At 49.2% G+C, this 71,126-nt stretch overlaps 1 protein-coding gene and 1 long non-coding RNA gene across 2 annotated transcripts in view; one reads left to right on the top strand and one right to left on the bottom strand.

Annotated features, from left to right (window-relative positions):
• The window catches only part of LOC133054983 (uncharacterized), a 9,569-nt gene extending 9,191 nt beyond the window's left edge, over positions 1 to 378 (top strand). Inside the window, exon 3 of the long non-coding RNA XR_009692553.1 lies at positions 231 to 378. This is a non-coding gene — a long non-coding RNA (uncharacterized LOC133054983). The remainder of the gene's footprint in view (positions 1 to 230) is intronic.
• A 21,885-nt stretch (positions 379 to 22,263) lies between these two features.
• LOC133061890 (uncharacterized) lies at positions 22,264 to 45,896 on the bottom strand (the record flags this gene model as incomplete). Its single annotated transcript, XM_061150228.1, has 8 exons — positions 45,809 to 45,896; positions 45,491 to 45,571; positions 45,330 to 45,377; positions 44,498 to 44,633; positions 36,178 to 36,341; positions 28,759 to 29,060; positions 22,419 to 23,548; positions 22,264 to 22,354 (listed from the first exon to the last, which is right to left on the bottom strand). Coding segments are annotated over exons 1-8 (2,040 nt in total), but the record flags the coding sequence as incomplete, so codon positions are not given.
• Positions 45,897 to 71,126: the final 25,230 nt, after the last annotated feature.

Genomic DNA, 71,126 nt, shown 5'->3' with positions numbered 1-71,126 from the left:
GAGGATCATGGAACAAAATGGAAATAGAAATAGAAAGGAAATGACTGTAGCTTCTTAAACCATCATTCTACTTTTTAGAAACATATCTTTCCAATCTACAAAGTTCTAGGGGAGTAGTTGAATGATTCTCAAGGTCATTTTCATTTTTAAAGTATTATTTTTAAAAAAATTGGAATTTTCTTTGAGTAATGAGAGCTCATTCTCCTGTCCCTCTCCCATGATTGGTTTAGGCATGGACAGTTTGGCCAGAGAGATACAGCAGAGACGACTTTGAGGAGATGTTTCTCCTGTTCTAAGAGATCCACGGGAGGTGATGGTCCTCTTTCCACCTAGACTTGGCTCTGTGAGGGGGAAATTCTGGAAGCCACCGCAACCATTTACCAAGCAAGAAGGGACTAGACTGAGAATAAAAATCAACACCCAGGAAGAAACTCAGGTCCTGGAAACATTATTGAACAACTTAATTAGCCAACCCTTATTTTGGAACTCCTGTAACGTGAGGTAATAAATTGCCCTTAATGTTGGAACAAGTTTTAGGTGAGTGTTTTTTATTTGCAGCTGAAAGCGTTCTAACTGTTGTAAATAGCATCATGTTGCATGTATTATTTTGAGCATGCTCTTCTCATTGAGCAATATGCCATGAACACTTTCACAAGTCAGTAATTTTTTGCCCCAATAGGACTTTTAATAGCTGCATTGTATTCAATATATTGCGAGAAATTTAGGTGTTAATAATTCTTTTTTTTACCATGGTAAATAATGGTGCAATGATTTTGATGACACCTTTTGATGACATCTTTGTGTATTTATCTGGTTTAGGGATAATTTAGAGAAGAATTCATGAGCAAATATTAATAGCATATGTACTATTAAGATTTTTCCTTAAATTTCCCTCCAAAACTTTGCATTGATTTTTAATTATACCAACAAAGAATGAGTATGCTCATTTCCCCCCTCCCATTATAATTAACTTTCCTTAGTAGCATTCTATCTTTTAATTTTTCACTGATGTATAACATACACATAGAAAATTGCACAAATCCTATTTTTGCTCCTAAATTGTACCCTCTATATAACCAACATCCAAGCCAAGAAACAGGACAATTCCAGCCCCAAAGGCCCCTTGGTGCATTCACTGCCCCAGAGACAACCACTACTCAGCTTCTATCACAAGTGAGTTTTGCCAGTTTGAACTGCATGCAAACAGAACTTTATAGTATGTGGATTCTGACGTCTACTCCTTGGGATTATCATTACATCGGAGATTCACCCATATTGTTGAAAACACAGAAGTTTGCCCCTTGCATTGGTGTGCAATGTTCACATGTATGAATATACCAGTGATCCATTTCACTGTTGATGGACATTTAACTTTTGTCCAATTCTTGGCTATTTTGAACAAAGCTGCTATAAACGTTTTTGTGCCTTTTTTGATGGACATGAACTAATATCTCTTGGATAGTTACCTAGGATTCAGATTGCTGGATGATAGGGTAAGTATATGTTTAACTTGATGCAAAATTTTCAGAGTTCTCTAAATTAATCATATCAATTTACTTTCCCCAAACCAATATATGAGAGAGTCCCAAATGTTCCACATAACTGGCAACATTTAGTATTATCAAGCTTTATTTTTCCTCATTTTAGATATGTAGTCATGTCTCCTTGTGGCTTTATATTGTTTTTTTTCCTGATGTATAATAATGAGGTTGAGCACCTTCTCATGTGTTTACTGGCCATTTGGAGAGCCTGTCTTATAAAGTGCTTAAGCTTTGTGCCCAGTGTTTAGCTGGTTTTGGGGGGTTTTGTTTTATTTACTTTTCAGATAAATTTCTGTTGTGAATAACTTCTTTCAATATGTGGCGACTTGCTTTTTCACTCTCCTGGTGTCTTTTAATGAACAGAGTTCTCAATTTCAATGAAGTCTATTTTATGGTTCACGTGTTACATTCTCGTTAAGAATTTGCCCATCCCAAGGTCATAAAGATATTCTTTCATGTTTTCATCTAAAAGCCTTGTTGTTTTGTCTTTCGCACTTAGATCCGTGATCCATTTCAAATTAATTTTGTGCAATATGAGGTAAGTATCAAGGCTCACTTTTACCCATATGGATAGCCAAATGATTTAGGAACATTAGAACACTTATTCTAAAGGCAGCCTTTATCCCCTGAAATGCAGTGGCCCATTGTCAAAAATCAATTGACCATATAAATGTGGGTCTGTTGCTGACTCTATCCTACTTCATTCTTCTATTTGTTTATCCTTGTGCCAAGTCATACAGGCTTCTTAATCACTGTAGCTTTGTATTTAAGTTGTAATACCTAGTTGTATGAATCCCCCAGTTTTGTTCTTCTTCAAGACCATGTTGGCTATTCTGGTTTCTCTGCATTCCTCTGTGTATTTTAGAATCAGATTTTCAACATCCTTCTAGGCTTTTGATTGAAATGGCCCTGAATGTGTCAGTTAGGAGAGATACTGGTATTAAGAAAGAAATGGTATTGAGTCTTCCAATCAATAAATGTGGAGTGTCTATCCATTTTTATGTCTTATTTAATTTCTCTCAACAATGATTTATAGTTTTCAGTGTATATATCTTGCAATTTTTCATTGTTCTTATTTTTAAAGTATTTGATTTTTAAAATACACTTGTTATTGGTGGTTTTATGCCTTTTAAATAAATTAAGAGAATAAAATATGTTTTTTCTTCAATTTACCATTTTGGGAGCCCATTCCTTCCTGTAAACATATTTCCTTTAAGTATAATTTCCCTTTAGCCTGAAGAGCTTCTTTTGGTATTTCTAGTAGAGCAAGCAGCTCTGCTGGCCACGAGTTCTCCCAGTTTTTATTTATTTGAACTATCTATTTCCCTTGCTTAAAGGATATATTTTTTCCTGGATTTACAATTCTGGATTTGTTATTTTTCACTCTTTAATGAAATAATTTTTAAAATATTTTGTTCAGAGTATTTATTACCTGAAGGAATGTTTAAGTCAATGAAAGCCATTTCACCATTACTGGATATAGAACCAAGCCACACTATTTTATTGGCTGAGTTTTTGTAAAACATTTTAATAACTGGCAGGCAGGCTTCCCCTCTTCAGAATATTTTATTGAGCACTGATGATTTATTCTTCCAGGTAAACTTTAGACTTACTTTGTTGTGCTTCAAAAAAAAAAAAAAGGCCCAATAGGATATTGACTGGAATTTCATTACATTTGTAGATTTATATGGGGCTCAGTTGGTAAAGAATCTGCCTGCAGTGCAGGAGACCGAGGTTTGATCTCTGGGTTGGGAAGATCCCCTGGAGAAGGAAATGGCCACCCACTCCAGTGTCCTCGCCTGGAAAATCCCATGGACAGAGGAGCCTGGTGGGCTGCAGCCCATGGGGTCACAAAGAGTCGGACACGACTGGGCGACTAACACTTACTTACTATGGGTTATTATTGATATCTCAATAATATTGACACTTTCTTCCTATAATAATATGTTTTTTCATTGGTTCAGGTTATATTTTCTGTTGCTTACTACAAAACTACATTTTGTAATTTTCTTCATCTAGATTCTACTCACATTTTGTAAAGTTCATGGCAAAGTATATAAGTATTTGGCAAAGAAAAGAAACATTTTTATAAGAATTGGAGCATAACTTGTCTCCTTTTTAACCCCCAAGCATTAAAAGTTGTATTTACCATATTGACTTACTCATGGCTGTATCAGTTGGGATCCAGCCATGAAAACAGAAACTACACTCGTTTATGACAGAACAAGGAATACAGAGAGAATTGGTTAAACAGGTCCTGGAGGACGTAGCAGAAACTCTGAGGAATCACAGAGATGGTACCTTGGGGAAACAGCTACCCGCCTCGGGGTAGAGGAGGAGGGGAAGGGATCTTCTTGGAGGAGGTGAGCCCAGGGCTGGGACTCAAATCTCTTTGGAGGGTTGCTGCAAGGCCAGGGCTGGCATCTCTGGGGAGGGCTCTGCATGGCTGTCCCTGAGACTTCTGGGCCGAGGGTGCTGCCTGGCTGCTGACAGCATCTTACATGGCTGGGTCTCTGATCCCTAAGGAAGTGGGCTTCTTCCTCCTTAGTTTCTCCCTTAGGAACAAAGATTTCCAAATCATCAGAGTTCAAAGTCATGGGGACAAGAAGCAGAAATTCTGGCAGCGGTTATTAGGTACCATGGTGGGAAAAGCCGCATCCCCTCAGTGTTTCCTGGCCCACCTACTGTGGACAGGGGTGGGGAAACACCTTATATTGATTGCTGAGTGAAAGCACATTCTGCCTCCTGTTAAGGCAGAACCTCAACCTTTCAGGACGTTCTCTCTCGAGTAGCATTACCCAAGTCTTCTGAAGGTCCTTCCACTTACCAGTTAGGCTCCCAGTTTCTGGATGATGGAGTACCCGGTGAGGGGCCCAAGCCCACTGTCACTCTTTTGCTATGAAATGAGTATCTTGGTCAGAAGAAACATAGGGTGGAAAATCATAATGGTAAACAAGGCATTCCATCTGTGCAGAGATGGCAGAAATATTATAGGCAAAGAAGGCATGTGAATATCCAGAATATTGATTTAACAAAATATGGAGAGACAAATCATCCATTGGATCATAGGAAAGAGCAAGAGGATTCCAGAAAAACATCTGCTTCATTGACTATGCTAAAGTCTTGGACTGTGTGGATCATGACAAACTGTGGAAAATTCTTAAAGAGATGGAAATACCAGACCACCTTACCTGCCTCCTGAGAAACCTGTATGCAGGTCAGGAAACAATAGACAGAATCAGACATGGAACAATGGACTGGTTCAAAATTGGGAAAGGAGTAGACAAGACTGTATGTTGTCACCCTGCTTATTTAACTGATATGCAGAGGACATCATGAGAAACGCTGGGCTGGAGGAAGCACAAGCCTGAATCAAGATTGCTGGGGGAAATATCAATAACCTCAGATATGCAGATGACACCACCCTTATGGCAGAAAGTGAAGAGGAACTAAAGAGCTTCTTGAGGGTGAAAGAAGAAAATGAAAAAGTTGGCTTAAAACTCACCATTCAAAAAACTAAGATCATGGCATCCAGTCCTATCACTTCATGGCAAATCGATGAGGAAAAAGTGGAAACAGTAGCAGATTTTATTTTCTAGGGCTCCAAAATCACTGTGGATGGTGAGTGCATCCATGAAATTAAGACGCTTGCTCCTTAGAAGGAAAGCTATGACAAACCTAGACAGTGCATTAAAAAGCAGAGACATTACTTTACTGACAAAGGTCAGTATAGTCAAAGCTATGTTTTTTCTATAATCATGTATGGATGTGAGAGTTGGACCATAAAGAAGGCTGAGCGCCAAAGAATTGATGCTTTCAAACTGCGTTGCTGGAGAAGACTCTTGACAGTCCCGTGGACAGTAAGGAGATCAAACCTGTCAATCCTAAAGGAAATTAACCTTGAATATTCAATGGAAGGACTGATGCTGAAGCTGAGACTCCAATACTTTGGACACCTGATGCGAAGAGCGAACTCACTGGAAAAGATCCTGGTGTTGGGAAAGATTGAGGGCAGGAGAAGGGGACAACAGAAGATGAGATGGCTGGATGGCATCACCAACTCAATGGACATGAGCTTAAGCAAACTCCAGGAGACAGTGGAGGACAGGGAGGTCTGGCGTGCTGCAGTCCGTGGTGTGGCAAAGAGTTGGACACGACCTACTGACTGAATAACAACAGAGAGACAAACATGCTGGGAAAGAGGAGAATGTGTGTGTGCGTATGTTTGAGAGAGGGGAGAACTTGGGGGTAGATTAAGAAAGATAAACCTCATCTTCCATCATTGTAGTCGAAGATGACGTGTAAAACTAGGAAATCCAGATCCGGTTCTTTAGAAATCTGGAGATTAACAGAAGAAATGCCGAGAGCATTTGAAGTGGTTGAAGGTGGGGTGTGGATGAGAACAGGAGGCTGCTGGCTTTTGTTGAGTCTTAGAGACCCTTTTCACATTTTTAAAAAGTGAAGTATTGCTTTGATTAAAATTAGAGTTCTGTAAACAGAGAAAGGAATCTGACTCTCAGGTTTGGGTCTGGAGGGTTGTCATTCCAAGATTCCTGCTGCCTAAGGAGCATAATCGTTTCCGTGCTCTTTGGAAAAGGGAGCCTCTTCCTTGGAGCACAGTACTGCCCTCTGCTGGAGAACCGAAGTAATACCTCTGCAAGCCGGCCGGTGACTCGGCCTGAAGGAGCCCGGGGGTTCATGCGGTGCGCTGGGCTAGGATGCTGCAGCCGGTGCATTGCAGATCTGGGACACTTTACCGGGCCTCTGTCTACCAGCCGGTGAGGTCTTTGTGTCCGGGCGGCCAGAGCAGCGTGGCCTGTGCTATGCCTGGGTGCTTCCACCCACAGTTCAGGGAAGAGCCCCTTGGCAGCACCAGCCCATCAGATGCTTGGGGTCAGGGGGCGCCTAGCGCTCAGCGACTTTTTCCAAACTGCCCTCGTCTGTCTGCAGTGTGTAGTGGAGAAGCGCATGGCAACCCACTCCAGTTTTCTTGCCTGGAGAATCCCATGGACAGAGGAGCCTGGCAGGCCACAGTCCATGGGGTCGCAAAGAATCGGACATGACTGAGCGACTAAGCACAGCATGGCGTGTAGAAACTCCTCAAAATGCAGAGTGTGAACCTCTTTTCCTTTCTAACCCTCCTGCGGCCCTCACCCCCCTTCCCCTGCCCCACCCCTCCGCCCTCCCCCTCCCATCCCCCCCACCTCCGCCCCGCACAATGTACCTTTTTTGGTGATTCCAGTCAGAGTTGGCAGGAGAGGAGGGGATGTCAGTACCTCCGTCTCACTCAGGCCTGTACTTTTCTAGGTCCAACACTGGGCTCCACTTCATGGCTCTGGTCTCCTCTCCGAAGTGCTCATCTTTTCTGGGGAAGAAGCTGCCCCTAGAATAAGGGCCAGGAAATTCTTCAGGCTAACCTCAGCCTCGCCAAGATCATCTGCCCTGCCCCTCGGGGATGTTTGCAGGCAGAGGGCATGAACCACCGCAGTGATGGAGAGATTCAGACAGGCGCCACTTTGGGTCATTGAGTTTTCCTGTTCTAGAAGCCTGACCTGTGGACAGCCAGTTACCACACCTGGGCTGAGAACAGGCTCACAGGCCCCGAGCACCCACCTGTCCACCCCCCGCCCCATGCTTCCAGCTGAGAGGTGACTTTGAGCATGCCTGGTCGCTGCAGCAGGGAGGTGACATCCTTGGACAGGGCTTAGAGAGTAGCATAGAATCAGCGACTCAGAAAAGGAAGCAACTTCATAGGCTAGTAGTCCAACCGTCCCCATCTCAGGCCTGGATTGCTCCACCCTTCCCTACCAGGGGGTCTTCAGCTCACTCTCTGTTGAAGCAGGTCCTGCTGTCTCCGGAAGGATCTGACTCAGAAAGCACTTCCTTCTTCCATCCTTCATCTGTCTCATTCCATCTCCCGTGTCTTGATCCTGGTTCTGGCCCACGTTCCCTCCTCCCCATGAAGGCCTCCAAGTGTTTGAGGAAAGGGAAAAAGGCCCCCCTGAGTGGTCTCCTCTCTAGGGAAGGTTGACTGACAGGACTCTGCAAGTGATTAAGCTTAGCTCATACTAGCTTAGGTAAAACAAGAAGAACTTATGGGCACCACCCTGGGATGGCCAGGGCAATGCGGGATGCCTGGGTTCCATCCCTGGGTTCAGTCCTTGAGTTGGGAAGGTCCCCTGGAGAAGGGCATGGCAACCCACTCCAGTATTCTTGCCTGGAGAATCCCCATGGACAGAGGAGCCAGGCAGGCTACAGTCCATGGGGTTGCAAAGAGTCAAACACGACTGAAGTGACTAAGCAGAGCACCCTGGGATGGCCAAGGAGCTGTTGGATCCAGGAGGGTAAATGCTTTGTCTCTGGGCTTCCCCCTCCCTGGCTGTACTGCTCTCACCCCCAAGCAGGGTGGGCACCAGTGGGTGGCACTGGGTGGCACTGCCCAGCCTCTATCTATCGGAAGCAGAAAAGGACAGTCTCTCCTAATGGCCATAGGGTACTGGTCAGGGTTAACCACAGTTTCAGAAAGGCCGAAATGGGAAGTGGCTCAGAAAGGGTGTCTGTGTACTCCTTTTTACAGAGGTGAAAAGTCAGAGATTTAGTCTACCTGAGGCATGCGGGGTTGGGGGCGGGGGGGGGCGACCTTTTCAAATTTCCAGCCTTGAGCGCCCAGAGGCCCATGGCAGTGAACTGGGTGCCTACAGAGTCACAGGATGAGCCTGTCATCTTCCTGGAGAGTCAGTTTTGTTCGGTGGAAGCTCTATTTTTAGATTTACACAAAAATGGAAGCATCGTGGAGCAGAATGCAGAATCTGTAATTTTGAAAGAAGACCCGAGTCTTCGAAGAAATTTCGCACTTGTGTCAGCTGCTTTGGGCTGGCTGCCTGGGCTGCTGGGCAAACTTGTTCATTCTTGCATGAGCAGACGTTCTGGGAGACAAGGCCCGGGGACCCACAGTCTGAGGCGCGCTGGGCCTGGGTCTCCACACAGCTGCAGGGCGGGCCCGAGAGGATCTGGGCTCTAGGTCTTCAAAGACAGCTGAGCTGGTGGGCCCTGGCTCAGCTCCAGCTTAGCTCCTGCTCGGCTCCTTGGATGTGAACCCTACCCGAGGGCAGGAGCCAGAGCCCAGGCGGAGAGAGGGATCCTCAGGGCCTCTATAGGACAGGCCAGCTGCGAGGTGCAGCAAACACTACTGACTCCTCCTGAGAGCTTTTCACGGGGCTGTGGGAACGTGGACAGGGTGACCCCTGGAACATTTAACCCTAGAAGCTCATGGGGCCAACCAACAGAACAGACTCCAGCCTCATACCTGGACCAGGGTCACTCCTCAAGGTGCTGGATCGGGTGGGGATTTGGGAATCCCAGGTTAGAGAGACCAGGTCAACTGGGGCAGTGGGGAGCACTCGGCGGGGGTTGTGGGGTGGGGGGCTGGGACAGCAGCTGCTCCCCAGCTGGTAGGGACATGTTTTGATGTTCTAACAACTTGGACAGCTGTCCTGGCTGCAGACAAGCCTCGTATATGGATCTGATGCAGCAAGATCAAGACTCAAATCCAGCCCACGTTTATTGAGTACTTACTATGTACCAAGAGCAGTGCTGCGAGCGTTCATGTGTATTCCCTAGCTTTGTGTCCACAAGAGCACACAGGTCCACTGACGCATATTCAGGTTACTGAGGATTAATATGAAAACAGAAGTGGGTCAGCGAGCCTGACAGGTAGCATTCTGCCCCCGCCCAGCCAGGTCCGCCGCTCAGCTCCCAGTTAGGGGCTCGACGTTTTCTTAAAGGCAGATGGTGTGACAGCTGGGCCATCTGTTCCCAGCTTCCCCTTTGCCCTCCCTGTTCCAGCTCATCAGTTCTTCAGACTTAGTTTTCTTTAGAGTCCCTCCACACGGTTGTAGATGCAAAGCCATGCAAATTCTTTACCAGCTGAGCTACTGGGGAAGCCCTGGATACATGTTGGTGGGGTGGGGTGGGGAAGAAACTAAGAGGTTTTCAAGGATGGTTTTGCCTGTACTTGCTTTTTTGCCTTACTGATTTAGAACTTGCCCTAAAATAGCCCATGGCTCTGTGACTTAGAATTGTCCCCATGTAGCAGATGAGAAAGTGGGGTTTGGAGATGTCATTCATCCAAGGTCACACAGATGGTGGAGACCAGCGTCAACCCATGACCTTGTGCCTAGCCATCTCAGCAGTGCGGGCCTCTGAGTTCCATCATTTGCTGAGACGTCCAGATAAACGTGGTGGCCCCATTGCAGGCCTGATGGAGCACCGCACTTCTAATCTGGAGTGTATGTGTATGTGTTACTGCTTAGCTGAGGTTCCCATGCCTTTCCCAGGTGGATGCCCATGGCTGACTACCTTCTGCCAGCTGTGCCCACCTAAACGACAAGCCCAGGTGTGGCCCACCCACCAACCTGTCACACTTAGCAACTCTGATTTCCTCCCTGAGACAGAAAGAGTTCTGGCTTCTGACTTCTACTGACCATCTCCATTTCTCCTCTCTAGGACCTCATTCCCAGAGCCTGCAGTCTGCTCTGGACAGGCTCCCCTGCTTGCAGTCATCCACTCGGAACTCTATCCCATGTTCCCCTCTGTGGGAGCAGCAGGTAGCCCAGCGCTGAGCTGCCTTGCTTCTGGCAGTTTAGTGTTGCATATAATCAAAGCTATGGTTTTTCCAATAGTCCTGTCTGGATATGAGAGTTGGACCATAAAGATGGCTGAGTGCCAAAGAATTGATGCTTTTGAACTGTGGTGCTGGAGAAGATTCTTGAGAGTCCCTTGGACAGGAAGGAGATCAAACCAGTCCATCCTAAAGGAAAATCAACCTTGAATATTCATTGGAAGGACTGATGCTGAAGCTGAAACTCCAATACTTTGGCCACCTGATGCAAAGAGCTGATTCATCGGAAAAGACCCTGATGCTGGGAAAGATTGAAGGCAGGAGGAGAAGGGAGTGACAGAGGATGAGATGGTTGGATGGCATCACTGACTCAATAGACACGAGTTTGAGCAAACTCTGGGAGACAGTGAAGGACAGGGAGGCCTGGCGTGCTGCAGGCCATGCAGTTGCAAAGAGTTGAACATGACCTAGCAACTGAACAGCAGTGGAAAACACAGACCAGTGGTTTTTCTCTAAAAGTGTCAGCTCTGGGTGAGGTGACGTGGCAGATGGACTTTCTAAAGACAGTCACATCAGAATCTCCCATCCACACGATCTTCTTACCGGGTGACCCCGACACCACTTCAGTCAAGGGGTGGGGCCTGTGACCTGGGCAGACTTTGCAACTGCCTCCACCAGTAGAGTAAGAAAAAGGATGGCCATGTAGCTTCCAAGGTTAGATCTGAATAATGCCGTGTATGTCTGCCTTGGTCCCTTGGGATGCTCACTCTTGGAATCCAGCCACCACATTATGGGAAAGCCCAAACTAACACATGCAGAGAGGCCTCATAGAGAGGACACCCTAGAGTTCCAGCCGACAGCCAGTGCTGGCCACTAGATTGGTGGATGAAGACATCTCTGCTGATTCCCGCGTCTGCCATCAAGTCATTCCCAGCCTTCAAGTCTTCCAGCGGAAACCCCAGGTGTCGTGAAGCAGATGCAACTGCCTCTACCAAATCCTTGGTCATAATTAGATGGCTGTCTGATGACTCAGTTTGGGGCTGGTTTGTAATGCAGCAATACTGAGTCAGGTGTATAGTGACAGGAGCTAAAAGCGAAGAGTTAAGTTGCCCCTGGCCTGCTAATGGGCAGAGGAGGCAGGACAAGAGAGGAGCTGGAAGGGTGCCCTGTACCCCGAAGTACCCCCAAGAGATGCCAGGGTCTCCCAGGGGAATGACTTCACCCAGAGGAGGTGGACCCCAAGCTGGGGCTGCCAACCTGGGCAGACACTCCTGAACCCAGGTAGTCACAGGAATGCAGGGCTCCCTGCCTTCATGGACCAGGCGCACTGGAACCTGTAATAACCCCCAGAGACCCTGTCCCCATCTCTGGGGCTACAGAAACCTCTGTTCTGTGTGATCCTAGGTGGGAATATTCAACCATAGGTAAGACTTCCCTGGTGGCTTGGTCAGTAAAGAATCTGCCTGCATTGCATGCAGGAGACCCGGGTTCAGTCCCTGAGTTGGGAAGATCCCCTGGAGAAAGAAATGGCAAACCACTCCAGCATTCTTGCCTGGAAAACCCCATGGACAGAGGAGCCTGGGAGACCACAGTCCATAACGTCGCAGAGTCAGACACGACTGAGAGGCTAAACCACCACCAAGCCCAGGAGGAGGAGAAACTCACATGGAACTTTGGAATAAAACGTGAAATGGGTGGTTTCCTGACACCCGAGTTAGTGGACCAGGAGCCTGTGAGTGCTGTGGGCTCTGCATTGACCAAAGGAAATTGTGATAGAATGTTCTACCCAGAGCCAACCTGACCTGGTGGTCTGAGATGCCTGATACTGACCCGAGAAGAGACCTCTGCCCTGTTTACTCTGCAACCTGGGGGCGCAGTGACAGGCACTCAGAGATGCTGCCCACCAGAGCGGAGGGCTTCTGGGGAGAGTCAGAGCTCCGTCCTCCCTGCAAGCAGAGGCTGGCACAGCCCTGAGGGAGAGGGAGGCAAGACCAGACTGAAGCCTCGTCCCAGCAATTCTTCCTGTGGCCACCAGATGGCAGGCCAGGGACACCCGGGACTGAGGGGACAGGCCGTTCGGGGACCAGGAAGCCCAGTTTTCTCCAAGGGCTCTGGTGTCACCACCGCTAGGAGAAGGGGCAGCAGGGTCAACTGCAGCTGCGGAGGCCAAGGCTGTTGCCCTATCTGAATTAATCAAAGGGCCATTACGTGTTCCTGGGCGCCCCGCCCACCCATCCTTTTGGCCGTAAAGCGTCCCATTTAATCGGCAGCACTGAGGTTTCGGGACTGGCCGTAGGACCCCACAGTCCCAGGACTTCGCTCCACTTTTCTGGGCTGTGTTTACGCCATGGATTACCTTGGGGCTGAGGTCTAAGCTGGGAGCTGGGTAGGGTCTGTAGCATCTAAGCCTCAGTTTCTTCGTCTGCAAAATGGGAAGATTCTTGCCCTGCCTGCAAGATCAGTGGGAGGACCAACGTGTCTTTGCCCCACCGTGTCACTTTGCTCTCACAATAATCCAAGCACCAGGAAGGGCCTATATTCTTATGCCCTTTTTACAGAGGAGGAAACTGATCCCCCTGGATGAGAAGCGACTCATCTCCCATCACTCAGCAGAGCCTGGATTTAGACCCAGATCTGCCCTGGTTCTCTCCCCTCCCCCATACTCCCACTCCTCCCCTGTTCCTTCCTTCCTCCCCTGTTCCTCCAGTGGACTGCTTGGCCCTTTCTCATCCACTCTGTTGAGAGGGGCCCCTCTGGTGCCTTGAGACCCAGAAGATCCAGGTCTTCTGGGAACCTGCAGTCAGTACCTTAACCTGATGCATTGCTGGGCATAATGGCCCTCGGATCTGCTCAGATAACTATGATGACCCAGGCCCTGTGAGGCCCAAGCTGGCTTGAGAGCAACGACCAGGAGAAAGAAATCTAGGAAATGGAATTAGACAATCTGGAGCACTTTTTCACCAAGCCTCAATCCCCCAGCTATAACATGTAAGTCAACTTATAGGACCGCGATAAAACTGGAACATAGCTATGCTTGAAAGTCTTTGGTGACAATAGCGCTAACCTTCATTGCCTCCCTACTGCGTGCCAGATTCCAGACTTAGTCCCTTTCCTACGTGATCTCACTTAGTCCTCACCAAAATCCTGTAAGATTGATGTTGTTGTTGTTTATATTGTATCTTTATTGAAATACAACTTATCTAAAGTGAACCTGCCTTAAATGTACAGCTCTATGAGAAAGAGAAGGGGATGACAGAGGACGAGATAGTTAGATGGCATTGCTGACTCAAAGGACATAAGTTTGAGCAAGCTCTGGGAGGTGGTGAAGGATAGGGAAGCCTGGCGTGCTGCAGTCCATGGGGTTGCAAAGAGTTGGATACCACTGAACAACTGAACAACAACAAATGACTTTTCAAAACTGCATAACAACCACCATTATAGAGATCATTTCCAGCCCCCTGGCCCCTGCAAGCTCCTCAGTCAAAGCATCACCAAAGGTGACACTGTAAGGGTGGGGTTATTTACACCCATTTTACAGATTAGTAAACTGAGGCCCGGGGAGGGTCTGTGCATAGCTGCTATAGGTTGGGACCAAGATTAATCTGCCTCTTACCAAAGTGGTGGTGATCCATACAGGCTATAAAACAGTTACTTCTTCCTGTTATCACCCCTCCTTTCCTTTTCCTCCTCTTCCTCTGCCTCAAATGTTTCCTCTTCTGCCTGACAACAGGTGGCCCTTAAGAAAAGACTGCCCCCTCCACCCCAACAGCCTCTTAAGGGCCACCTGTTCTCATTTCACAGATTTACCACCAGATGGAGGCAAAAGACCAGAATCAGCTGGCCTCTAAGGGGCTGGCGGCCTTGGGCCCCACGAGTCAGGGTTTCTGAGCTTTGGGAGTTGGGAGTCGGGAGCAGAGAAGTCGCAGGTGGTGATCTTGGGCCCTGCCCAGCAGACACGGCAGAGGTGACTCTAACCCAGCCCCAGTCCATTGGCACCAAAACCAACAGGAGGGTAGAAATGCCAGCTAGGGCCCCAGAGCCCTGGGCTGGAGCAAAGCAGCCTAGGCTGTGCTGGTGGTGGTGGTTTAGTCACTAAGTCGTGTCCGACTCTTGCGACCCCGTGGACTGTGTCACACCAGGCTTCTCTGACCATGAAGTGGTCATGAACTGGAGCGGGTTGCCATTTCCTTCTGCAGGGGATCTTACCGACTCAGGAATCGAACCTGGGTCTCCTGCATCGCAGACAGATTCTTTACCAACTGAGCTACAAGGGGTAACCCTGTCAAACATTCTAAAGTCATCTGCCTACTTGACCTAAAGGAGTGGTCTTTCCTTCTACAAGGTAAACTCTTGTCTGTTTGTTATTCCCTATACCCAGCATGGTCTCCCCTCCAGTCACCCATCCGGTCAACCAGCTTAAGAAACCCACCCCAGTGGCCACTACCTCCAGGAAGGCTTCCCTGACTGCATTGTTACTGAATAGGTTATCTCAGGTGTCCCCTGTGCAGCAATTCAGCGAGAGGGGGTCTCACCCCGGAGGTTCTTGGTCCTTTATCCCTCCTCCTGAGGGTGGCTGGATGGTAGAGGGCAGGGGTGTGCCTGGGCCCCGGCTGGGTTGCTTTGCCCTATGCCAGGTGAGGGGAAATGCTGAGAGGCTCAGCTTGTGTCATCTGTGTCCAGCTGGCATTTGCCATTCTTGCCCCTGGAAAGTCAACCTCGCAGAAGGCAGGTCAGAAGGAGCCCTCAGGGCCCACTCATCACACAATGGCCCTGGTCACCCAGCACCTTGGCAACAAGACCTTGGCTCAGCCCTGCCTTGAGCCCCCAGCTCAGGGCTCCCCGGAGGCTGTACAGGATCCTCCCAGGTTTAAGGACCTGGTCATACCACCTGGCCTTCTCCCTGGGCTGGAAGTTCTTCTCCAGTGTCCTCCTCTGATGGAGCGAACTCATCAGGGGCTTCTCCCCGCCAGCAAGAATCTGCGGGATGCTGTGGAATGGGGTCTGGAGAGGCTGCCTTCCCAGACTGAAGTCGTGGGGGTCCCCACCCAAGCCCCAGAGAATGCTCACTTGTACCGCTGGTGGGAGACCCTAGAGCTGTGGAGAGCCCAGCATTTAGAGTCAGACAGTCTTGGGTTCAAACTCCTTCTCTACCGCTTATCATCGGCATGAACTTGGCCACATTCTCAAACTTTGAAAGTTTCTTCATCTGAGAGATGGGAATAAGAGCAGTCTCGAGGTCAGCCAGCCGTGCACATTCAGTGAGGGGACATATGCAGAGCTCACAATGCAGCCCTCACACCGCAAGGGCCAGGTTTGTTGTTGTCCTGAGATCAGTCCCGGTGAGGGAGCGGGACCGACAGAGATGGATTGCCTGCTTGGAGAAGTGAGAGCTGATTGGCTGATGGGTATGCAAATGAACCCGTGATGCTGATGTTGCCGCAGAGAGATATGGGAGGAGAGGGCTGCTTCTCCGGGCATCACACCGGCTAATCGGCGGCAGCAGGTGTGGAGTATTTGTGGGAGTATCGGTGGGGGGACAGGGGGTTGTGGACTATCCTGGAAGGTGGGGGAGGAAAAGGAAGGCAGATGAGGCTCATTGACTGAGAGCTTTGGGCTACCAGTCCAGATAGCTGGGCTCCAACTGTGACCCCCAAAGACGAAGACCTGTTTGGACAGGTGGTGAAAAGACAGAGGAGCATGAGTTTCTCCATCTGCAACATGGGGCTGGCCTCTCTGCCTATCTCCTCGTGGAGTGGGTGTGAGGATCGGGTGAGCTGATGGACAGGAGAGGTTTCTGAAAGGCACTCTGAATATGCAAAGCTCACAAAGGTCTCAGTTTCCCGGATCCTGGGAGCAAGTGGCCGATCTATACAGCTAAGGGTTTGCTCCTTTAATCAAACTTTCAAATTTCATTTTAGCCTTTGGATGAAAATTTTTTTTTAATATAATCTATTTCCCTACATTATTAAACAGAGTACCCTTTAACATAACTTGTATTGTTGTTTTTGAAATCTACCAAATGACGCATCTTTATTGTGATTTTTTTTTTTAAAGTTTGCCTCTTCATGTCAGTTATCATTCTTCACTGCTCTCAGTGTACCTTTCTTGGAAAATTTTCTATTTCTAACTTGCTGTAGGTTTAGGAATCAGGCCCTTGACTCTGTCAGAATGGTATGTGAGTTAAGAGTAAGTGGGCCCCGAGCAAGGACTTATGAGTAAAACACATGAACTTGAAGGTAGGCCGTCTGCAGCAGCTGCTTCCTCACTCCTGGCCTTGGTTATAAACCCAAGAGATGTGGGGCCAGAGCCTGTGATCTTCACCACGTCCTCCTCAAGGGCTCGTGTGGTCACACCATCCACTCCATTCCCCCACCCCAGCCTCCCCTTGCAGAAAACCTGGTCTTCTGCAGCAGCCCCCTGGCTGGACCTCCCACTTACCCATGGTCCTTGACCAGTCCATCCCCCCAATACACCGCCAGCCATTTTCCAGAGGACAAATCTGATCAACTGCCTTCACTCCTTGAAACCTTTAGCTGTCTCTGCAGAGTTTAGGTTAAAGCCCAGCACTCTAACTTAATACAGTAAGTCCCCTATATACAAACGAGTTCCATTACGAGAGCACATTACTAAGTTCAATTTATTTAAGTCCAACAAAGTTATCCTAGGTGTACAACTAACACAACTGGCTATATGTTGTTGCTTTTATACTTGCTTCTGCGTATCCTGGGCTTGAAATAAAGATACTGTACTGCTGTGCCCTATACGTACTATACAGCAAAGCACACAAAAGCACAGTCAATTGTAGGAGACACACACACGTGATAATGTACACCAGACACGTGAGCTAACTTACGTGATCGAGCATGCAAACACATGTTCACATCTTTGAAAGTTCACAGCTTGAAGGTTCATATGCAGAGAACTTACTGTACAACACCCCCCAAGGTCCCAGCTTTTGGGACCCGTCCAACCTCTCCTTCCAACACCTTCCTGCTCCCACCCTATTTTGCTGTAGTCACAAGGAACCAGCACAGGATGCTATGTTTCTCTGGCTTCACATGTGTTACTCCCTCTTCTGTTTCCTCACTTCCCCTCAGCTGGGAGAATTCAGCCCAGGGGTCATCTCATCCAGAAATCCTTCACTGCCTCCTTCTAAGCTTAACAAATGCTCCCGCCTGCCACTACCTCATAGACTGTGGTAGTGGTTTAAATCACAGAGTCTGGAGCCTGACCCCCCTGGATGCAAATCCCAGCTCTGCCTCTTCATCACCTTACGACTGTGGACAAGTCCCCTGACCTGGTTCCCCACCTGTACAGTGGGACTAAGAACAGCAGTTAGCTCATTCTCATCACTATGTATCAAGCTCCCAGTGCCATGCCTAGCATATCACAAGTACTCAGCGTGAGCTGTTTGCACGCATTTTGCTTATCTGTCTTATAATCACTGCTTTCTAGTCTCCGCCACTAGCCCCATGCTTTTCAAGGACAAGCACCGTCTTTATTCATTTTTAATCTTCCTCCTCAGTATCTGGTGCCGGCCAGGCACACAGCAGCTGTTCAATAACAGCCAAACGCATGAATGGAAGTTACGTGCGACATTGGCTGGGAGGGTCCTTTGCCGCACGAGCAAACACCCAGCACTGTGTGAATGGGTTTTCCCTGATGTGAGTCTTCTCCCTGGAACCCGGTGGTAGGCTCCCATGGATGTGGGAGCGAGACTGTCCCTTCTGTTGGCCATGGTGCCAGTCACCGTGCCTGGCACTCTGAGGCCTGGTGGGTATGTGAAGGTGGATCTGGGGTGCTGTCCATGGTGCTGAAGAGAACTGCCAAATGACTAATTCCTCTGCCTGAGATGGATGTTGGGAAGTGGAGGGATTTGCTTCAGGGAAGCCAGGAATGGATTTCTCATCTCCAGATCTCAGCCAGCACATTTTGTTCTGACATTTCCCTGGCACCTTTGCAAATGACGTGACGTTGCCTATGCAGCTCTTTCCCCTGTTTTCAGAATTCCTTGGGGAACTATCATATCTGTCCCTTCCCCATCCCCTACCACCACTGCAGGCACCTCCGGACTTGGATGTATCATCCAGAGACCTGGACTAATAAAGAGACCGGGAGTCAAGCTCTGGTCCCACTTGCCAGCCAGTCAGCTCCACACTCTCTGCGAACCGCTTGTCTCATCTACAGGTTGTCCCAAACCCTGGCAACCTCCTGACAGCCCTGTCCTCAAAAGCAAACAAAGCAGGAAAGCCCTGGTTGTGAAATGGAGGTGAAAGTAAAATTCAAATCTTGTGCACACAGTGGAGTAAAATGGTTCAAACTTTCAGACAGACACCTGAGTTAGAGTCCCACCACCCTTGTGGGATCTTGGGTGATTTCTATCTTTCTTGAGCCTCAGTTTCCTCAGCTGTTAAATGGGAATAATAATAATGCCTTCCTCAGGGTTACTGTGAAGACAAAATTAGACAATATAGGTAAAAGGACTGACAGTTTTCCCTGGCAAATGAAAAGTGTTCACTAAATGATAGCTATTATTGCTCATACTTTTCTTTGATAAAGAAGCCTTAGAATTTTAGAGCTGAAATGGAATCTAGTCCAATTCCTTCAGTTTACATACAAGGAAACTGAGGCTCAGCTAGGGGAAGGGAGCTGTTTAAAGTCACATAACCAGGAAGGGAGAGGACTCAGGATAGAAGGGATTATTTAAACTTGTGAGCTGTTAATGTGTTATAATACCAGGAAGCCATAGTCAGGAGTATGGGGGTTGCCCACAGGTTGGAGGTCAGATGTTTTTATTTAGATGCAGGAACGGTCCTTGATTTAAACCTTAAAACCAAACCCCCTTCCTCTACCATCATCCCATTTACTCCTCAACCACATTGCCAGATGGGTATCACCGTTATCCCCATTTTCCAGATGAGAAAACTGAGGCTTAAAGGGCAGAGGAGATGAGAGCAAGGCCGCATGGCTTCCTCTGTGTCAGGGTTGGCAATGAAGGTCAGACAGGAGTTCCTGAGGCGGAGCCGGCAGGTGGTGTGTTTTTCCCCTCTTGAAGGAACCAGTCCTCACATTTCAGAGTGGGAAGAAGCATCTCTGCGGAATCCAGTGCCTCTGTGATGCCGCAGGCTTAGAGCACAGTCTCCTTGGAAGATAACAGAAAAGATGCTGAAAAATCAAAGCCGGTGAAGCGGCTGCCTGGGAGGTGAAGAGGAGATACTTAGCAAGTGGGGTCAGAGGATGGGGTGGAGTGGGGAGCATTAGGGACTTCTGAGGATCCTTGTGTGTCCCAGAGCATGTGGCCAGGCCAGAATCATGAAAACCTACTGAGCTTGATCCAGGGAACCTGGGCTCAAACCCCAGCCCTTGTGTGTAGAGCTCTGGGACCTGAGAGTGAATCACCATCATCTCAGAACCTCAGTTTGCAGATCTGAAAAATGGGACTAGCAAGTCCTGTCTGAGAGTGTGAAGGCAAGTGAATGAGATGATTCACGGGAAGCATCCAGCACAGCGCCTGGCCCATAGTAGGTTCTTGATCAGTGCCAATTCCCTTCTTGTCCTTCTAAGCTTACCTATATGTAGTCTTTGAGTTTTTATTGCGCACTTAATGTATGCCAGATCTTATTTCAAGTCCTGGTGATCTGATGATCTAGCAGTTAATGTGGTGGGTGCTTGCTCTCACGAGTCCACATTTGCTGGACAAAGTCAGAAACAAGAAGCAAATAATAAGCAAGAACATTTTGGGCATTGGTCAGTGCTATAAGGACTTTAAACTTTGTTGTGCTAGGGAGGGAAACAACAACGTTAGGTGGGGGAATTGGAATGGACCTTTCTGAGCAGATGATAATGAACAGAGGCCTGAATAAAGATCTGCAGGGAAGAGCATTCTAGACAGAGGGAACAGCACGTGCAAAGGTGCCTAGGTGGATGCAAGCTTGATGTCCTGGAAAGGAGGCCAGTGTAGCTGGGGTGGAGGCAGTAAGGGGGAGGGTCGCAGTAGATGAGGTGGAAGGGGTGGGCAGGGCCCAGTCAGCTAAGGCCTGGAGGCCCTAGTGAAGCACTTCCTTGCTTTACCCTCTCCAGTCCTGGTGGACATTCAGCTCTTGGTGACTGCTCTATTTTCTAGAATCTCCTGGTAGTCTGTAACATCAGTTCTTTATAGTGCAAGACTCTCGTTCAAATAAATCAACTGAGACCCAGAGGCAGAAAGTGACTTGCCCAATGTCATATCACAAGTTAGGGGAAAAGTGAAAGTGATAGTTGCTCAGTCCTGTCCAACTCTTTGTGACCCCATGGACTGTGTCCTGCCAGGCTCCTCTGTCCGTGGGATTTTCCAGGCAAGAATACTGGAGTGGGTAGCTGTTTTCTTCCCCCGGAGATAGAAACCAGGTGTCCTGCATTGCAGGCAGACTCTTTGCCATCTGAGCCACTGGGATAGTATGTAGCCAGCCCAAAATTAAAGGTGGCAATTCATCAGGAAGAAGGGGAGGACAGATAGTGAGGGACAGCTGGCCATCTCTGCCATAATGACAAAGACCAAAACACACGTGTCCTGACACCCTAGTGCTGTCTGCATGACTCCTCCCCTGCCTGCCCCCTCTCTCATTTTTGGCAAACAGGAGCCCAGTGGAGGGAACCTCTTGGGGAGAGGGGCCTGGCAGACTTACAGGGAGGGGTAGGGGCACCAAGAGGGAGGAGCCAAGATCGAGGGCAGCCCAGCTGCTGGGCCCTCCCACACTGGGCTGGCAGCTGGCCCTGAGGTCTAGGATAGGGAGACGCTGCCTTCATCTCCTCTGGGGGAGGCAGCTGATGACACAGCTCCTGACAGCTCCCTATTGTTCCCAGTGGACAAAATGGTAGGTTGAGAGGACCCCACTGTGGCAGCAGGTGGAGGGGCGGGAGTTGTTAAGCAGGGGTCAGGCCAGCCTGCCCAGCCCCACCTCCAGCTCCCCCTCCCCTCCCTCATGCCTGGCCTGGTGGCTGGGCTGGGCAGCCTTCCTCCTCCTGACGCTGAGCATCAGGTGCCTCCTGCTCATTCTCCTCCCTCCCTTTCCCCCATTTCTCCCACCTGTCTCCCTCCCCTTCTCCTTTCTCTGACATCTTTTCCACTTCCCCAGCATCTTTTCTTCTTCCCCTTCCCCTCCCTCTTCCGCATTTTCTTTTTCTTCCTGCCTTTTTTCTTCTTTCCCTTCCAGGGCGTCTCCCCTCTCCTGGCCTCCCCCACACTCTCACTGCCCATGCCCTCCTCTCTGAGGGTCCTCCCTGCCACTGGGCATGGGACAAGATCAGAAGACACTGAGAAGCAGCCTGGCTAGGGGGTCACATCTGCTCTGGGCTTTCCTGGAGCCTCCTGTTCCCTGTCTCAGCCTCAAGAGTCAGGAGAGAGTGTGGCCACCTGTCACAGCTGGGGACAAGGGACTCAAGCTCATTGAGTTCCAACTACATGCTAGCCACTTGCCTGGCACTTGATCCTCACCACAGTCCATTGAGGCTGGTTAACACTATTCCCATTTTAGAGATGAGAAAACTGAGGTTCACCAAGGCAGAGTTGTTAGAAGCCACGCAGTAAACTGCTAGGAGCCAGAGTGTGGTGGATTAGAGCCTCATTGTCGGGCTCCTGTCAGTCCCAGCCCTGGTTTGACTCTGAGTCCCCACATCTGTTTGGCAGGCCAGCCCCTCAACCTTTACTGAGATTGAAAAATGAAGACAGGATCACAGTTTCTGCTCAGTGAGGAGGATCCCATTCTTTACAGTCAGCTTCTTGACTGTCAGGGCTGCTCAGCCTCAAACTCTTTAAATAACCTCCCCCACCCAACCCACAACAATCATTCCATCATACACACAGACGTACCCCACACACACATGAAACCTCCAGAACAGATGTGACATCCTACTCAGGTTGCTTGTGTAGATGGGAGGGCTTTTACACAGTGATAGTATGATGATGGAGGTGCTGATGGAGGTGGTGATGATGGTAGGATGGAGGTGGTGATGGAGGTGGTGATGGAGACGGTGGTGATGGTGGTGATGGAGGTGGTGATGGTGGTGATGGAAGTGGTGATGGAGGTGGTGATGGAGGTGGTGATGGAGGTGGGATGGAGGTGGTGATGGAGATGGTGGTGATGGTGGTGATGGAGGTGGTGATGGTGGTGATGGAGGTGGTGATGGAGGTGGTGATGGAGGTGGGATGGAGGTGGTGATGGAGATGGTGGTGATGGTGGTGATGGAGGTGGTGATGGAGGTGGTGATGGAGGTGGGATGGAGGTGGTGATGGAGATGGTGGTGATGGTGGTGATGGAGGTGCTGATGGAGATGGTGGTGATGGTGGTGATGGAGGTGGTGATGGAGGTGGTGATGGAGGTGGTGATGATGGTAGTGATGGAGGTGGTGATGATGGTGGTGATGGAGGTGCTGATGGAGGTGGTGATGGTGGTGATGGAGGTGGTGGTGATGGTGGTGATGGAGGTGCTGATGGAGGTGGTGATGGTGGTGATGGAGGTGGTGATGGAGGTGGTGATGGAGGTGGTGATGATGGTAGTGATGGAGGTGGTGATGATGGTGGTGATGGAGGTGCTGATGGAGATGGTGGTGATGGTGGTGATGGAGGTGGTGATGGAGGTGGTGATGATGGTAGTGATGGAGGTGGTGATGATGGTGGTGATGGTGGTGATGATGGAGGTGGTGATGGTGGTGGTGATGGTGGTGGTGATGGAGGTGGTGATGATGGTGGTGATGGAGGTGGTGGTGATGGTGGTGATGGTGGTGATGATGGAGGTGGTGATGATGGTGGTGATGGTGGTGGTGATGGAGGTGGTGATGGTGGTGATGGAGGTGGTGATGATGGTGGTGATGGAGGTGGTGATGATGGTGGTGATGGTGGTGATGATGGAGGTGGTGATGATGGTGGTGATGGTGGTGGTGATGGAGGTGGTGATGGTGGTGATGGAGGTGGTGATGATGGTGGTGATGGAGGTGGTGGTGATGGAGGTGGTGATGGTGGTGATGGAGGTGGTGATGATGGTGGTGATGGAGGTGCTGATGGAGGTGGTGATGGTGGTGATCGAGGTGGTGATGATGGTGGCGATGGAGGTGCTGATGGAGGTGGTGATGGTGGTGATGGAGGTGGTGGTGATGGTGGTGATGGAGGTGCTGATGGAGGTGGTGATGGTGGTGATGGAGGTGCTGATGGTGGTGATGGAGGTGGTAATGATGGTGGTGATGGAGGTGGTGATGGAGGTGGTGGTGATGGTGGTGATGGAGGTGGTGATGATGGTGATGGAGGTGGTGATGATGATGGTGATGGAGGTGGTGATGGAGATGGTGGTGATGGTGGTGATGGAGGTGGTGATGGTGGTGATGGAGGTGGTGATGGTGGTGATGGAGGGGATGGAGGTGGTGATGGAGGTGGTGATGGTGGTGGTGATGGTGGTGGTGATGGTGGTTGTGATGGAGGTGCTGATGGAGGTGGTAACAGAGGTGGTGATGTTGGTGATGATGGTGGTGATAGAGGTGGTGATGGAGATGGTAATGATGGAGATGGTGATGATGGTGGTAAAGATGGTGAAGGAGATGGTGACAGAGGTAGTGATGATGGTGGTAATGTAGATGGTGACGATGGTAGTGATGATGACAGTGATGGTGGTGGTGATGGTGGTTGTGATGGAGGTGCTGATGGAGATGGTAACAGAGGTGGTGATGATAGTGGTGATGGAGATGGTGATGATGGTGGTGATGGTGGTGATAGAGGTGGTGATGGAGATGGTGATGATGGAGGTGGTGATGATGGTGGTAAAGATGGTGAAGGAGATGGTGACAGAGGTAGTGATGATGGTGGTGATGTAGATGGTGACGATGGTAGTGATGATGACAGTGATGGAGATGGTGATAGAGGTGATGGTGATTCTTGTGATGGTGATAAACATCTTGCTTACCCATACATAAAACATAATATACATATCATACCTACAAGTTACAAAGAAAAGAAAGGTTATAATTAGCACTAATTGAGAAACTGTGCTGACAAATGGATGACATTTTTAAGAAACCATAAGCTGCGCTCAGCATAGACATGACAGGGCCACCCTGCAATCCCGCAAATGACACAGCGTCCTCCTCTCCATCACCTTTCTGAGCAAGGGCAGCTCCCTCACCAGTGACTATCCAGCCCTGCTTTCATCCTCCAGCCTCCTAGATTAAGATGATCAGATGCCAAGTTTTGGAGACTACTCAGTAACCAGACTGGACCATCTTCCACAGTCCTCTTCGGGGTCATCCAATGCCAGGCCAGACCATGAAGAAGCTTTTCCAAACCCCCCTCATCAAGACACTCCCAAGCTCTCCCTGGGCTGTGCCCCCTTGCAGCTACAGACTTAAAGAAACCTAACATTTTCCTACCACAAGTGTGTTCCTGGGTCTTTGGCTGGCTGGCTTCAGTAGAGCAGCCTTCAGCCCAGTGGTAACTAAGGCAAATGAAGTGGGGAGTGGGAGGTATGCACAGGGGCAGGGAACACGGGGCATTCAGAAGACCTTGGCAATGTCGCTGAGGCTAGTGGTGAATATCAGGTCTCCATTTGTTTATTATTTTATAAGTAAATATATGATTCTCTAAAACATGCAATGTGTTCGCCCTCGCACATGCGATCACTGCCCAGGAGTACATCCCAGGCTCCCCTTCCTCTTTCTGGAGCTGAGAGCGGCTTGGTACCAAGTGCAGGGACCCCCCCCTGCCCCCGCCAAGATGAGCTGGGGGTGGGGAGTGGTGCCGCAGAAGCAGCAGGAACGTACAATTAAAAAATATATATATCTGTATGTTATATAAATTATATGTATATAATGTTTTACAATCAATAAAAAGTACAAATAAAGTTAGTATAAAAGGAAAACAGAAGCCACGTCCCTGCTGAAGGCCCAGAGAATAAACAGACTTATTCAAGGCACCACTTGGCCTGAGACCAGCAGAACATTCTCAAAGCTGGTTCTCAGGGCCTGAGGGCAAGATCCCCTGGCAGGAGGGAGTCTGGACAAGTGAACTGCCCGCCCCCCTCTCCCCCCATTCAGGACTTTCCCCACCCACTCACGTCCCTGACCTGGGCCATGGTGCTACCTCCCTTGGGGAGAAGAAACCTTTGAATGTCTGTTTAGAGACCTGATGTCCTTAAATGGCTGGGTTTCTTTTTATTTTATTTTGTTTTGTTTTTTAAATCTATGTGCCTGCAGCTAATTTCATCTCCCCAAAGTCAGGGCATCAGCAGCCAGAGGGCAGGCTGGAGAGGAGGTGGGGGTGGTGGGAAGGACGGCAGAGCCTGAACAGGAGGACGCAGCTCCTGGACAGACTTGGGACCCCCATTCCCCGACTTAGGAAGGAAGAGACACTGCCCAGAGAGATGAGGGGAGAGCTTGGGGAGCTCAGGAAGGGAAGGCGTCCCCCCCACCCCCCACAGGTCAGTGACAACCTGGAGATTCCAGACAGTTCATCTGCTTTGTTGTTGGTGTTGCTTAGTCGCTAAGTTGTGTGTGACTCTTTGCGACCCCGTGGACTGCAGCATGCCAGGACTCCCTGTCCCTCACCGTCTCCCGGAGTTCGCCCAAGTTCATGTCCATTGAGTCGGTGATACCATCCAACCATCTCATCCTCTACCACCTTCTTCTCCTTTTGCCTTCAATCTTTCCCAGTATTGGGGTCTTTTCCAGTGAGTCAACTCTTCGCATCAGGTCTCCATTAAATCTTTTCCTGCCCCGGGGCCTTGGCACCTACTATTCCTTCTGCCTGGACCATCCTTTCTGTGGCACTTCTAATGACAAGCCCCTTTTCCTTCTTCAGGTCTAAAAATGACCTTCTGAACACAGCTTCCCTTACCCATGGTGTCTAAAGGAGGCACCATCCTACGCGCCTGGTCCTGGGTGACCACGCTGTCCTGAGTGAGTGGAGTGTGCTGACTGCAGGTTAGATGGGTGTGAAGTTTCCTATGGACAGCCACCTACTATATTTTTACACAGCGATTTCTTTTCTGTTTTCTGTTTACCTTTGCCGCTGCATCTGAAAATCAACTGCTACTTTTACCATTGTATTTACCTAAGGTATTTGAAGCAGTCATTTATTTAGTTGTGAACTATACACATACCTCTCAACAGGTTAATCACGGCTATTGTGAACACTTGAGAACGAATGGTTCCTGAAATGAATCCAAGCCAGAAAGTGTATTACTTAGCCAAAAGAATGCACTTTGGCATTCCGGTTATTTTTCTTCAATGAAGCTTGATGTTATTTTAACAGACATCAGCTTTAATTTCTGAACTTTTAACCTTTTGGTTTAGAAATATGAAGTGAAGTCATTTTTAGATAGAACTTAAACAGAGCAATTTAAGCTTGGTCAATGAGAAACTTCAAATTTGGGGGTAGGAGGTGAATTCTGTTTTGGTTTTCTTGGTTTTCTCCTTGCCAAGAAAAGCAGTACAAGATTTCCTGTTTTTTAATTTCCCAGATGATTTATCGATTTAGTGCAATGTTATTTACGGGAAGACATCAGAAGAACATAATCTTTCTGTATCAACAGAAGGAATTTCAAGAGACATTATTCAATTCATAGTCTTCCTGTATCCCTGGTCAGATCTTTCCTGTGTGGAACTTTTCAGAGGATCCTCCACTCTTAAGACAGATACTGAACTCCTTCGGAATTCACAGCCCTTCTTTGCTCCTCTGCTACCCCAGTGTCTATGCTTCAGTCTGATTGACGTGCTCTAGTTTCCCAAATGAAGTCTGCCCTGGACTCTTTCCTTCTGGCTCTTTATAAATACTGTTCCCTCTGCCAGGCTCACTGACCCTCCTTACCCGCTATTCATCAGCTTCCTTGCACAGCTTAGATGTCACTTCTTCCAGGAAGCCTTCCCTGATACTCCTGAATGAGTGAGTGATGCATGCCTCTTCTCCTTGCTTGCCTCCCACACATTCTTTATCATAATCTTATGATTATCACATATCTTATCCTGCTATGTCCTCTTGGCAATTTCTCTGTCTCCTTTGCTAGCCTATCAGCTCTGTGGGGTTAGGCACCATGTTTATTTGATCTCTAGGGTCTCCCATGATCATCATAGGTGTCTAGTTATCGCCAGCTGAATGAAGGTCTAAATGGCCAGAATTTGATTGGTATCCACCAAATGCTGGTATCACATCACTTGTAGTTATCATTCTTAAATGATTTCTCCTTGGTCATTAATTTTGTTATTCACTCCATCCACTCAATCATCTGTATATCCATCCAGTCATATATTTCTGTGACTAGGCAGAAACAAGGAGGTTGGAGTTGTAGTAAGTCTTAGAAAAAAAAAGAAAATCAGGATCTCTGATGTTAACATCAGAATATAGGTCAGAGTCAGCACATTAGAACCTAGGCTGGGAATGCAAGACACAGCAGAGAAATGGATCACCCACCAGAAGCTAAAGCAACTCAAGCCTCACACATATGGTGACCCAATAAATGCTGACTCTCCCCTCCCCTCCCTCCTCCCCTCCCTTCCTCCTTCCTTTCTTCATTAAACTTTCACGAAGACCTCTCTTTGGGCCAGGGCTGGTTCTGAGAACTATTGAATCAGACCTGGATTTCAGTTCTGTGGATGCTCTGAGTTCACAGAATAGGCGCACGCATGCTCACACACACACACACACACACACACACACACACACACACACACACACACACACACACACACACACGATACACGATTACAAAGTGGTCTGTGCTCTAAGAGAGGCCCAGATGATGTTTCCTGAGGAGGGAAGGCTGCTTGGAGTAGGAGTCATTTGCACTGAATCTTGATGGATGGACAGGATTTGATTTGTGAGGATGACGGAAGAGCATTCCAGAAGGAAGTAATCACATGAGCAGAGGTACAGAGCTGGAATAAACCCAGCCATGTCTAGGGAATCCGATAGGTGGGGTGTGTGTGTTTGTGTGTGTGTGTGTGTGTGTGTGTGTGTGTGTGTGTGCGGGCACTGGGAAGAAGAGGAGAAGCGAGGAGACAGTTGGTGAGGGGTCTTGGGGCCAGACCACAGCCTCAGCCTTGGAGGTCAGCCAAGGAATGAGCAATTCGAGGAACTCACTCACCCGACAAGTTTGCTTTAGCATCTGCACCGGCACTTTAGGGCCTGCTGCCTCTCCCCTGGGGGTCTGCAGGAGCACCCGGCCGGCTCCACTGGCTCCAGCCTCATCCACCCTACCCACCCCCCCGCCGGCAGGCACACACCACGGTGGCCTTCCCCTGCCTGGAGTCAGTCATGGCTCCCCAGTGTCCTGAGCACAAGTTCGAAGCTCCTCTTCCTGGACCCCAAGCAGCCCCACACCCCAAGCCCCGCAGACAGCCTTCCGCCCCCCACTCTTCTTAGGCCTCATGGGGTTGCCTACATTTCCTCGGATGATCCCGGGGTGTCATCTGTCTGAGATGATCCCCAGCTCCTGCAGCCCGCTCTGGGCTGGGCACAGATCTGGATTCCTTGGGGACCTTGCTGCACTTCCTTGACTGAGTTTATAAAGGACACACACACACACACACACGCCTATGACCGCATGTGTCGTTGTTGCCTGTTTACCCAGCTCCCCCGCGGACCTGCGAGCCCTGAGAAGACAGACTGCGGTCTTCATTCTCCACCCGCTCCGACCCCAGCTGGGCAGCCCCGGGCGGAGCAGGCCCTGCTTGTCCTGGGGATGGAGGGCAGGAGACAGAAGGCCTTAGCTGGGCCTCCGTCTCGGCCTCCCGGCATCCCCGCTGGCTGGCCGCGGCTGCCACCACCCGGAGGTGTGAAGTGGGACAGTCGCACTTGGGAGGAGGCCCTGGGAGGCTGCCTCCCGGCAGGAGGAATGTTCCAGCAGTGCTGGAGAAGGAGGCCCGGATGCCGGGCAGGTGGTAGCCTAAGCCCAACCCGCATCCCAGGTTTGGGTGGGAAGGGGCCACCCCCACCCCGACCCCCCACCCCCAGCTTCTCTCTCTGGCCAAGAAACCCGGGGACTCGGGACTCTGCCTTCATCCTGCCCTTTCTCCCTCTTTCTCTGTTTATCTTTCCAGCTAGGCCCGCCTGGGGCTATTTTTGCTTCCTCCTGGTTCGGCTGCCTGAGCAGCCTTGTGGCTTTAATTGGCCCATTTTCTGCTCGCTGGGAAGACAGCTTCCTCCTGGTCTTGCTGCCCCCCCCCCTCCCCCCATGGGGCTTGTGAGTAAAAGCTGGGAGCGAGGCTAATTATGGAGAGAAAGGCAGACGAGACAGACAGCTCAGGAGAAAGGAAAAGGGAGAGACCCCGAGACAGAGAGGAAATAGACACAGGGTGGGGGGAGGGGAGCAACACGGAAGGGTGGGCGCCTGGAGAAATAAAAGACGGACCTAAGTCGCTGGGGTAAGAGAGAAAGAAACACAGACAGGCAAAGAGAGACACAGACTCGGATGGGCTTATGTTCACAATGAACAAAACACAGAGATGGCCAGCCACTCCGAGGAGGGGGATGGGGAGAGCGGTGGGTCTCCAGCCAGTGTCCTGGGCCTAATGGTGACACAAGGAATACAGATGACAGATTCGGGCTATCTGCAGGGGTGGCCGGCAAGGATGTCGAAGTATTTTGTAATGAGGAAGGAAAGGAACAGGCCGAGCTGACTTCATCTTGAGAAAGAAGGAAACTCCATCTTGCACCTTCTGTGAGCTTTGGACCATGTGCCCGGGGGGATAACATACCTATGGCCGAACTGGCCTCCTAGACTAATAAGCACCAGATTCTGTAGCAAGATTTCCCATCACCAAAAAGAATGTAACAATCCCCTATGAGGTCAATCACCTTTGTAATCTGTATGGCCCCCATCGGTGTAGGCTACAGTGTATAACCAGCTGACTCTTCTGATTATGAACCATGGCTGTAACCTGATTGTATCTCCCTTTAACACTTTCCAGGCTAGGTTTAAGGAATTTGGGGATGTGGGCTTGAGCAGTACACTTAAGGTATATAAGGTTTTCACAGAAGTCGGTCGGGGTCCTTGGCTAAGAGGAGACTCTGTCTTGGGCCCGCCGGTGTAATAAACTGCACTCCACTATTGCATTGTCCTTCCGAGTGAGTTTGTTTCCCGGAACATGTAGCTACAACAGTAACAAATGGTGAAGTGAAGTGAAGTGAAAGTCGCTCAGTTGTGTCCGACTCTTTGTGACCCCATGGACAGTAGTCCATGGAGTTTGCCAGGCCAGAATGGGTAACTCTGGAGTGGGTAGCTGTTCCCTTCTCCAGGGGGTCTTCCCAACCCAGGGATCGAACCCAGGTCTCCCTCATTGCAGGCGCATTCTTTACTGCTGAGCCACAAGGGAAGCCCAAGAATACTGGAGTAGGTAGCCTATGCCTTCTCCAGTGGATCTTCCCAAACCGGGGTCTCCTGCATTTAGGCAGATTCTTTACCAACTGAGCTATCAGGGAAGAGGTCTTTACAAATGAGGGGCGGGAGGGGCTCTTTATTCTGAGATAGGGGCTATGCGAGTGTTTATCTTCGTGCCTCTTGCCTTTTATACAAGTTAGGGTCGGGGAGGGCAGAGCTGACCACACTGATGTGTTGATTGTTCCTGAAACAAACACTAGCTAATCACCTTCTGCCCCGCTTCCAGCCTCCTTTCTGAGCCCCAGAGGTACAAGGTGACGGGCAGGGCTGCTGTCCTCCTGCTGAAGGTGGGGCTGCATTAGTTGATGAGTAGATATTTACAATTTATTGAACACATTGCAATAAGTAGGGGCTGATACTGATGGCACCACTGTCCCCTGGCCTTTGCTGTGAATGAGAGGGTGTCTGGAGGGAGCAGTCCCTACCTCCCCCTGAGTACAGTCAGGAACAGCTTCCCAGAGGAGGCAACATGGGAGAAGGCTTTCCCACGTGACACCAAGTGATGAAGGCAGGGAAGGAGTTCCACGTAGAAAGCTCAGACTATGCAAAGTAAGGGATCTGGATGTACGTGGAGGAGGGCGCCTAGGCAGCGGGGAGTGAGGGCGGAGGGCAGGGTGATGAGGCGGGGAAGGTAGGCAGGGCTGGACTGTGGGGGCCTGGAATGCCAGGCAAAGAGTTGGGGTGAATTGATGGTGCTGTCCAGCAAAAAAAAAAAACAAAAACCAACCAGATGGGCAAGTCTAAGTTTTTTCCCAAGCAATGCCACTGACACAAGCCAGGATAGAAGCAGGGCGGTCTCGGGCTGGGAGAGCAAAGCGTAAGAAGGCTAGGGCAGGGGTCCAGGGGAGAGGAGGAGGGTCTGGATGGGGAAGCAGGGCCCATGGGTGAGCACCCTGCCCTGGGTGGCTGGCTGGGAATGCTGGGCCCCCTCACCAGCCCAGGTGTCTTTCCCTGGCCTGTCCCGTGAACCCACAGCCACAGAAACCCAGAGTGGGGCTTCATGACAGCTCTGAGACAGGCTAGTCCCGGCGCGCCAACTCAGGTGACTTCAGGGGCCATGGAAGGTACCTGGGAGAGAGACAGGAAGGGACGGCGGGGCCACCCTGGGGTACACCCTTGAGTGCAACTTTCGGAAATGAGATGTTGGTGAAAAGAAACGGCTGGTCGACTTGGTCCCTGCGGCACCCCTAATTTTGCATCTCTGACTTCACCCCTCCCCCACATTTCACAAGTGGGGGGATACTGAGGCATGGAGTGGACGAGAGACTTGTCCAAGCGTTAGCCCCTTGTAACTCGTCACCCAGGTGGATGGACACCCCCATTTACAGAGGAGGAGACTGAGTCTCAGGGAGGTCAGGTGGCTTAGCTGAGATCACCCAGCTCTGGGGCGGCGGGGTGGGGGCGGGGTAGGGGGTGGACCACATCCTCAGGCAACATTCATATCAGAAAACGACTCAGCCCCTTCCACCAGTGCGGACTGGGGGAAGGAGAAACCTCAGGGAAGCAGGGAACTGCTAATCACTCCATGAGAAAGAACTGGTGGTGGGAGGGGGGAGGTTGGCTTAATGAGACGGTGGCTGGGGTGGACACATCACAGTACAAACCGACTGGGTGTGGGGAGAGAATGAGGATCCCCGAGCCGTGGGTGGGGGGGTTCCGACTCCTGGACGCAGCTGACCGTGGACCAAGGAGGCCCACAGCCGCCAACCAGCTGCCGGGCAGGGGGCCGGCCCCGAGCTGAGGGCAGCTTAGCCTCAAAGGCCCAAATAGCCTCAGGCCGGGGCCTGCTGGGCTGCTAATTATTTGAGGCGGGAACCCTGCCAAGCTGGACTTTAGAGAATAATCATCACAACCAATAATAAAGCCTCCCACCTGCTCTGAGCTTTTAACTTGTGCAGCTACCAGCAAGAGCAAGCAGCCTGTCTCATCTGGAGAGAATGGGCAGTGGGGTTGGCAGCAGGCCCTAAGGGCAGGAAAGAGTCCAACAGGGGTCAGAGTCGGCCAGTTTTACCTCCTTGAGCCTGAGCTTCCTCAGCTGTAAAATGGAGATGTTGGTCTTTGTCTCTGCTTATCTTTTCAGTCTCATCTTTTACCTTAGACCTCCCCAATCCCTCTCACCCCATTCTCAAACACACACACTTCTCATTACCATCCAGACCCACAGAACCGCTGATCGACTCCTCTGAGGTCTCTGCTTTGTTCTGCATCGAATGCCAACCTGCTCCAGGATCAAGTCATTACAGTGAATTCTTCTTTATCCTACAAAGCCTAGTGCCACCTTCTCTGTGAAGCCCTCCCTGATTCTCTTTCAACAGACGAGTTAATCACTTCCTTCTGGGCTGCCACTGTTGTGTGTACACTATAGTGAGATATTATACCGATATTTGACCATCTCTTTCCCCTCTGGTCTGCAACTTCCTTTTTTTTATTTTTATTTTATTTTTGACCACACTGAATGGTATGTGGGATTTTAGTCTCCCAACTAGGGATGAAACACACACCCCTTGTATTGAAAGTGCAGAATCTTAACCACTTGGCTGCCAAGGAAGTCCCTGGAACTTCCTTGAGGCCAGGGAGACTAGACCTTACCCATCTCTGTATTCCCAAAACCCAGACAAGTCTAGGTCACGGCGAGTACTCGAGCAATAGTTCCTGAATCAAATGATCACATCAGCTTGTGCTTGCCTCTGTGTCTGTTTCCTCCACTAGACTGGGAGCCTCCTGAAGGCGGGTCTGAGCCCTCTTCTCTTTATATATGGTACCTGGCGCAGAACAGGTTTTCAATAAAGGTTGGCAGGTGGCTGAACAAAGGAAAGTGCTTTGTTCATTGTAAAGCAAGATCCGTGGGAGAGGAAAGGCAAAGAAATCCTTAGATGGAGGAGAAGGTGAGCACATAATTCAGAGCGTGTGTCAGCCTGTCCATGAATACATCTGCATTTGTGAGATGGGTGTTATTTGTAGGGTGTGTGTGCGGACATGTAAGAATGTCGGTGTTGTTTGCTGTGTGTACGTGTGTGTATCATTATTGTGGGTGATGTACGGGTATTATCGTGTTACTGTGTACAAGTGTTCTTTGACTAGAGTCTATGGGTGAGTCTATGTGTGTATAACATGTATGTATCTATGGTTGCTGTGGAGGTGTGTGCCTGTGTGTGTGTGTAGATACACCATTGCATCAGAGTTTGAAAGAAGAAGTAGGAGGGAGAGGGAAAGACAGAACTTGTGAATGTCAGACGTCAAGTGTAAACAGCAGGAACACAGGGGTGTTCCTAGCAGAGACCCACATGCCCTGTGAGGTCCATCCCCAGGGTCATTCATTCTTTGACTCACGGATGCTGACTCTGCTGGGCCCTTTTGGTTGCTCAGGATCTGACAAGTCTCCTCCCTCCAGGAGTGCCCAGCTTTCTCAGGGAAGCTCTGCAATAAACAGTCCAGGAAGTGTGCAATCAACACCACGACAGAGAGACCCAGGGGATGTGGGAGCACCGAGGTGGTGGTGGTGGTGGGGCGGCCCTGATGCAGTTGAGGGTCAGAGCAGGCTTCCCAGAGGAGGTGCTATCCCGGCTGAGCCTGGCAACAAGCGCCTTTCCTGGAGTGACTACCCCGGGCAGCCAAGGTCTGCTGTGGGCTCTGCCTGGGGCTTCCTGCCTGACGGGCCCCTCCTCTCCTCCAGGTGCCAGCGCAGCCTGGTTTGCTGGAATCCCCACCTTTGCTGTCTCCTGCCCCCTCCCTCTGCCCACCCTCCCAGCAAGGCCCTGCGGAGAAGAGGACTATTTTAACCAGGGAAGAGTGCGAGGAAAATCAGCCATGAGAAAAGGGGGAAGGCTCCTGGCACTTCCTTCCACAGGGGCCCTGGCCACGTGCCCCTCCGCCCTAGTGTTGGTGGACATGGATTTTATGTGCCCAGCCTGACTGTTTAGCCTTGCAGTTCCTGGAGGGCAGAGGAACATCTTCCATAGTCTCTTCCTCACCCCACGCCAAGGGCCAGGGTGGCTGGAAGTTCAGACCCGTGTGGCTGCACTGACCTGCCAGCTTTACGGCTGAATGTGGACCAAAAAACCCAAACTGGCTCACAAAGGAAGCTGGTCCGCAGACCAGACTCTGGGAGAGAAAGGATCGAGCTCTCGTGATTAATGTGACTATAAATCCTTATTCATGGACAGGCCTAGAATTTTTTTTTTTTTTCTTTTCTATTTAGGAAAAGAGCTTGAAAGAATGAGATGGCAAGCATGCCAGAATTCTGAAGGCTACAGTTTCATTTAGTGTCTCTGTCTCTTGTTGAGTACCTATTACGCAGCAGAGATCATGCTGCCAGAGCAGAGTCTGGAAGCAACGGCCTAGGGTGAGTGAGGAGACTGGGGTATGACTCGGGCCCCCACCTGGGTCTGCAGACCAAGGGCAGCTTCTTTTTGCTTGGAGGTGAATCTCAAAGAGTTTCAGGGGAGGAGATGATATTTGAGACGTGCTCCAAAGAAGGAAAGGTGTTTTCGAGGGACAGCACATGTTTTCAGCCTGCGCAAAGGCCCAGAGGTGGGAATGGCGAGTATTTTTTCAAAAGATAGCAGCACCCTTTGACTTAGACTTCCCTGGTGGCTCAGATGGTAAAGAATTTTCCTGCAATGCAGGAGACATGGCTTTGATCCTTGGGTCAGGAAGATCCCCTTGAGAAGGGCATGGCTACCCACCCCAGTATTCTTGCCTGGGAAATCTCATGGACAGAGGAGCCTGGCAGGCCATATAGTCCATGGGGTCGCAAGGAGTTGAGTGAGCGACTAAAACTTTCACACTTTGACTTTGAACCCAAATGCTGGTCAATCCAGGGAGGCATGAAGAGGTGCAGTGAACTCAAAGGTGAGGACCTAGTGCCAACCCTGGGCGCCAGTTCTCCATAACCTGCTGTGTGGCGTTGTTTCATTTGCTTCCTGTCTATCTGTGCTTTGATGGATGACAGACCACAGACAGGAGACGTGGCTGCAAAACCGTGTGCTGGTTCTCGCGTCCCTGCCGTGCCCAGGGCAGACACCGCTTCTGTGTGCTGTGTTTGAGGAAGCACAAAAGAGCAGAGGCTCTAGGATCAGATGACATAGAGTCAAATCCCAGCTCCCACAAGCTCAGTGAGTCCTGGGGCAAGCCTCCCAACTTTTCCGTGCCTGAGTGTCCTCATCTGTAAAGTGGGGACAGAAAGGAAACCTACTTTGTAGCGGTATTGTAGGGGAATGAGTGAGCTAATGGGTGCAAAATGCTGAAGACAGTACCAGGCACACACTCTCAGCTCGCATCTCAACGCACTCTCCTGGCCCCATTTTTTTGACCCTTCTCAGCAGCTCCAGCTCCAGCCAGGGGTCTGGGACTTCTCAGGGAAGAATGTGTGTCCCCTCAGCTGGCCCTTGAGGAGAGGGGCCAGGGCCCCATCCCAGGACCCAGAGGGGCCCACTCCAGCGGCCAGCACCAGCCTTCAGAGACATTCTGGAACCAGGTGACATGGGTGAGAAGGGCCTGGGGCAAGTGAATTATGCCTCTCACTTTACAGTCAGAACCTCTTCCAGATTAGCACAGGGGCTTCCAGGTTTTAGGGAGAAACCCAAAGAAGTGCTTCCCAGGTGGAGTTCAAAGAGCAGCGCACCAGAGTCACCAGGATGGCGGGAATAAAGGAGGTTCACTGAAAACGCAAATCCCTGGACCTCCCGCACGACCTTCTCCACCAGAGTCTGAGGGCTGGAGCCCAGGAAACTGCCTGTGAGCCCGTTCTGCACGTGATCCCGCACACGCAGGCCGGAGAGCCTCGGGCTCCAGGGACAGCAGAGGTGGGGGAGCCTCGGTACCCGGGATCCTTAGTACCGCCCGTGCCCCATCACCTCCCTCCCCCGGGGGGATGCCAGGGGCTCCGCTGGTCCCAATGAGCAAGGCTGAGCCTTCTCTCCTTTTTCCCCAGCTGCCCACACTGCTCACACGTTCCCCGCAGTTTCTAAATTCAAAGTGGGGCAGTTTTAGCTGTGTATCAACTCCCCTCCCCTGGGCAGCCTGCCTCAGGAGCCGCCCGCTGGGGCGGGCTCTTCTTCTGGGGCTTGCAGGCCAGGGACGTGGATGGCACTGAGGGTCCTGCTGAAGGTCAGAGCTGGGTGGAGGGGGGCGGGGGAGGCTGGAGGGTGCGGGGGTTTCCTGACCCAGAGCATCCTCTGATTTTCTGGACACACTGAAGCCCCACCCAGCCACCCACCGCCCCCTCCCTCTAGAAGTCCCAGGCTTTCCCATCCATCCCCTTGGCAGCTTGGGACCCAAGAGGCTCACCTGCGGAGGGACGCCCAGGCTGGGTGCTGGAGCTGGCGCTGGGTGGGGGCGGGGAGCCTGACACCCACTCTGGCCCCTGCAGATGGTCCGATGTCTCATTCGCTCGGCAAGCATTCCTGGAACACCTGCTGAGTGTAGCTCGCTGTGCTGGGTGCTGGGGTGGGGGATGGGAGACCATTTGGGGGCGTAGAAAGAAATAGAAGACTGGGGGAGTGGAGAAGCCCACACATGGCTTTAGAACAATCACTAAGCAGCACGCCCGGCAGAGTGAGACGCGCTCGTCTAAATCCAGGCGGCACACGCTTGGCTCAGCGGCCCCGAGCGAAACTGTCTCAGAGTGTGGCGTGGGCGCCGGGGTGGAGGGGGGCAGGAGAGAGGCAGGAATTCACACAGGACTTGAGTTCTAGACCCGAGGCCACCGCGGACTTGCTGTGTGGCCTTGGGTAAGCCGATCCCCCTCTCTGAGTCAGTCTTCCTCCCCGCCCCCAACTGATGCTCTCCCCATAGATCTGGAAAATGGCAGAGTCAAACCAAGTTTGCCTGACACCGGGCAAAGACTCTGGCTTCTTGGTCATCTGAGTGGACACTCAGCTGGAGGTCTGACATCATCCCAACAGGCAATATAGGATAATGGTTAGAAACCCTGTGATTTGGGTCTCGGACTTCCATGGAAAGCCAGCTGCATCCCTTCCATGTCAATGTCCCCATCTGCAGAATGGGCCGATCTCAGGCATCATTGGGAGGAGGATGGGATGAGATATTCCTGGCTCAGGGCAGGGGATGTCTGGGTGGGCACTCAAGGATGGGGTGGGCGATGTGCGGTTCATGAATGGAGCCCTGGTTTTCTCCTTTGCTTTTATTCATTGTTAATCGCAATATTTGCTTTCTGAGGGATCCCATAGAGTACAAAAGCAGAGAGAGGCTTGCTTCTATCAAAGACTGCACGCATGAGGTCGAGGGATCCCAGGACGCAGTTCCCAGAACGTGGGAAGCTCCTGTGGCCTTCAGAAGATGCAGCTCTTCCCCAGCTCCTCTCCTTCACGTGTCCCACTCATTCTTTTCTCACCCTTCTCCTTCTCGGCCATACCTACTCCCTGAAGACAGTTGGGGTACTCCATTTTGTTCAGTAGCTAGCTGGGCTTCTCCCCCCGAGCAACTGGGTCCTGGTCTAAGCCTGGTCCCTCCCCTAATCGGGCAGCATATAGTTTAGGGGTTATGTGGTTATGTGTGCAGTGTTTGAAAGTGGAGGCCCATGTTCCAACTCTGGTTTTCTATTTGCCAGCTGTGTGATCTGGGACAAAGTACTTAGCCTATCTGTGCTTCTTTAGCTTCCTCCTCCATAAAAAGGACTAACGAACTGACACCACAGGGCTCTTGTAAGGATAGCTGGGGAGTTTGGGATGGACGTGTGCACACTACTGTGTTTAAAATGGATAGCCGACAGGAGCCTGCTCTATAGCACAGGGGACTCTGCTCAACATTGAATGGTGGCCTGGATGGGAGAGGAGTTTGGGGGAGAATGGACACATGTGTATGCATAGCTGGGTCCCTTCCCTATTCACCTGAAACTGTCTCAACATTGTTTGTTAATCAGCTATGCTCCAATACAAAATTTAAAAAAAAAAGAGAGAGAGAGAGAATGAGCAAGTGCATGTAGTATAGCGTTTACTAAATACTTGATCAGCATGTTGGCTGTTCTTCAGACTAAAGCCTCACAGGCTATGGATTTCCTTAACTTTAACAGAGCTGTCTCTCTGCCTGTCTTGCTGGCAACTGGAGGAGTGAATAAGGAGAAGGAGCCTTGTGAGCTTGTGGTCAAGTAGAAGTTTCCCTGGAAAGGCAAGAGGGGAGGCGTCCAGGGAGAGCCTGCCTGGATGTCTTCAGCTGTCATGGACCTACAGGTTCTCATGGAATGAGATGCTCGCTGCCGCTTGCTGAGAAGTTTGCAGTGTATACGGACCTGGGGCCTCTGGGGGCTGTCCAGTGAGCCTGCCAGGAGCTGAATTCCAGAGGGAAGTTTCCTCTGAACAGGGCTAGAGCAAGGAAGAGCAGCTCAAGATGGATTCTAGCCAGCAGAGAGGAGGAGCAGAAGTGTGTGATGACTGGAGCAGACTGATCTGAGCTGTGGGGCGTTAGGATCCTTCCCCCACCCCTACTTCCCTCTCCTCTCTCCACCGCCCTCAGAAAAGTGATTTTGTCATGACCAAGCAGAAGAGAAAATTCAATCCAATAGCATTTTATGTAAATATCTTTAACAGTTGTGGCATCCTAGGAAAAAGCAGAAAGAAGGAAAATGTTCTTGTCTGACTCTTTGCAACCCCATGGACTGTAGCCCACCAGGCTCCTCTGTCTACGGGATTTTCCAGGCAAGAATACTAGAGTGGGTTGCCATTTCCTCCTCCAGTGGACCTCCTGACCCAGGGATCAAACTCGGGTCTCCTGCGTCGCAAGTGGGTTCACTACTATCTGAGCCACCAGAGATGCCTAAGAAAGAGGATTCCATCCACTTCAAATATCTTGAAAAAGTGTAAATACACGAATGAATGAATGAATGAAGTTTGCTCAGTCGTGTCCAAGTCTTTCTGATCCCATGGACTATACAGTCCATGGAATTCTCCAAGCCAGAATATTGGAGTGAGTAGCCTTTCCCTTGTCCAGGGCATCTTCCCAACCCAGGGATTGAACCCAGGTCTCCCACATTGCAGGTGGATTCTTTACCAGCTGAGCCACAAGGGAAGCCCATGTAAATACATGAAGATAGAATCAAATGTATGCAAGCCATCAACCTCCTGTAGGCACAGACAGATGAATTAAGGAGCGTGTATGTTACCAGAATCCAGAGATTTGACCAGAGACCTGCAGAGATAAGCCCTTGGTTTTTTGTATTTTTGAAATCCATGACAGAGAACCTGGAGACAGGGTTTGGAGAGGCTGCTGGGGGCAACAACAAGAACCTAACCAATATCTCAGGAGAAATGCCCTACCCTAAGCAGTCTCACATCCATACATGACTACTGGAAAAACCATAGCCTTGACTAGGCGGACCTTTGTGGGCAAAGCAATGTCTCTGCTTTTTAGGGATGTGAGAGTTGGACGGTGAAGAAAGCTGAGCGCCGAAGAATTGATGCTTTTGAACTGTGGTGTTGGAGAAGACTCTTGAGAGTCCCTTGGACTGCAAAGAGATCCAATCAGTCCATCCTAAAGGAGAGCAGTCCTGGGTGTTCATTGGAAGGACTGATGTTGAAGCTGAAACTCCAATGCTTTGGCCATCTCATGCGAAGAGTTGACTCATTGGAAAAGACCCTAATGCTGGGAAGGATTGGGGGCAGGAGGAGAAGGGGACGACAGAGGATGAGATGGCTGGATGGCATCACCGACTCGATGGACATGGGTTTGGGTAGACTCCAGGAGTTGGTGATGGACAGGGAGGCCTGGTGTGCTGCGATTCATGGGGTCGCAAAGAGTCGCACATGACTGAGTGACTGAACTGAACTGAAGCAACCTCAATTAGCTAGCCCATAACTGCCCCCTTTGGAGTAGGCAGCCCCAGTTAACTGGGATAGTGGTTTGTTTGTTTGTTTTTTTTTTCCCATGGCTGGACATCTTTGAACTCCAGAAGAATTAGGGTTACATTTAGACAAGCTTATGGGGCTGCGATTCATGGGGTTGCAAAGAGTCGGACATGACTGAGCGAGTGAACTGAACTGAGCTGATGAGAATCAAAACCATAGTATTTTATTTTTCTATTATTTGCTTACTACTTGTAATGCTAAGATAATTTGGCCCAGGACTTCCTGGTGGTCCAGTGGCTGAGACTGTCTTCCAATGCAGAAGGTGTGGGTTTAGTCCCTGTTCGGGGAGCTAAGCTTCCCACATGCCTTATGGCCAAAATACCAAAAAAAAAAAAAAAAAAAGCAAGAAAACCCAAACATAAAAAACAGAGGCAATATTGTAACAAATTCAGTAAAGACTGAAGAAAAAGTCCACACGAATAAAATCTTTAAAAGAAAACAATTTGGCCCATTAAAGTGAGAGTCTAATCATTCTAATTTAAAAATGTAATTGAATAATTAACTTTGATGTGTGAATTTAAGTTGAAATCTTCCTAAGCTTAAGCTCAGAAATAGAGTATTTAAGAGAATTGTAGGTTCACCACACATACATATTTAATTGACTAGCTGTAAAAGAATTAGTTGAGTACCTAGGGAGATTTTGCTAAAAACAGGCAAATGAATTTAAGAAGAAATCTAACAGATGACTGTAATAACTCTTTTGAGATAAACCGTACACTCAGAAAAGTCCCAAGATTATAAAGTGAGGCTGAATCAAGTCAAGAAATCTGGCTTTGCTAGAACCCCAGAAGGCCCCCTTCTCCCCAGTCCATGTCTTCCTCAGTCACTACCCCCTCCAAGGGAGACTACTCACACCAAATACCCCATTTATAAATACAATATGAATTGTTTGAGACATGTCTAATTAATTACTTCCATTTATAAACAGGACCAAATATCATTCAAAGACTTCTTAGAAGCGGTCGCTAAAATTTGCTCAGTATAAACAAAGAAAGGTTTGTAAGCAGATTTAAAAGCTTAAGAGAGAGCTGGGGTCAAGAACTTGTCAGTTTAATAAATTGAGCCATAGTTATTTAAACTCAAAGTAAACTTCTCAGCAGTCTTTTTTTGGGCACAACAGCCACTTGTGAAATCGCCACAAAAATTAAATGAACATTCATCAAGTCTGGTTCAGAGTCATGGTCCGAAGTCTCACAGGAATCTTCTTTAAATTGCAGACTGTGCCTCTGTGCCTTCCTTCAGGGAAGGGCACATCCCCTATTCCCAAGGCTTGCTTCCAAAGCCACATCTTTGTCTTTGTAGCTCTCACTTTCCTTTAAATGGCATTTAATTGCCTATAATTTACTTCAAAATGCTTCAGATAGACATTGTGACATATCTTTTAGGCTACTTTTAACCTACACTCAAGGATAGTCAGCTGAAGCAAATAAGATCACATACTCCCAGGATGAGCGGTTAGTATTTGAAAGACCAGAAGTCCAGGATTCAGAGGGGCAACTATTACATAAGCATTTCAGTTGTCTTTATCCCCAGTTAGCACGGTGGGGGTGGGGGTGGGGTTGTTCATTTGCATAATGGGGGTAGAATGACTTTTCATTGGTGAATGCAGTGTGTAAGCAGTGTGTTGATTGGCTGGGGATACGATCCAGGCACTGTCACTCTTGTAGAACAAGGTCTTAGGATCCAGTGGTTCCTACGGTCTACAGGACGTGCTCTGAAAGTCAAAGTGAAGTCACTCAGTCGTGTCTGACTCTTTGCTACCCCATGAACTGTAGCCTACCAGGCTCCTCCGTCCACGTGTTTTTCCAGGCAAGAGTACTGGAGTGGGTTGCCATTTCCTAATCTTCCCGACCCAGGGGTCAAACCCAAGTCTCCCGCATTGCAGGCAGACGCTTTTACCATCTGAGCCATCAGGGGTGTGCTCTAGGTTTAGAATTTCCATCTGCTCTTGTGCATGACCTGCCTCTAGAATCTCAGCTGAATTCAGCACTAACACTATTGCTTCTGCCTTGGGTAAATCTTTCATTCAAGAAACTTCTAGCAGGATGAGACCTAGGACTTTACTGAGTCCTAAAGCAGAAGTTTTGGGGCCCACTTGGTAATATATAATGTATGCTTGCTAATAAATGAGTGCGTGTGTGGCCAGATTTGGTGTGAGGGCTGCTTTCATTGTAACTGACTGCCTGGTAACCAGGTTGTGGAGCAGAATAACTTGAGCCCTCCCCTCCCTCCACCTGTCAAAAACTAATGATGTTTACTGCAGGGAGTCCAATATTTGTGGATGACCCATCTGGTTTAGTAGAGAAGCCTGGCGGTGGGGCTTGGGTGGAAGGGTGGGGGGTGGGACCCCATGGAGCAGGTTGGGAGACTGTCTTTGGGTGAGGCTGTTCCTGGCTCATTCCAGCTCTGGGTAGGGGTATCATTCCACTCCCTGGCTGCTCCGGCTCTGGGTAGTGGTATCTGGGGCTCACCTCCCTCAGACTCTGTGAAAGCCTGCCCAGCAAGTCTTGGCCTCCCCTCTTACCAATCCCACTCCAGGACATGGAAGTTTGGGGGTGGGGTGGTTTACTCAGAGTGGAGCCTCGGGTTCTGCTGGCATGCTCTGACACTTGACGGCTAAGTGCCTGCTCTGACAGCATCGTACAGCCTTGAAGGGTCTGTGACCTCTCTTGGAAGTGCCCCTTGGAGGTCGTCTGGAAATGGTTCTCTGGAAGAGGAGACCCAAGGTGCTTAGCAGATGCCTCCCTGCCCCATTCCACTTTCTTTCTTCCTTCCTTCTCCCTCCCTCCCTGTCTTTCTTTCATCCTGAGTGTGGCACTCTCTAAGCCCAAGTTCAGTACAAGTCAATCGAGCATACATTTCGTAACTCAGATCTCTGGGACCCATGCCTAGCCTTAAAGGACACGGATGACTTTTTTTCTCCCACTTCCTGTTTCCTTCTCAGCTTCTCCCAACAGCAGAGAAGCTCAGACTGGGGCCCTGATTGTTTAAACTCTCAAGGTCACTCCAGGCAATCCCCTGACCACTCCAACAGTAAACACCCCCCACCCCCCACCCCTCCGACTCCTACTAAAACCAGGCACACAGGGCCCAAGCAGCTTCCAGAACACTCCAGCCTTTCCCGGGGTAGCCCTCCCCACCTGCCCCCCAGGACTGCCTCCACTCTGACACCATAGTGTTCTAATGGCTTCCTTCCCCCAGCTAAGCCCTGGTCCCCAGAGGACAGGGAGGCAGTATATTGTCTTCACATCCGTCCACTGCTCCTCTTGTCCTCCCAGCTGGCCAATCAAGGTCACCGTCCTAGCGGTGGCTACTTGAAGGAAAATAAGCGGGCTCCCCCCTCACCCCGTCTGTCATCTATCTCCCATTCTCTTCTCCCACCCACGCTCCCACCCACAGCTCACAGGATATGGGGAAGGGTGAGAAGGGAGAAAGAGAACCTGGAGTGGGTGATATTTTGGGTAATAGGTAAATATGCCCGTTGTTAGGATCCGTGTGGGAAAACACAGAAGGGAATGGTGTCAGATGGCCCTGGTGTCAAATGGCTCTGTCAACAATTCTACCTGAGCCAGACAGGGAGGGGGTTAAAAGACAGTTTATTTTGTACTCAATGCCCTTCCAGCAGAAAAAGCAGGTTCCCCCCTCACCCCTTCTGTCGTCTGTCTCCCGTCTCTCCCAGCCGTCCTCTCCTCTGTCGGGGACCCTGGCTCTGCCTCTGGGAGGTGACGATGGGCGGCCCCTGCCTTCGGTCTCTTGTGCGTGCAGCTTGGTGCAGTGATGGCCCATCCTGGCAGCTGTTCCCTACAGAAGTCGCTTTGCCCACAACATCCGCACCGTCTGGAGTCTTACTAGGAATTGGGCCGTGTTAACCCACCCAGATGGGGCTCAGGGTTCTGCACTTTGACATCTCTGCTCACGTCTGGCACTATAAGCACTCCTTAACCCAAACCCTTTTTTTTTTTTTTTTTTTCAGAATCCTGGATCTTGAAAAGAATATGGCCAGGACAACTAATGACAGCTGGCTCAGAAGGGTGGCAGCCTCAGCTTAGAAAGACCTGGGTCTGAATCTGACCTTGAACTCACTATCTGGGCAACTTTGGCCGAGTCGTGTAACCTCTCTGAGCTTCCACTTCCTCATCTGAAACACGGAGATTTGTAGAACTGTGCCGGGCCTTAGCCTCAATTTCTTGGTCAATTTCTGGTCTCTTCCTCCGGCTGCCTGGGTGTAGAGGGGTAGAGGCCCCAGGGCTCACGGTGGGTCAGCCCGGCTGGCTAGCTCTGAGGCACGGACCGCAGGGTGGAGCACAGCTGAGGGTGGACCCTGCCAGCCACTCTTCAGGCTGTGTTTCTACAGCTGGAGAGGCCCCAGTACCAGAGTGCAAAGAGGTCTCCAAGTCTCCATCCCGCGGTGGGGAGCAGCCCACCCCAGGGAGCCTCGGGGTGGAAGAGGGGGTAGGGGTGAGCGTTGCCGTTGAGCCTGCCACCCTCCTGAACCAGCCGTCATTGCTGTTCTGGCCCATAATTGGGCTGAACCCACCCTTTGGGACCGTGATTATCTGTGATTAGCCTCTTCGTGCATCGGAATGCTGATCCTGCACTATCCGCTCCTCTGCCTCCCCAGCCCTTCCGGAGGGCTTTGCCAGAAACAATCAGACAAGAGCTTCTTGCTCAGAGAGACCCGCGCACAGCTAGCTCCTTGCTGCACTTTGCTGCGCCCGTGCCAGTCTGACACCAGGAAGTAGGCTCTACTCAATTGCTCTGTTTCTGAGCAGCGGGTGCTAGCTTCCTTCCTCTTCAGCTAGTGGGGGATGCAGGCTTATAAAAAAATAAAATCCAGCCCAGGGCACTGTGGCCTGATGGTGTAGGGTGCAGAGAGAAGCTAGATGAACCCAGGATCCCACATCTGTTCTCGCACATATGAGCTCTTCCGGCCAGTTAGGAAGCCCTCTGGGACTTTTCTCACCTGTTCGGGGCGGGGGGGGGGGGGGGGGGTGCCTGCCTCCTGAGGCTGCAGTGAGGATTGTGTAGACTAACAGGTCAGTTACTCAGCTGGTCAGCTAGGCACAGCGTCCTCACCGAGCACCTCTAATGTGCAGGGCATGCCCCTGCAGGTACGGGTGAGTGTGACAAAGCCCTCAGGCTCAGAACACTCACATCCTGGGCAGGCAGAACAGACGGGCACGTTAATGAGTCAGTTTCAGGTTCCAGTGGTAACCCCCGGGCCAGCAGGTGTCGCAGCAGACGTGAGTGGGAGGTGCTGCCCTAGCAGGGGATTTAGGGAAGTGTTCTTAGAGGCGGCAGCCTTTGATGGGACCTAAGGCATGAGCAGAGTCCAGCCAGGCAATGGAGGGGCGGCCCAGACAAAGTCCTGAGAGGTGAACCAGCTTTGCTCACCTGAGGTCAGGAGGCCCCTGGGCTTGCTGCGTCCTGGCAGAGGGGGCAGGGGACATCGAATGGGACCTTGTTGGCCCCCGTGGGGCATGTGGATTTCACTCTGATCACAACGTGGGAGTGGGGGTGTGTGGTTGGTCCGGAGGGCTTTCTGCAGGCGTGTCAGATCAGTGTTCAGCTTTATAAGTAGTACTGTGGTGGTGTTTGGGGGATGAATTCCAGGATCGCTGGGTGGAGGCAGGGAGACCAGCTGGGAGGTTGCTGCAGCAATACGGGCCCGAGAGGGTGGGAGCTTGAGCCTTGGTGTCCAGTGCAACCAGCAAGGAAAGGTGGGCTTTGAGATTTATTCAGCCAGCAGGACTAGCCTTGCGATTGGATGTTGACATGGAGGAAAGAGAGAGTTTCTGTTTTAACTTGAGAAGTGGATGGGGGTGCCATCTTCCACGAAGATGGGAAAGGCCTGGGGGCCGGTGGAGAGTTTTGAGAGAACCAAGAGTGAGACCCCATTAGACGTCGAAGCAGAGATGCTGAATCCACAGCTTGAGGCATCAAATGAGAAGTCAGGGACGGAGAGGCATGTACTGAGTTGCCTGCAGGTAGGAGGTGTGGAAAGATAAGGACAGGTCGTGATCATCACAGCAGTGAGTGCAGAGGGCTGGACCCAGGGCTCTGGGACTTCCCACAGCCCGCCTTCAGGTGGGGATGGGGAGACTACACAGCAGAGGAGGCTGAGAAGGAGCAGTAGGAGAGTGAGAGAAGGACCAGGTGAGGTGGGACCATGGAAGGTGGAGGAGGAGGTCAAGCTGACAAATGTGAAGTGCAGAGGACATGCTGGTGTGTAGCAGCTGCTCCAGATATTACAGCTGTTCTTATCATTGTCAGCAACCAGTGATTTAACAGGGTTTCTTCCACTGAATTTTGGGGAACACAGGGGAGAGCAGTCTACCAGTGCAGTCGAAGAAGACTTCTTGAAGGAGGTGGCATTTAACCTAGACTTTGAGGAATGAGTAGGCATTTGTCCAAAAGAGGAAGCAATTTCTTTCCTTCCTCCCTCCATCCCTACATCTCTGCCTCTATTCCTTCCTTCCTTCTTTCCTACCTTCCTCCAACAAGTATTCATGAGACCCACTGGGTAGAGTAGAGGCCCTGTTTTAGGTGCTGGGGAAATATCAGGGAAGGAATGCAGTTTCCTGGCATCTTGAAGGGTCCGTCCTAGTAGAGGCCAGACAATAAACAAATTAATGTGTTGTGTCTGGTGGGGAAAGATCCTTGGAGGGAAAGTATAGCTGGTGAAATTGCAAGAGAGCCAGGGAGGGCCTCTATGGACAGGAAAGGCCTCTCCGAGTGGCTGACACTTGAGCAAAGACCTGAATAAAACGAGGGAGACCAGCCTGTGGCTGTCTTGGGAAAGTATGTTCCAGGCAGAGGGAACAGCATGGCGAAGACCCTGAGGTGGGAATGTGTGTGCTGTGAAGAAAGAGAGGAGACAGTGCATGACAGAGAGTCATGGGGGTGCCTGGCAAGCCAACAAAGGATTCGGAGTTACTTTTAATGCTGGGAGCCACTGTAGGGCTGCAAGCATCCTTGAAGGAGACAGTGCCGCTGAGAGCCCTGGCCTGTGTGCTGGAGTTGGGGGATGGGAACAGGTCCTTTAAACCTTGCTCCTCTGGCCAAAGCTGGTGCTTCCTCTGCCAGAGCCAAGGCTTGTAAAGCTCTGAAGCCTGGAAGGCTTCGGGTGCCCAGGGAGGGAGCTGGCACTGCCCGGGTCCAAGTGCAGCTGGGCCCAATGCCAATGCCGCTGCTGCCTCCCTGCCCTTCCTCCCACCTGCTGAGCCATCTTCCGTGGCCTCCCACCTGCAGCTTCTGAAAGCAAGATACCTGATACTTGCCCTTGACCTGGGCTGCCCAGGCTTTGTTCAGAGCATCTGCTGATTTGCTGGCTGAGTAGCATGGAGGTTGGAGAGGTTAGAATGATACTCGAACCTCAGCTCTGGAAAACAACCTAGGCCAACCACTCACCTGATGCTTCATCCCCTCTTCAGCATCTCTGCTAGCATACCTGCAGAGATGGAGAACTCACCACCTTTCAGGGCAGTGCATCCCCTGGAAACACTGTCTTTTAGTCTTTCTTATAGTGAGTTGAATTTTGCCTCCCACTGACTCACACAGAGAATGGTTTAAGCCTTTCCAGCCTTTCAGAGATGCAGAGTGCTCAGCACCTGCTTGGCCTCAGGCTCCCACCATGGAACCCACTAGCAGGTGACTTCACCTCTGCTTCTGGCCACTGTGTCGAGGAGAGCTCCTGACTCCAGAGGAAACATCTGACTGTCATCCCCTCTTCTGAGATCTCGGGGTGCCCATCAGCCCCTCTGTTCTGAGCCTCTCTCCCCAGCTCCTCTGAGAGGGCTGAGGACCACTGGCTAGAGCTTGGCGACCTTTGAACCCACTGCCTCTGTAGCTGTCCTGGGCAACCTGTGTCCACTGTGAGCATCATCTGCTACCTCATCGTCCCCTTCCGCTTCCTCTCCGCACAGCTTTCCTGGAGACTCCAGGACAGTGCTCTCTTAGGAAGCTGCAGGAGTGAGTGCTACTGAGGAGTCAGCCTCAGGGCAGTCTGAATCCCCGGGGAAAAGAAGAACCAGAGAGAATTTTCTATCATCCTCTTCCCTGCCTGTGGTGGGTGCTTCCCAGGAATTGAGAGCTCACTTTTACGGAGCAGTTTTCTTTTCTCAGACACGGTGCTAAGCAAGGCTGTCAAGCACAGCTGTAGAAGTTGTGCACTGCTCAACTCCCTTGAGTTTGTGCAGTGTCCAACTTGAACGCCCATACATGGTGGTCCTAGAAGCATTTTTCCCACGTTGTCTTCTTTATTCCTCACAATAGCCCTAATGAGGGCAGTGTTATTAGGATTCTATCCCATTCCTCTATCCCATGAGGAAATGGAGGCAGGTCAGAAATGTGTGATGAGTCCAATGTCGAAACAGTGAGGTACTGACCAGGTTGGGATTAAAACCTTCAACTCCAGAGTCAAGGTCTTCACTGATGTGCTCTCAATGCAAGGAGTCACATAGCAGAGTGTTCATGGGTACAGACTATTGAACTGACCTTGCTTCAGAGCCTTGCTTCATCATTCCCACCTGCTCTGTCTGACTTTGGGAGTTTTAGTGTGAACTCACTTCTGAAGCTCAGAAGTGAGCTTCACAGAGCTGTCAACCAGACTCAAAAAGACAGAACAAACCAGAGCTGCTGGCACAGCCCAGGACTTTGTGAGAGGGAAATAAATGGTGGCCTAAAAAAACCGATACTGTCCAAGGGTCCATGGCAGGGCTGGGGGATACCCAGGAGCGGCACCAGACTCCTCCTACCCACCAGCCTGGGGGATTGAAGCAGCCAGCCTGGCTCTACCCTCTGCCACTCCACTCGACTTCCCAGGCCCACCCTCACCAGGGGCCATGAGTGGATTTATTTTGGAAGTGGCTGGTTTCAGGCTAGCAGCAGGGCACTGCAATCTTCCATGCAGCAAGTGGCCTCTTGCACAGCAAGATCAAGCCTCTTCCCAGGAAAGATGTAATCATCAGCTGTGTTTAGCACCTGCATTGTGAGAAGAGATGAGCTCAATCTGCTCCTTGGGGGCCTTGGGAGCTGAGGATACAGTGATGCGTAGCAGGCTGCTGGGTGAGGCTTTTCTGTCACTTTGGAATTGCCACTCAAGGGATGAGGCTGAAAACAATGGGTGCTGTGTGGTCCCACGTTCAGAAGAGCGATCTCTGGACTGACTGACAGCAAGCTAGTTAGCCCCCCTAATGTGCCCGCACATACATACGGACCCCACCAAGCCTGGGGACTCAGGGGGATTCTGAGAAATGAATCACCAGCCAATGGGGGACATGATATGCTGTTCCCATCTCTTCCCAAGTGTGGTCCTTCCAGGAAATCTAGTGAGATGGGTCCAGGTGGACATCACAGAAAACAGGGGTGCCTGGAAAAGGCCCTTAGCATCTTGACCCGCTCTGGGTGTCTGTGGTGCCTATTCTACTCTGGGAAAGGCCAGGAGCCAAGAGCTGGAGAAATAACAGAGATAGAGAGGTGTCGGCAGGGGGTGGTGGGCGAGGACTGCATTCTTGCCCATAACTTGGTGTGGCAAAGATGCAGACTTTGGGGTGAGCTCTTGGCTTGAGCCATCCTGCTGAACTGTCTGCAGAAGGGCTGGTCCCTGGTGAAAGGGTCCCTCAAGTAAGAGGTACCCCAGGGGAGAGATGAATGGGGCATCTTGCTTCCCCCCAAACCCTCAGGAAAATGGGAAGAGGGAGGAGCTGACTTTTCTGTCTCCCTACACACCTCCTCCTGGGGCAGACCAAGGAGAACTGTTCTTGGTCCAAGCCCAAGCTGGACTGTTCTTTAGGAAGACATTGAAGTTCAAACCGGTATCACTCTGGATTGGGTCTTTCTCTGAAATTTCTTTTTTTATTTTATATTGGAGGAGCTGATTAATAATGCTGTGAGAGTTTCAGGTGGACAACAAATGGACTCAGCCATACATACACATGTATCCACTTCCCCCCAAACTCCCCTCCCAGCCAGGCTGCCATAAAACATTGAGCAGGGTTCCTGGATGGTGTCTCATATCTTTACAAAGTGCCTGGGAGACTACAAGATCTGCCTGGATGCCATGAAAGCATCAGATGGAGAGTAGGAAGAGCAGGGCTGGAGCAGTGATGGGAGAAAAATGAAACGGGGTCCTGACTTCACGAACTCAGTTCGGACGGTTCCATCGAGGAAACAGTGTTTGACTTTTGTTGGTCTGTCTTCTTTAAAAGAGGCCACATGTAAACATATATGAGTTTGTCTGCGTGTGTGAGAGACAGAGAGCCCGGACCCTAATTCTCCCCGAGGGAGGAGGGTGCCTCCCTTCGGCACCCCCTGCCCCCACCCCACCACATGGGTCATGGAACAGGACTGTGGAAGAAGCTGATTGAGCAAATGTAGGATCCGGTATGGTGGGCTGGAGGCCAAATCTGAAAATCGCAGGTGATGAAAGGAAGAAGCAGGTTGGTCGAGTGTTTCCCAGCATAGATTTGGGGTTCATGCTCTGCCACCAGCAGGCCATGTGGCCTTGGCAAGTCACTTAGCCTCCTGGGTCACCTGGAGACCTGCTTTGCAAAATGTGGAAAATAAAGCTTATTATTCTCTGAAAAAAATCGCTGTGAGGGTTAAAGTAAAATTATCTACGAAAGCCTTTAGCTCAGTGCCCAAACAAGAAAATACGAAGGAAACAAAAATGAAGTAGTGATGAAAGCACTTTATACAAGTATGTATTTAAGAAACGCCACTCCCACTCTGGCGGTCCCTTCTTGGTATATATTCCTCTCGTGCATTTGAAGTCAGGTCGTTCTAAATTTAACTTACAAGCTCCTTTTCAGGAATAACAGAAATAGCGAGCGTGGATGGAACTCTGGTGGAGTGCCAGATGCTCTTTTAAGTGTCCCGTTTCTGCGAACTCATCAGCCATTGCTGAAAGTGAGGTCTATGTGATGGGGGAGGTTTCACTCTCCAAGCTGGACCCCTGGCTACCGCCTCATCTGGACCCGAACGCCCCAAGGGTCATAGGGAATGCTGGTGGGTTTGCCAGGTGCCAGGGATACGGCTGCATGAGCAGCAATGAGGGTGAGCCAGCCCGTGGGCACCAGCACAGAGGCCACCACCCTGACAGCAAAGATGTTTATCACGGTTCCAGGCTCTCTTACCAGAGCACTGGATTATCAATTGCTAAGTGACCTTGGGTCCTCTGTCTAATGTGATGGTCAGACCCTAAGGTGACCGCTGCTGTTATCCTGTCTCCTGGCATCCACAGCTTCATGTGATTCCCCTCTCCCTGGGTGTGGGCAGGACTCATGACTTGCTTCTCACCAATAGGACATATGCAAAGGTGATTGGATGTTGTGTGTATGTGTGGGTGTGTGTGCTCAGTCACTCAGTTGTGTCCAACTCTTTGTGACCCCATGGACTATAGCCCACCAGGCTCCTCTGTCCATGGGATTTCCCAGGCAAGAATACTGGCCTGGGTTACCATTTCCCCTTCCAGGGACTCTTCCTGACCCAGGGATCGAATTCGAGTCTCCTCTGTCTCCTGCATTGGCAGGTGGATTCTTTATCACTGAGCCATCCGGAAGCTCGTTTGGCTGTTACTCCCGTGATTATATCTTACTATATGAAACTCTCTTAGCTGGTTGAAGACAGACAAGAAGAGGCTCTTGTTGGATTTTCAGAAGTAATCTACCACGTAGTGAGAGGGCTTAAGGAAAGGGCAACATAGAGGAAACACTGAGTGGGCTCTAGAAGCTGAAAGTGGCACCTGGTGGGTAGCCAGTGAGGAAACGATGATCTCAGCTTTTGAGCTCCAAAGAGATGAACTCTGCCAGCAAACTGAGTGAGCTTGAAGCAGGTCTTTCCCCTCTCATGAGACTGCAGCACTGGTCAACGCCTGGATTGCAGCTAAGCTATGTCTAGATTTCTGAGCTATAGAAACTGAGATAAGAAGTGTGTGTGTTGAGTCTCTCTGTTGGTGGTAACTTGTCATGAAGCAATAGAACATACTGTCTGTCTGTGTAAGTTCCACTTCTGGTGAAGTGGGTAGAGTAAGAAACTTGGATTCCTTCTTTCACGACACCTGCCCACTGGTCTCACAGGACACAATGAGGTGATTTGGAGAAACAGCTGTAAATTGTTCTAATATCCTGCAGAAAAGCACTAATACAGAAGATAGTGATTATATCATCAAAGAGCCTTTTAAATTCATCCAAAGAGCAAGTCTAATGAAGTGTATGACTAGCGATTTGGGGGAGGTTTGCAAAAATAAAGTAAATGGTAAATGCTAGAAATTAGGAAGGTTTCCATTAGAGTTGCTCAGTTCTTATGATGGGTAATTATGGAGGCAGAACAGGATCTGCAAAGCAGCCCTTCCTGGGTCTAACAGCAGACAAAGAAGAATGAGGTTAATAATCCTTAATGAGGAAGACAGCTGACGTTGGTGTCTCAAAAAGTAATTGTTATCCCTAAGGACAACAGAGCCTCCTTGCTAATGTTTCCTACTGGGACCAAAAGTTCAGATGGTGTACCTTTTGAAGGTGGCACAGCGTGGGGTAGCCATTCTTATTGCTTGTGGGGAAACCACATCATTAGGCTGGGATTTTTTCCACTTCACCTCAGAGCTTCGGGTGTCAGCAGAATTTAAATATAATCAGTAGAGTGTGGTAGTTAAAAGATCTTTGGCTTTGGAATCAGGTCTGACAGAATTCAAATCTTATGTGTATCTGTAACACTGTATCAGTTAGCTCTTGCTGCATAACAAACAAACAGACATTTAATAACTTAAAGCAACAAGCATTTAGTTACCTCACAAGTCTGTAGATTGCTTGGGAAGTGATACTGTTCTGGACTCAGCTTGGCTGATTTTTGATGGGCTTGCTCATGAGCCTGCCATCAGTGGTTCAGCAGAGGTATTGCTGTTCTTAAATGGCTTTTACCCTTCACGGTCTATCAGCCTCCAACAGGCTCAGTTCAGTTCAGTTCAGTTCAGTCGCTCAGTCGTGTCCGACTCTTTGCTAGCTGGGGCTTACTGACAAGGCAGCCGGCAGAGCTCAAGGGAAAAAGCAGAAGCTTGCAACTCCCTTTGAGGACTAGTTTTAGACTATACACAATTTCACTTCTATTGCATTTCACTGATTAAAGCAAGTCATAGAGATAACTCAGATTCAAGGGCTGGAGAAATCGACTCCATCTCTTGATGAGAGGAGCTTCAAAATCACATGCATGGGGTGTAGATACAGGGAGGCTACTAGTAGGGGTCATCAGTGCTTCTTCCCAGGGCAGCACTGTTCCAAAAGCTGCAAAAATGAGCACGCCTCTGCCTGAGTCAGGCTTGTTAAAGTTCCATTGGCCAAAGCAAGGTGCATTGCCAACCAGATCATGGGGTGTAGAAATAAACTCCACCTCTCCATGGGAGAGAAAGAATCGGTGATCATTGTCGCCATCCTAAGGGTTATTTGGGAAAACCTCAACCATCACTGCATAAATGGATCCCCAGATGAGACAAACATGTCAGACTCTTGATGATGGCTAAACCAGGGAAGGCAGCAGTCAACACGCTGGTGAACATGGAGTCCAGCGTTATCGTAGGAGTCTCTGGACCCCGTGTCTTCACCCACCACTTGAGTCTTCTCCAGCTCCTGCACAGGCGAGGCTCCTGCCCTCCGTCCCACACTTTAGGTCAACACCATGCGATGGAAATCAAGCATGAACCATGCTGTTCTTCAGTTGCTCAGTCACATCTGACTCTTTGCGACCCCACCGACTGCAGCACGGGAGGTCCCCCGTCCTTCACCGTCTCCTGAAGTTGGCCCAAGTGGGTGTCCATTGAGTCGGTGACGCCATCCAACCGTCTCATCCTCTGCCACCCTCTTCTCCTTTTGCCTTCAATGTTTCCCAGCGTCAGGCTCTTTTCCAGTGAGTTGGCTTGTTGGCATCAGGTGGCCAACGTGTTGGAGTTTCAGCTTCTGCACGTATGAACCATGTATGTTGTTTTAAATTTTTTAGTGGTCACGTTAAAAAAAAAAGTAAAAGGAGACAGGTGAAATTCAATTTTAAGATAGATTTTATTTAACTTATATCTAAAATATTACTAATAAGCAAGTCATCAATATAAAAGTGATTATGAGATATCTTTTTTTACCTGCTAAGGCTTCAAAGTCTGGTATATTTCTTGCCCTTACAGCCCGTCTTGATTTGGACCAGTCACATCTGAAGTGCTCAACGGCCACATGAGGCATGTGGCTACCGAATTGGACAGTGCAGTGTTCGAGGGTCCTGCTCTGGCTCTGCTCCAGCTGCGTCCCTCTCGTGGAGTGAGGAGTCCAGGACACCAAAAGGACATGCCCGCTTGGAACTCCTACCCCCCGTTTCTGGACCAGACTCCAGGTACACGGGACCCCCGAACATCCTGAACATCAGCCCTAAGCTGCTGCTTCTAGGGCTTGTTCCTCAGGTGCGCCCTCCAGATGGATGTTCTGGTGCTTACCCTTTGGCTCGGGGGGCTGCAGGATTACTGTGGCTGGAGGGGTCTCTTGGACGTTGCTTGGACATTTCTCTCTATGAACCCCTTGCTGTGGGGGATGGAGGCGGAGGTGGGAAGAGAAGGGGCTGGGAGGCCTTGATGCAGGCCCCCAGATGTCGGCGGGCTGTCACTGCCTGGAGGGAGGGACAGGAAGGCAGGAGTCCCCTCTGCTTCTTCCTTCTCCCTGCACACCTAATTCAGTGGGCAGTCTTGTTGATTCCACCCTCAAATACAATTGATTCTCATTAGTCACAATAACTGTGTCCTGTGAAGTGAAGTGAAAGTCGCTCAGTTGTGTCCGATCCTTTGTAACACCATGGACTGTATGGATTTCTCCAGGCCAGAATACTGGGGTAGCTGTTCCCTTCTCCAGGGGATCTTCCCAACCCAGGGATCAAACTCAGGTCTCCCACATTGCAGGTGGATTCTTTACCAGCTGAGCCACCAGGAAAGCCCAGGTGGGTTGTGTTCTATAAAGTTGGGCAAACGATGGATTAGGGAATATGGGATCATTGCTCCTAGGAGAAATACAGGGTTAGGTTCCTGTGAGTCTCTGGCTGCAACATTTTCACCAACTTCTCAAACATAACCTTGTTCTGTGTGTGTTTCTCTTGAAAGACATCCCATTTAATATATACTGCTTCATTAACACTGAACTCAAGGCCAACAGCACTATGCCTGAACAAAGCTTATCTAACACAAATATTTTCTCCAGAAAGCACACCACAGCCTTCTTCTGCTTAGGAACAGTAGACAGCATTTCCGCACTATAATTGGAGATGGCTTTAAAGAGCAAAATCAGCCAAAAAAGCACAAACGTGAAAAAAAATGCAGCGCTAAATAGCCTGCATAAAAGACGGTTGCTTATAGTAAGAGCTGAAACGAAGAGGCAGACCATTGTTCTGGTCGACCTCAGCAGGGAACACGCATGTGGGCAACTCAAATGTTCTGCTGCTCTGCGCGTGTCTGAGAGTGACCATGAAAGCGTCACGAGTAGTGATTTGAAGTTATAAATAAAATTTTAGCAAGAAGGTGAATTCGCAAGTACAGAACCTGGGAACAGTGAGGACTGGCCATTCATTCTCACTCTGCCTACGCAACTGCGTCTCTCTCCCGGAGGAAGCCGGAGCCTCCTGGCCTGTCTCCCTGTGTCTACGATTAACCTACCACCTCCATTCCACGTTTTCCACTTAGCTGCCAGAGTCATCTTTCTGAAGATGTCCTTGTGCTCTCTCTCTCTGTTGAAGCCACGCGTTCCGGGAAACAAACTCACTCAGAAGGACAAATGCAGAGAGTCGAGTGCACTTTATTACACCGGCGGGCCCAAGGCAGAGTCTCCTCTTAGCCAAGGACCCCGACCAGTTTTTGTAAAAACCTTATATACCCTAAGTGTACGTGCCCAAACCTGCCTCCCCAAATTCCCTGAAACCAGTATTCCTGCCTGGAGAATCCCCAGGGACGGGGGAGCCTGGTGGGCTGCTGTCTATGGGTTCACACAGAGTTGGATACGGCTGAAGTGACTTAGCAGCAGCAGCAGTCTGAACAAAGGAAAAGAAAGATACAACGTTAACCTTAAGCCTAGGTAGTTCACAGTGGCCAGTTATCAACAGGCCTGTGGTCATACCCCAAAAGCATAATAGAATGTATGATTCTATTCAGTTGCACAGATAATCAGGGTATTCTTTTAGGCGATGGAGAGTCTAGGTATGAGCTCTGGGGCTCTTCCTTCCGGGGGCCTGGTTTTCCAGTTGGTACATCGTTTCCATAGACACTGGGCATAGAGCTCAAAGTCCACAGTCCGGCCCAAGACGGAGTCCCACTTTCAAGATGGAGCCTCTTCTGTCTGTTTCCTCCTTCATTTCCAGTTCACTCAGGACTGAGTTTGAACTCCTCACTGTGGCCTGTACAGCGAGGGGTCCTCAGGTGTAGCCCCTTTCCATCCATATTGGTCCCCTAGTTCCTCCAACTCCCCGACCTTTCCCCAGAAGGTCACTGCACTTGCATCTTCTCCTTCTTCAGGCCCCCGTTTAAAAGTCTGCCTCCTGGGAGAGGCCACCCCTGACCACCCTGCTATTATAAGGATACCACCCCTCGATCATTCCTCCAGCAGGGCCTGTGAGTATCTTTCCTAGTGAAAGGCTTGCAAGGCAACATTGACTTATTGCGTTACTTGGTGGATGCTGCCTTTGGTGCATCCACTGTGGCCTCTTCCAAGGAAAAGCCAGAATGGTTTTATTCATCATGGACTGTGAGTTTTGGGACAGTGACATATGGTACTCGCTCGCCGAGTAAGCGTGTGAGCCCCATGGCCGAGTGGCCTGCTAGACTTAACTCCTCCAACTCATTGGAAAGAAAACTCTGGTTGAACGGTGCAGGTAGAGGGCCAGAGTTCACCCTGCGCACGTGGCTGGCTGTCTGTGTCTCCTCCAGGCACTGGGAGGCAAGTTTCTGATCAGGAACACTTGACATCTGATATCCAAGGCCTTTGCAGCTGTGGGCTCTCGTGGCCTCGCCTGAGAAGCTGACCTCTCCCTGAGGGAAAACACACATTCCTAAATTTGGAAACCACAGGGTTTTGTGATCCTTTAGAGTTTCACAAATCTCAGCATCTCACGGCCTCCACCCAAGAAACCCATCATGCTCTTGTCTTTCCAAACCCGCTTTTGGGCAAGCACCATATTTTTATAATTATGACGCAGCAGGCTCTCATGGTCCACCCAAGGGTCTGACCACACTTCTAAGACCCAGATTTGAGTAAACACCAGATCCTCCTGTTTCTGAGGCCACAGACCCTCAACGGCCCCGCCCGGGAAGCCGGCCTCCTTGTTTTCCTGAGCCGCCCTTTGGGTAAACACCACAGGATGGATGGACTCTGTGGGGCAGCATAAAGAGCTGTTTTTGGCGTTATGCACAATTTGAAATAAAAACACAAAAGAAAATAGAATATCCCCATGGCGTATGCCCTGTGCCATTAATTACAGAAAGACTCAGCCTGTGCTTGGCCAAATATGCAGAAACGAAAACGATCTCAGGGGCAGGACAGGGGATGTTTCATTCTCTCCTTCCTAAAACTTTCAGCAATACTGCTGCTTTTATGATGAAGAAGACCAAAAGAGGAAATGCTTTGTCCTCCCCATGGGGTGATGAAGATAATTTATCAGGGTTTAACAGCTGAGTTACCCTGCTGCCCCCAGGCCTCCTGACCTTTGGGAAAATCACTAAGATTTATCATTATCACCAAAATTGATGCCCTGGGTCGGTATGTGGCACGTTTGTTCTGCACGGTAAATGGATGAGGGTGTCCTGGTGAGGTGTCGCGTCTATCTTACCAGGGACGTCACAACCAGACAATTACAGTCCACTTCCTAGCGGGGACCAGCTCCTCCTGGATGAGGGCTCAGCCTGTTCTCTGGGGAAAGCCCATCACCCCTGCAGTGACTGGAAGTGGGGAGGAGGGCTGCTCCCTGGGGGTGGATGAGCGTGCAGATCAGGGGTAGAGGTCCCGGGAGGTCTGCATCTGGGCCCCGAGGGAGGAAGGCCCCAGAGCAGGGCTCCTCAACTGGGGGTAATTTTGCCCCCACCAGGGAATATTTAGTTATGGCTAGAGACGCGTTGGGCTTCCCAGGTGGTAAGTGGTACAGTGGTACCAAAGAATCCACCTGCCAGGAGCCTCAGGTTTAATCCCTGGGTGGGGAAGATGCCCTGGAGGAGGAAATGGCAACCCACTCCAGTATTCTTGCCTGGAGAATTCCATGGCCAGAGGAGCCTGGCAGGCTACAGGCAGAGAGTCGCAAAGAGTCGGGCGTGACTGAGCGGCTGAGCAATGGATTCAACAGAGACACTTTGGTTGTCATAACTGGTGAAGGATGCTACTGGCGTCGAGGGAGCAGAGACCAGGGATGCTGCTAAACATCCTAAGTGCTCAGGACAGTCCTTCCATGGCCAAGGATTATCCTGCCCGAATGTCAGTAGTGCTGAGGTTGGGAAACCCTGCCCTGAAGTAGGGGAGGGCCTTGTCTCAATGGGCCAGGGGCCTCGGGCATCATCAAGGTCCTAATAAGGAAGCAGGCCTGGCACGAACAGAGGTGCTGTCAGCGCCTGCTGACACGGAGCATAGAGAGCCCCGGAAAGGCATCTTCTAAGCTGGTTCAATTTAAAGCTTCAGAGGCCAAGTCTTATTAGCATCTCCTAGCAGTTGTTTTTTAAATTTTTATTGAAGTATAGTTGATTTACAGTGTTGTGTTAATTTCTGCTGTACAGTAAAGTGATTCAGTTATACACAGATGTATTTTTTTCTTTTTCATATCTTTCAAATCTTTTTCATATTCTTTCTCATTATGATTTATCACAGGGTATTGAATGTCATTCTTCCTCTGTGCTATACAGTGGGATCTTGTTGTTTATCCATTATATCTATAATAGCTTGCATCTGCTAATCTCAAACTCCGGATCCTTCCCTACCCCAAAGCCCCTCCCCCTAGACAATCACAAATCTGTTCTCTATATCTGTGAGCCTGTTTCTTTGTCATAGATATGTTCATTTGTGTCATAGTTTAGATCCCACATATGAGTGGTATCATATGGTATTTGTGTTTCTCTTTCTGACTTTGCTTAGTATGATAATCTCTAGGTTCATCCATGTGGCTGCAGATAGCATTCTTTCTTTCTGTTTTTATGGCTCAGTGCGGTTCCATTGTATATATGTGTATGCACAATATCTTTATCCATTTATTTGTCAATGGAAATTTAGTCTGTTTCCATGTTTTGGCTACTGTGAACAATGCTGCTATGAGCATAGGGAAGTAAATTTAAAGTGTTAGTCGCTTGGTCACGTCCAACTCTTTGTGACCCCATGGACTGTAGCTTGCCAGGCTCTTCTGTCTGTGGAATTCTCTGGGCAAGAATACTGGAGTGGGGAGCCATTCCCTTCTCCGGGGGATCTTCCTGACTCAGGGATGGAACCCAGGCCACCTGCACTGTGGGCAGATGCTCTGCTGCCTGAGCCGCCGGGGAAGCTTATGAACATAGGGAGCACCTCCTAGTTCTGAGTGCCCCCCTTACCCCATCCTGCCCACCCACCACCCAAGAGGGACCAGGGCGTGCCCTCCAAGCCTACTCATGCCGGGGTCCTCTGTTCCCTTCCCAAGCTACACCTCTGCTTCTCCCTTCCCTCAAGTCTCCCTGATTTAATCAGACCCATCTCTCAAGGCTTAAATGCCACTTCTCTGTAAAGCCCGCTCTGATGACCTCCTCCCCCTGTGTCAACATCCGTGTCTGCCTTTCCTTCAATGGGTTGGGTAGGGAATCACCTCCAGACTGGAGGAGGGGTGTGGAGTAAAGTCCCATGGTTAAATCAGATTTTGGTTTCCCAGCAACTGGGCTGACATCCTGATTTTGCTGTTTATTCCTTAGTAGGTCACTAAGACAAGTCACTTTAACCTTCTGAACTCTTTCACATACCTGAAATGGGGCTCAATCAAGGGCTTTGAGGAAGATTCAGTGCTTTAAAATATTTATGCAAAGCTGGTACACAGTAGGAGAAGTAGGAAGGATAAAACCTCAGAGCTAAACTTTATTACCATTGCCCCCACTTTCTAGGTGAGAAACTGAGGCCCAGAGAGGGTGGGCATCCTGCCAAGGTCACAGCAAGGAAGCAGGGCTACAGTGCCCCCAGGGATGCCAGACCTCCCTGACGTCCGCGGGAATCAGATGTGAGCGCTTCCCTTTGCTGGGTGACTGCAGGCTCAGACTCTTGGCTGATCCAGCCTGCTACTTGCTAAACGCATGGCACCGTCTCAGCTAGGCTGCCAGGTCCATGTTCCATTCTGCCATTCCAATCTCCCAACAGGTCTTTGAGGTTGGTGCCACCATCCCAGCTGTTTTGCAGACCAAGAATGGGAACATCAGGAGGCGACTGGGCACCCTCAAGGCAGCGTGGCACCTGAGAGGTGAGCCCAGGTTCAAACCCAGGTCTGCTGGTTACAAAGCTAACGATGCTGTTTTGATGATAACAACTTGGTAGCCATCACGAATGGATAAAAACAGCTAACCTCAGACCACACCGCATTCCAGGCACTGTGCTCAGTTCTCTGCAAAGATAACTTACACCGTAAGTAAGCCTTACAAGTTCCTTTGTTGTCACCAGCATACAAGTCAGGACATCAAGACTTCCCGGGAAAGTGACTTCCTAAGATTCCCAGCCACGCTGCCTCGTACACTTCCATGGCTTGCCATGAAGTGTAAGCTCTCGGTCCCGTCTCAAGAACTCTGTTCACACAGCCAGGACCCCGCCCCAGAAGCCCTTCGCGGATTGCTCTGGCCATACCACGCACCCCAGCTGGCCCGGTCTTGCCCTTGGAGCCTGGGCTCAGCTGCTCACTAATGAACGTCTCTGGGGACAAAGGCAGCTGGAGCTCCTTGTTCAGGGCCCTGTTGTGGAGACAAAGGCCGGAATTGATGTGCTGTCTGTTCTTTTGTATAAAAAAAATTGGCTTCAATTAAGTGGGCTGGATGGAGTGAGGCACTTGAAGGAGCGAGAACGTGAAATGTTTGAAAATGGAGGTCTGGGGTCAGGGAGAGCTGGGAAGAGGGGGCTCTGAGCCCCGGCCAGGGAGCAAGTGGAGGGGAGCCAGGGGAAGGACTCTGTAGAGGGGAGAGAGGAAGAGAGGACCTCTGGCTGAGCGGGGAGGGATTTAAATTGCACTTGGCAAAGGCCTGGGGGGTCCACAGAGGTCTGGGGGTGGGCAAGACTCCGGAATTCAGTTAGGACAGCACCTTCCCGCTGTGCCTGTTTCATATACTGGGCTATTTCCATCCATTTTAGTTTGAGCAAAAGACCCCTGGAAAGAAAGAAAAAGAGAGAGAGAGAGGGAAGAAAGGGAGAGAGAAAGATGGAGGGAGGGAGAAAGGAAGAAAGGACCCGAAACCACTAGACAGAGGGTTTTTAGGGTCTATCTATCCCAGCTCTGTGTGCGTGCGTGCTAAATCGCTTCAGTCGTGTCTATCTCTCTGCGACCCCATGGACTGTAGCACGCCAGGCGCCTCTATCCATGGGATTCTCCAGGCAAGGATACTGGAGTGGGTTGCCATGCCCTCCTCCAGGGATCTTCACCACCCAGGAACCGAGCCTGGGTCTCCTGTATTGACAGGCAGCTTCTTTACCACTGAGGCACCAAGGAAGCACCCACTCCAGCTCTAGAGCTTTCCAAATACCTCCTTGAGGTTTGGGAGTCTTAAAGCATAGGATTGGCACATCTGTCATCAAGGAGGTTTGGTCCAAGCAGTCTGATCTGAGACCTTGAACTGGCCTGACCTCTCTGAGCCCTGCTTTCTGCACTTGAGAGAAATAAAATGGTGATGATGACAAGAGCAGTGACAAGACTACTAACCTATGTGAACCCATGCACCCACAGGTTGAGCACCCACCTGCAATCTCTCACTGAACCCAAACCCCAGTGAGGCAGGTGCCAACAGCCCTCGTTCACTCACTGGTTCATTAATATGTGTTTATTGAGCACCAGCTGCAGTCTAGGTGACATGAAAAAAAACACCACAATCCCTACTGTCATGACGCTTACATTCTAAGGTGGAGACCAACAACAAAATCATTAATAAGTAAAACAGAAGATCAAGCTGAGACAGGGGGTGGGGTGGTGGGTTGGGCGGGAGGTTGTAATTTATTTATTTATTTATTTTTTCTTTTTCTTTTTTTTTTATTAGTTGGAGGCTAATTACTTCACAACATTTCAGTGGGTTTTGTCATACATTGATATGAATCAGCCATAGATTTACACGTATTCCCCATCCCGATACCCCCCTCCTACCTCCCTCTCCACCCAATTCCTCTGGGTCTTCCCAGTGCACCAGGCCAGAGCACTTGTCTCATGCATCCCACCTGGGCTGGTGATCTGTTTCACCGTAGATAATATACATGCTGTTCTTTCGAAACATCCCACCCTCACCTTCTCCCACAGAGTTCAAAAGTCTGTTCTGTATTTCTGTGTCTCTTTTTCTGTTTTGCATATAGGGTTATCGTTACCATCTTTCTAAATTCCATATATATGTGTTAGTATGCTGTAACGTTCTTTATCTTTCTGGTTTACTTCACTCTGTATAATGGGCTCCAGTTTCATCCATCTCATTAGGACTGATTCAAATGAATTCTTTTTAATGGCTGAGTAATATTCCATGGTGTATATGTACCACAGCTTCCTTATCCATTCGTCTGCTGATGGGCATCTAGGTTGCTTCCATGTCCTGGCTATTATAAACAGTGCTGCGATGAACATTGGGGTGCAGGTGTCTCTTTCAGATCTGGTTTCCTCAGTGTGTATGCCCAGAAGTGGGATTGCTGGCTCATATGGCAGTTCTATTTCCAGTTTTTTAAGGAATCTCCACACTGTTTTCCATAGTGGCTGTACTAGTTTGCATTCCCACCAACAGTGTAAGAGGGTTCCCTTTTCTCCACACCCTCTCCAGCATTTATTGCTTGTAGACTTTTGGATAGCAGCCATCCTGACTGGCGTGTAATGGTACCTCATTGTGGTTTTGATTTGCATTTCTCTAATAATGAGTGATGTTGAGCATCTTTTCATGTGTTTGTTAGCCATCTGTATGTCTTCTTTGGAGAAATGTCTGTTTAGTTCTTTGGCCCATTTTTTGATTGGGTCATTTATTTTTCTGGAATTGAGCTGCAGGAGTTGCTTGTATATTTTTGAGATTAATCCTTTGTCTGTTGCTTCATTTGCTATTATTTTCTCCCAATCTGAGGGCTGTCTTTTCACCTTACTTATAGTTTCCTTTGTAGTGCAAAAGCTTTTAAGTTTCATTAGGTCCCATTTGTTTAGTTTTGCTTTTATTTCCAATATTCTGGGAGGTGGGTCACAGAGGATCTTGCTGTGATTTATGTCGGAGAGTGTTTTGCCTATGTTCTCCTCTAGGAGTTTTATAGTTTCTGGTCTTACATTTAGATCTTTAATCCATTTTGAGTTTATTTTTGTGTATGGTGTTAGAAAGTGTTCTAGTTTCATTCTTTTACAAGTGGTTGACCAGTTTTCCCAGCACCACTTGTTAAAGAGGTTGTCTTTTTTCCATTGTATATCCTTGCCTCCTTTGTCAAAGATAAGTTGTCCATAGGTTCGTGGATTTGTCTCTGGGCTTTCTATTCTGTTCCATTGATCTATATTTCTGTCTTTGTGCCCGTACCATACTGTCTTGATGACTGTGGCTTTGTAGTATAGTCTGAAGTCAGGCAGGTTGATTCCTCCAGTTCCATTCTTCTTTCTCAAGATTACTTTGGCTATTTGAGGTTTTTTGTATTTCCATACAAATTGTGAAATTATTTGTTCTAGTTCTGTGAAAAATACCATTGGTAGCTTGATAGGGATTGCATTGAATCTATAGATTGCTTTGGGTAGAATAGCCATTTTGAAAATATTGATTCTTCCAATCCATGAACACAGTATGTTTCTCCATCTGTTTGTGTCCTCTTTGATTTCTTTCATCAGTGTTTTATAGTTTTCTATGTATAGGTCTTTTGTTTCTTTAGGTAGATATACTCCTAAGTATTTTATTCTTTTTGTTGCGATGGTGAATGGTATTGTTTCCTTAATTTCTCTTTCTGTTTTTTCATTGTTAGTATATAGGAATGCAAGGGATTTCTGTGTGTTAATTTTATATCCTGCAACTTTACTATATTCATTGATTAGCTCTAGTAATTTTCTGGTAGAGTCTTTAGGGTTTTCTATGTAGAGGATCATGTCATCTGCAAACAGTGAGAGTGTCACTTCTTCTTTTCCTATCTGGATTCCTTTTACTTCTTTTTCTGCTCTGATTGCTGTGGCCAAAACTTCCAACACTATGTTGAATAGTAGTGGTGAGAGTGGGCACCCTTGTCTTGTTCCTGATTTCAGGGGAAATGCTTTCAATTTTTCACCATTGAGGGTGATGCTTGCTGTGGGTTTGTCATATATAGCTTTTATTATGTTGAGGTATGTTCCTTCTATTCCTGCTTTCTGGAGAGTTTTAATCATAAATGAGTGTTGAATTTTGTCAAAGGCTTTCTCTGCATCTATTGAGATAATCATATGGTTTTTATCTTTTAATTTGTTAATGTGGTGTATTACATTGATTGATTTGTGGATATTAAAGAATCCTTGCATTCCTGGGATAAAGCCCACTTGGTCATGGTGTATGATTTTTTTAATATGTTGTTGGATTCTGTTTGCTAGAATTTTGTTAAGGATTTTTGCATCTATGTTCATCAGTGATATTGGCCTGTAGTTTTCTTTTTTGGTGGCATCTTTGTCTGGTTTTGGAATTAGGGTGATGGTGGCCTCGTAGAATGAGTTTGGAAGCTTACCTTCCTCTGCAATTTTCTGGAAGAGTTTGAGTAAGATAGGTGTTAGCTCTTCTCTAAATTTTTGGTAGAATTGAGCTGTGAAGCCATCTGGTCCTGGGCTTTTGTTTGCTGGAAGATTTTTGATTACAGTTTCGATTTCCTTGCTTGTGATGGGTCTGTTAAGATCTTCTATTTCTTCCTGGTTCAGTTTTGGAAAGTTATACTTTTCTAAGAATTTGTCCATTTCATCCAAGTTGTCCATTTTATTGGCATAGAGCTGCTGGTAGTAGTCTCTTATGATCCTTTGTATTTCAGTGTTGTCTGTTGTGATCTCTCCATTTTCATTTCTAATTTTGTTAATTTGGTTCTTCTCTCTTTGTTTCTTAATGTGTCTTGCTAATGGTTTGTCAATTTTGTTTATTTTTTTTTCAAAAAACCAGCTTTTAGCTTTGTTGATTTTTGCTATGGTCTCTTTAGTTTCTTTTGCATTTATTTCTGCCCTGATTTTTAAGATTTCTTTCCTTCTGCTAACCCTGGGGTTCTTCATTTCTTCCTTCTCTAATTGCTTTAGGTGTAGAGTTAGGTTATTTATTTGGCTTTTTTCTTGTTTCTTGATGTAAGCCTGTAATGCTATGAACCTTCCCCTTAGCACTGCTTTTACAGTGTCCCATAGGTTTTGAGTTGTTGTGTTTTCATTTTCATTCATTTCTATACATATTTTGATTTCTTTTTTGATTTCTTCTATGATTTGTTGGTTATTCAGAAGCATGTTATTTAGCCTCCATATGTTTGAAGTTTTAACAATTTTTTTCCTGTAATTGAGATCTAATCTTACTGCACTGTGGTCAGAAAAGATGACTGGAATGATTTCAATTTTTTTGAATTTTCCAAGACCAGATTTATGGCCCAGGATGTGATCTATTCTGGAGAAGGTTCCGTGTGCACTTGAGAAAAAGGTGAAGTTGATTGTTTTGGGGTGAAATGTCCCATAGATATCAATTAGGTCTAGCTGGTCCATTGTGTCATTCAAGCTTTGTGTTTCCTTGTTAATTTTCTGTTTAGTTGATCTATCCATAGTTGTGAGTGGGGTATTAAAGTCTCCCACTATTATTGTGTTACTATTAATTTCCTCTTTCATACTCGTTAGCGTTTGCCGTACATATTGCAGTGCTCCTATGTTGGGTGCATATATATTTATAATTGTTATATCTTCTTCTTGGATTGATCCTTTGATCATTATGTAGTGTCCTTCTTTGTCTCTTTTCACATCCTTTATTTGAAAGTCTATTTTATCTGATATGAGTATTGCGACTCCTGCTTTCTCTTGGTCTCCGTTTGCGTGAAATATTTTTTTCCAGCCCTTCACTTTTAGTCTGTATGTGTCTCTTGTTTTGAGGTGGGTCCCTTGTAGACAGCATATATAGGGGTCTTGTTTTTGTATCCATTCAGCCAATCTTTGTCTTTTGGTTGGGGCATTCAACCCATTTACATTTAAGGTAATTATTGATAGGTGTGGTCCCGTTGCCATTTACTTTGTTGTTTTGGGTTCGCGTTTATACAACCTTTCTGCATTTCCTGTCTAGAGAAGATCCTTTAGCATTTGTTGAAGAGCTGGTTTGGTGGTGCTGAATTCTCTCAGCTTTTGCTTGTCTGTAAAGCTTTTGAATTCTCCTTCATATCTGAATGAGATCCTTGCTGGGTACAGTAATCTAGGTTGTAGGTTATTCTCTTTCATTACTTTCAGTATGTCTTGCCATTCCCTTCTGGCCTGGAGGGTTTCTATTGATAGATCAGCTGTTATCCTTATGGGAATCCCTTTGTGTGTTATTTGTTGTTTCTCCCTTGCTGCTTTTAATATTTGTTCTTTGTGTTTGATCTTTGTTAATTTGATTAATATGTGTCTTGGGGTGTTTTGCCTTGGGTTTATCCTGTTTGGGACTCTCTGGGTTTCTTGGACTTGGGTGGCTATTTCCTTCCCCATTTTAGGGAAGTTTTCAGCTATCATCTCCTCGAGTATTTTCTCATGGCCTTTCTTTTTGTCTTCTTCTGGGACTCCTATGATTCGAATGTTGGGGCGTTTCACATTATCCCAGAGGTCCCTGAGGTTGTCCTCATTTCTTTTGATCCTTTTTTCTTTTTTCCTCTCTGCTTCATTTATTTCCACCATTTTATCTTCTACCTCACTTATCCTATCTTCTGTCTCCGTTATTCTACTCTTGGTTCCCTCCAGAGTGTTTTTTATCTCATTCATTGCATTATTCATTTTTAATTGACTCTTTTTTATTTCTTCTAGGTCTTTATTAAACATTTCTTGCATCTTTTCAATCTTTGTCTCCAGGCTATTTATCTGTAACTCCATTTTGTTTTCAAGATTTTGGATCGTTTTTATTATCATTATTCTAAATTCTTTTTCAGGTAGATTCCCTATCTCTTCCTCTTTTGTTTGACTTGGTGGGCATTTTTCATGTTCCTTTACCTGTTGGGTATTTCTTTGCCTTTTCATCTTGTTTATATTGCTGTGTCTGGAGTGGGCTTTCTGTATTCTGGAGGTCTGTGTTTCCTTTTTATTGTGGAGGATTTACCCAGTGGGTGGGGTTAGACGATTGGCTTGTCAAGGTTTCCTGGTTAGGGAAGCTTGCGTCAGTGTTCTGGTGCGTGGAACTTGATTTCTTCTCTTTGGAGAGCAATGGAGTGCCCAGTAATGAGTTTTGAGATGGGTCTATGTGTTAGGTGTGACCTTGGGCAGCCTGTATGTTGACGTTCAGGGCTATGTTCCTGTGTTGCTGGAGAATTTGCGTGGTATGTCTTGCTCTAAAACTTATTGGCTCTTGGGTGGTGGTTGGTTTCAGTGTGGTATGGAGGCTTTTGGACGGTCACTTATTACTTAAAGTTCCATGTAGTCAGGAGTTTTCTGGTGTTCTCAGGTTTGGGGCTTAAGTCTCCTGCCTCTGGATTTCAGTTTTATTCTTCCTGTAGTCTCAGGACTTCTCCAACTATACAGCACTGATAATAAAATTTCTAGGTTAATGGCTAAAAGATTCTCCCCCGTTAGGGACACCCAGAGAGGTTCACAGAGTTACAAGAAGAAGAGGAGAGGGAGGAGGGAGATAGAGATGAGCAGGAGGAGAAAAAGGGGGACTCAAGAGGAGAGAGACAGATCTACGCAGCTGTCTGTTCCCAGAGTGTTCTCCGTAGCCCAGACACCCACCAAGATTCACAGAATTGGATTGGGAAGAGAAGGGGAAAGGAGGAAATAAAGGTGTTCTGAGGTAGAAAACAGAGAGTCAAGATTGGGAGAGAGTAATCAACACACTCCTGAATAAAAATGGGAACTGAATATTGGATTCTTAAATGTCCACAATTTATATCATATACTGAAAAACAAAGATTAAAAATCTAGGGTAGAGGTTAGACTCTTAAAAATACAATATTAAAAACAAAAAGCGAAACACAAAAAAAAATTTTTAGAAATATATATGAAGTTCGGTTTAAAAATAGGGCTTCTCTTCTTCTTTTTTTTTTTTTTGTAAGGTTGGAGAGGTTGTAATTTAAAATCAGGTCCCAGGTGGCTCAGACAGGACCTACCTGCAATGCAGGAGACCTGGGTTCAATCCTTGGGTTGGGAAGATGCCCTGGAGAAAGGAATGGCAACCCACTCCAGTCTTCTTGCCTGGAGAATCCCACGGACAGAGGGGCCTGGCAGCTACAGTCCATGGGGTTGCAAAGAGCTGGACACAAGTGAGCAACTAACTCTTCCATTTCCAATCAGGAAAGGCCTCTGGAGAAGGTGGGATTTGATCATAGAGCTGAAGGAGCCATGCAAGTGTCAAAATAGAGTGCTCTAGACAGAGGGAACAGCCATCGTGAAGGCTTTAAAGGAGGGGATGCCCCTTAAGGAGTGTTTGGGGAGCAACTGAGGGTCTGTGTGACTACAGCTGAGTGAACAGAGAGGACGGAGGGGAGGAATCTCTCTCAGGGATTTTCACACTGTCCTTGGTAGAGACACGTGGACCTCTGGGACCGGCACACCTAAGGCCTATGGTCGGGACCCGGTAAGGTCCTGGGCTTTTACCTTGAGTGAGACGGAGCACCTTGGAGGGGTAGTATTTGGGGTGGAGAAGTGACATGCAGGGACCTCGCTGCAAGGAGGGGAGGAAGAGAGACGTGGCCAGATCAGACGTGCATCCCGAGTGTACAATGGACAGGAAGTGCTGATGGACGGGAGAGAGATCGGAGCGAAAATGCTGTCCAGGTGTCTGGATGAGTGACTGGAAGTGGGAGATTCCATGTACTGAGATGGGGAAACAGGGAGATTCCGGCTGAGAACACGGCAGATGTTAGATGCCTATTGGCCTTGGGACTGGGGGCATCCACCAAGCAGATGGGTCAGGGCTCCCGTCTGGGCTGGAAGTTGTCACTGTATAAATGGCATTTGGATCTGTGATCCCCAAGGAAGTGGGTGTAGACGGAAGAGAAGCCCATCAAGTCCCCGGCCTGGGTGTTAGTGGAGAATAAGGACACAGGCAGCCAAGAGGTGGAAAGAGAGCCAGGAGCCCTGAGTCCCCAGGAAGAGGAAGCCATCACTGACCTTACGAGAGGTCAGTAAGAAGAGGCCCAAGAAATGACCTTGGATTTAGGGACAGGCAGGCCTTTGGCAAAGGTGGTTTTGGTGGAATAGTGGGAACACAAGCTTGACAGAAGTAGGTCCAAGAGAGAATAGAAGAGGAAATAGAGAGAGTCTCTCTCACAGAGGGGGCCTGGCCAGCTCCTTCAGGGGCAACAGAGGACATGCAGGGGATAGGACGTGGAAAGAGGTTCTATGGTTGCTGGTTTGTTTGAAGATGGGAGAAATCTGAGCTTTTGTCTGCTCTTGAGAATGACCCAGGAAAGGAGAAAGCTGATGGTGCAGGAGAACGACAGGAGGAAGTGACGGAACATCACCTTGAAGTCAGCTGAAAGGGGCTGGCATCTAAGGCGTAGGTGGAGGGTCAGTCTTAAATAGGCTACAAAGACAGAAGCTGAAGCCCAGAAAGGTAGAGTGACTAGTCCAAGGACACACGGCTAGACAGGGGCAGAGGAGGATTGAACCTAAGCAGTCTGACGCCAGAGTCCCATCCTGTTACCACCGTGTGCAGAGAATAAAACCTTCTCTCCCTAGTTCAGGGATGTCAGTGAAGGCCCGTGGGGGTCCCCGTGCCCATGGTGGGGTGTGGCTCAGAGGCAGGGCCACAATGGCTGCGGCCGCTAGACTGGGGCCCGGGTCTCCCACACCTGGTTGTGGCCATCCTATCTACTGAGCAGGCTCAATCCACCTGCTAATAGCCTGCTGACATCAGTGTGGGCTAAGAGAATCCCAGAATTCCAGGGCTGGTGGGACCCCAATAATCCCCATTGCCCAGAGAAAAAGCACCCAATGGCATGTTGGATTGTCGATGTGATGCACTCCAGCTGGACATTTGATTGAGTCGGTGTGTTTTGCTCTGAGCTGATTATGTTGTGACTGAGAGGGGAGGACATACCATCTTCACTTTCCCCCAGGTTCCTGCTGGAAGAAAGGTGGGCACAGGCTCCCAGACTCAGGTGATAATTAAGGTCCAGCGAGGGCTGCAAACACAGTCTGATGACACACTGCCCTGGACTTCCCAGTCTCCAGCCACGAGGGAGAATTTGTGCGTGAATTTCAGTTTGTGTACTTGTGACATGTAATACAATGCACAATATACAGGTACGTGGGTGAGCTTGCCTTTGTTGCATTTGGATACATGTGTATGTATCACTGCATTTGTCAGCCAAGGCTATGATAATGCCTGAGAACAAACAGCAGCATCTCAATGGCCTGCAGGAACTAGTATTTGCTTTTTTCCCTTCTGGGT

Source organism: Dama dama, chromosome 1, assembly GCF_033118175.1.
Source record: "Dama dama isolate Ldn47 chromosome 1, ASM3311817v1, whole genome shotgun sequence".
Classification (NCBI taxonomy): Eukaryota; Metazoa; Chordata; class Mammalia; order Artiodactyla; family Cervidae; genus Dama; species Dama dama.
This window is presented reverse-complemented; position numbering and strand designations above follow the sequence as displayed.